This window comes from Pleurodeles waltl, chromosome 5 (assembly GCF_031143425.1).
Source record: "Pleurodeles waltl isolate 20211129_DDA chromosome 5, aPleWal1.hap1.20221129, whole genome shotgun sequence".
NCBI lineage: Eukaryota > Metazoa > Chordata > Amphibia > Caudata > Salamandridae > Pleurodeles > Pleurodeles waltl.
The window spans coordinates 1170577185-1170649273 of NC_090444.1; positions in this window are offsets into that span (position 1 = coordinate 1170577185).

Genomic DNA, 72089 nt, shown 5'->3' on the forward strand with positions numbered 1-72089 from the left:
GAATGGAGAAGAATCAGGTTTGTCCTATAGTGCAGGTAGGATGTGATGCAGAAGAGCGTAGCACACTCTATACCAAAGTCTAAGAATTAAGGCATCATGGTGGACAGTGCTGAATGCTGCAGAGAGATCTAGAAGTAGTCCACTATGTTTTTCAGACCATCCCAAATGGAGATTAGAGCTAATTTGGTTCATCTTCCAGGATGGAATTGGGTTTGTAAGTCAATAAGTAGGGCGTTTTACTGTATAAATTTTGATATCTGGGTGAATGATGCTCTTTCAATAAGTTTACTAAGGATAGGTCAATTTACTATCGGTCTGTAAATGTTACGGTCTTGTGATCCAAATAATATTTTTGCCCCAGTGGACATTCATTTGTTTTTCTTAAAGTAATCTGGAAGACTCCTGTTGATAAGGGGAGGTTTACCAGGTTTCTGACTTGGATGGTTGACAATGTTTATAGAAGGATGTTTTTGAAAATTGGCTAGTGATATAAGATGAGATGGCCAGCCGACTCGTTCACTAGCATTCACAAGATCCTGGAATTTAGTTGTTGACAGATTTAGTAAAGTTTTTAGAGGCTAAGTTATCATTTTCATGATGCTGGATTTTGGAGGACGATTAGGGCAATTGTTTTTCTTGTGTGTCAGGTATTGTTCTGCTTTAATTGCTTTTATATTTGATGGGCTGCCTCTTTATTACAAAAGTCCTAAGAATTATGACTGGTGCATTGGGCGCTTTCTACAATTCTAATATCTTTTTAAATGACTCTTTATTTGGGCATTTTGCATTGTAGATCAAAGTTAAGAAATGTAATTTTTTGTGGGTTTAATTAGTGACTTGTACAAATCATCATATCTATGTAAGTGCATTACATGAAGACATGCTGCATTTCTACTCATGGCTGATTGGCATTAAATCTCATCACATTTAAAGCAATCGGGTTATTTGTTAAGCTCAGTGGTTACAAAGTGAATGAAAACAATTTACATTTTATTATGCCATGCAACACCATTAAAACTACAATGTATTGTTCAATGCAACTACAATGAAACTGGGTGTATGATTTTTGTAAGACCTACCAGGAACTGTTCAAACTTACAACTAAACATTACTATCTAATGGTTGGCGCTTATTTCAGTGATGGAAAATTTGCTCTTTCCTTTTAAAGGAAGGATACCATTGACCAAAATGTCAATATTGCCTCTTTTCTGTTTTCTTGTTTGAATGTCATGTTTTGCCTGGTTCTTTTTGTAAAGTGGAGGTTTAGTACACAGTTTTCTATGAATCGGCAAACATGCGTATCGACCTGCATCGCTTGTCATTATATTGGAGGGTGGACTGCCTCTCACTTTCCAACCTAAGGTTGTATATATCTGCCACCTTCCCTATGCAGAATACTTGCCTGGCTATGCTGCAAGATAGCAATTGTTATGATACTATCTCTGAAGTATCCATGTTTAAGACAGAGAAGGTCCCTAATTTTCCATTTTTTTGGGCTTCATGAACCTTGAAGTCAGTCAGATATGAAAATTTGGTGAGTCTTATTAAGCAAAGCATAACATTATTTCACTACTTCCAAATCCCACTTTTACATGTAGAATCCATATTTACAGTCTGCTCTTTGTTTTTAACATTTATTGATCAAGTAAAAGTGAGTGGATGGTTCAAATTAGCTGGAGAAATCTTTTTCATTTTTTACCCTGACACTTTTTTAAAAAATTGATGAATTTCAGATAATGGGAAGAGAAGCTAGTGGTGGTCCCAGTTCACAAATGTATTGTTTTTCAGTGTGTATAAACTACTGATAGCTGACAATATTTGATGGTCACAGGCATTGGCTATGGCAATGTTTTCAGACCTTAATGCAAACAATTTGAGTGCATGGTATGCCAGTTTAGGAAGTGAGAGGACCAAGGCCCGCTCCATGAAGCATTCATAGTATAAGGATTCAAAGTTGTTGGCATTAGCCGAACGAGATGGACACATTTTAGCTTCTCATTGCATTGGAGTGTATAAGTTTGCAACATAAAGTTCATTCAGCTTGTTATCTACGGATGGCATATTTCAAAGATTCAATCCTACGATCCTGGCTGGTGACTCCCAAGAGTTCAGGCTATCAAGTGGGAGACTGCAAATCATGTTTTAGAATCGTACACACCTGTTAGCACAGTAGAGATCTATTTACCAGTTTGTTTGCACTGGAGAATCTTACTTCATGTACACTACCCCCAAAATGTACCTGCTATCAAGAGATTACTGCCTAGATGAGATCCAAGAGGGCCCAAAAGCTGATCTATAGGTCTAAGTAAAGTAGTCAATTTTTGAGCATTGGAACTCAAGCTGTTGACATCATTTACCTGAAAAAGTTACTTATCAAAGTTAATTGTCTGTTGCCTTATCCTCTCAATGTTGTATGTGACCATTGCCTGTATTTCTCCATCTTATTCAGGCTCCTCTATTAGCGCTATTGGATTTGGAGGCAGAGGCACAGGCATTGGTACTATTGTTCAATTTGCAGATCCCATTCAGCAGGGGAGCAGTAAAGTTGGGGATTGTAGACAGTGGTGCATTTTGGAGTACACTGTTGCAAATATATGTCTGAAGCATGGTGTAGTAGCACATTCTCATTTACAGACAGCATATTTTCCACTCAAATGGCTGCACAATTTGCACTGACATGCTGTTTTACTGACAAATCTATATAGTGCACAAGCAGTAAAGTGTGGAAATTGCATTACTTTGACATCCCACAGCCTTTCCCGCCACACTCTTCGTAATTCAGCAAGATTGTAGGATAGTTCACTTTACAAAGTGCTCTAACTTAGCAGTCAGAGAAAGAATTGTAAACAGCAATCTCCATGTTATAAGAATAAGCAGCAGTTTGTCAGAAAAAAGAAATAGCCCGATGTTTGACCTCTGTTGTTAAACTCACAGCAGATGTGACATAAACAATATTTAACGGCATCTTCCTTGCTCATTTACCTTCTGAACTCTAGCATGTATATTTTGGGGGTGCCTCAGCATCCACAGAAGCACCCACAGTACCCCTACAGCACCGCTACTTTCAGTGCCTATGTGTGTAGTCCTCTGAGGCTGATGTTCAACAGTGTAAATGCTTTCCTCCGAAGGCAGCTGGTCTATTAGGGTGAGTAGGCTCCTTCCCAGCGAAAGGGGAAACAATTAAAAAGTTATCCCACTATATCAGTGTTGCTGAAACTGTCAACAGTGTTCCACAATCTTGATCACTTCCTCTTGTGAAATAGTTGGGTGTCGGACAGAGAACTGGTCCGGTTGCTTTTTGCATAAAAGGCATTCTTGGGAGTGTGTCAGAGGAAGCGGTATGTCATCCAGCATTTTTTGAGAAATAGATCCCTGCCACAGATCAGGGTTTGTGATCTTTACTTTTCATTATTAACTATTAGGCACACCTCCATCAGTACTGCAGAACCTGACGGTCTATCTTTTGAAGTATACAGAGAAGATAAAGAATGCCTTGAATTTGGTTAAAAACAACCCAGCCAAGATGAAAAGCATGATCCAGTACCTCCTTCAAGGTACACAAAGAAAGAAACTGAACCTACAGAAAATCTAAGGAAAAACCAGATTACAGAAGAAAACCAAGAGAAGAATGATTGAAAATCCAAGAAAAAAATATGAAGCAAAAGAAACTGAAGATTGAAGTGAAGAAGAATGCCCTGGAAGCCCAACCAGTGTCAACAGACGCTAGAGGGCCTGTGACCTATTTAACTTCAAGACAAGCTGTTTAATCTACTAGGTGCACAGCAAACAGGAAGTGCAGTGGCCTGCAGATTGAGAAGGTGGTCTGCTCAGCTGTGCACGCATCCAGACCTGTTGTACCTGCTTCTATGAACTGGGTATTTGAGGAAATGGTCTGCTTAACTGCGTGTGCACAGAATTACAAATGTATGGCACTGAACATTTGGCAACCTAGTGGAAAATCAGTTTGATGAACAACTGATGTCAGCATTTAAACACTATCTGAAGAGTAATCAGTGAACCTGTGCACTAGCCGCTTCAAGCGCTGAGCTCAAGGGCATACATTTTGAGTAAAAGTTACAGTTTTCCTGTTGACTGGGTTGCTGAGTTTCCCCACCCCCTGTTCTGCAAGAGAGGTCATTGGGTACCCTGATCTGTTTCCAGGAAGTTTTCTGAGAGGAAGACTATAGCACCGACCTGGCACATGGGAACAGCTTGTGTGCAGTGGAGAGCATGTGTGCCAATTTTTCACACAAGCATTTAAAAGGAATAAAATGTACAGTGGCAATGTATTCGGGTGAGTAGTCGCTCACCAGCATGGAGTATTTGACTATTCCGGAGAATAATTTATCTTTAGATATCCTGTCATGTGTATATTACTCAATATCATACATTGCTTGAGTGTATTTTTCAATGCTTCTATACTGCATTTTAAAGATGCATTGGGTTTAATTGAGTAATGTTATGTTTATGCTGACAATGCTTGCCACTGCTGAAATTAATTTTTAATGCTGTGTTGATTTGAGAAATGTTATGCCATTACTGACATGTTTCAAAGTTGTTGAGTTGTTGCATGTATGTTACGCATGGGAGGTGCGCTCTAATGCTATTTTAACATGAACCTTTGCTTACCATATTTTGCATGTGTATATTGGGCTGAAGTTTTGAAGCCATACTTGATTTTAGAGACATATATTTTGAGGTTGGATGCTAGAGTCACATGTGCAGAGTGTCATTTTAATGTTGTGATATTAGTATCTTGGTCAGTTTTTGGGATCTTGTTTTTGACCATCCTTACTAAGGGGTTAAGGATGTGGGGGAGTGCTGGAGGCTCATGTGCAGAGTGACATTTTAACATTGTGATGTTAATATCTTGGTCCGTATTTGGGATCATGTTTTTGACCATCCTTGCTAAGGAGTTAAGGATGTGGGGGAAGTGTAATAAACCCAATGTTAAGGGGGGTCCACCCCAGTGATGTGTCACTCCTTCCTATGGGATTAAGGATGTAGAGGCAGTGTGTTAAGCCCAATGTTAAGGGGAGTACATCCCAGTGATATGTATCAATCCTTCCTATTAGGGTTAGCGATGTGGGGACAGTGTGCTAAGCCCAATGTTAAGAGGGGGTAAAGCCTGATGATATGGGTCAATCCTTCCTATGGGGGTAAGGATGTGGGGACAGTGTGTTAAGCCCAATTTTAAGGGGGGTACACCCCAGTGATATGTGTCAATCCTTCCCACAGGGTTAAGGATGTGGGGCCTGTGTTTTAGGCCCAATGTTAAGGGGGTAAATGGTTACATCCCAATGCAGTAGAGGGTAGGTGAAAGAGCATACAGTGATGGGAGTATGTGTACGTAGTTGCACCCCAATGCAATAGATGGTAGGTGAAACCCTGGTTCTCATTAAGTGAATGGTGATGGTGGTACGTGTTTACACCCAAATGCAGTGGAGGGTAGGTGAGACCCTGGTACTGTTTAGGTGTATGGTGATGGGGGTACATGGTTTCTCCCCACTGCAGTAGAGGTGGAAGAACTTTATTCCTGTTGAATGTTGAGTTGCGGAAGGTAACGGGCAGGTTCTGTTATAGTGTGCGTGATGTGGAGGGGAACAAGTAGTTCTCTGTTGGGTGAGCAGGGAAGTTTTGAGTTATTTGTACACCTGTATTCTGAATTTGTGGAATGGATTAATTAACTGTTTTTTAGCATCTTACATCCCATTAGAGCATTGAAGTTAAGCAGAGAGTGTTTGTTAATCTGTTTTGCTTATTTCAATGGGGTACTCATAATTTAGAAGGACGGTTGAAGAGGGTGCTTTGCTTTTTTCTGTTCTGTTGAACATTTCATTGTTTTTATAAGGTTGAAGATGTGTTGCGGCCTCATGTTATCTTATGCATTCTCCCCATTACCTTAATGTTCCCTGCTGCTCAGCCAGTGATTGAGGTCATTGCATGGTTGGAATGTTGAAAGTGTTTGTGCTTGGATGAGTGGACAGTTGGAGTGAGAAGGGCTGAGAGGCAACTAAGCTAATAAACCTACATCTTATAACCCATGGGTAACCATCATTAATTACAACAACAGGCACATGCTGAGTGACGGCGTAGCAAGAAACAGTTGGTCATAATGCAAGGAAGGATATTGGGCCCCTATCCGCTGGTTTGATAATAAGAAACTAATTAGGGTTGTTGCAATTTGGTTCCACCTTTTCAGTACACCCAAATCTTTGGTTTTCTGATCACCTGATTTTTGATGTTTTACTGTGGGTAAGTCTCACTCCTGGTGTCTCACCCATGTAATTACATGGCAAATGAACTGCATGTGTTTACCCCCAGTGTCTGCCTTTTAAGATATGGCTGCTGTGACGCAGCAAGAGTAGGGGACACTTGGCTGGCTGCGCGTTAACACCTGCACATACATGTGCACAAGTGTGCGGGCTGTGTGTGGGGGAAAACTGTTGTGCACAGCCTGGTAACATCGCACAGGTAGTCAGGTGCAATGGGGACTCTGGAGGATTAGGTATTCACCTGGGATAGGCCTTATAATCATAGTGTACACTACTAGGGAAAGCCATTGTGATTTGCTGTTTTGTCTAAAGCAACACTTCATTGTGCACATAGGGAGAGAACTGCCTTAGAGTGTAGTTTAACTCCCCCTTGGCCTACAGAGATCCAGTGGCATCTTGAATTTGAGTGCAACCTGTGTGGGAAAATCAATCATGTAACCCCCAAAATGATGTATTTTCAAGAACACAAACCTGGGCCCCGGTAAAAGGAGGAAAGGAGGGGGAGTGCCACTGGGCTCCTCTCACCGTGGCCGGCCTGCCCTGCTCCCCATGCCCTTGACTGGGGGGATTGGGAGTCCAGCAACAGCCACATGCACCTGCCTGCATAGGAAACACTACACTTGGAGTGACCCAGGTGTGACCGGACACCCTGAGATGAGAAATGCGGTGTGAGACCACTACATAAATGAGAATAAACTCAAAAGAAAACCTGATACAGCGGTCCCTGGCTCGACGGAAGGACCACTAATGTATTATGTATGACTCCAAAGCATCACACCATGTGCCTTGTGTAACCAGTCTGTTTTTTACATTTTTCATGCTATTTCTCCCCTTATGGTGGCCCAAAGACGATGGGGCCACCACCAATGAATTTAGGAGGATGCCACCTTTCCCTCTATTGTGATTTCAAGACGCCCCACCCTAATTTGGGGAGACTACAAAACCATCACCTCCCCTGGAATTGATTGATGTTTCAAGCACTCCCAATGTTGAAGCTTTTGCTCTGCAGCTGTTACTGCTGTACTCTCTAGTGAAATTCATTAGGGCCTGAAAGGCCCAACGTTGGTTAAAGTACTGCGGTGCCCTCTAACAGTCAAGTGTATAGTTGCAATGCAATGTTGCATCAATCAGAGGCCCTCCAGGGGCTTTTTTTTATAATTGCTGTGTGGTGTGAAATGTTTAGGAAATACACACACACAGGGTTTCCTCATGACAAATGCTTTATTGGTTCACCATAAGGATTGTTAATGCTTTATTGGTTACTGCAATTATAAGGATTTTAAATGCTTTACTGGTTGTGCAGTGATGAGGATTTTGAGTGCTTTACTGGTTGCTGCACAGATGGCAATGACTATTGCTAAATGTATATAATTGTGTTTAATTTTAGTATAAAATGGCGAAGCTCACTTGATATGTTTGGGCGATCCCTCTAGGGGTGTCACCAGTGGTTACACAATGTCACCTATGATATTTCCCATCTGCCAATGTAGATATTTGTACATTGCTGCATAGTATTGAGTAGTGTGTGTGTAATGAACGTACTCCTTTTTCTAAAGAGAAAGCACTGACTGGACAAACATTTCTTGATTGTTATTGTTGTATGCCAGTGAATGGTGATTACTAGCCCCCCACACCACCTCCCTTGAGTAGGCCTGGGACTGCTCTGCTCCGGAACTCTGTGAGAGTCAAGCTTGGTGTATTTCTTATACATTTGATACAAAACTGCAATTATAGAATGAGCCCCTAGAGAGATCACATTGAAACAACATTGCATTACAACCATACACAAAGCCCCTAGAGTTTGTAACACTCCAAGCTGTAGAGCAAAAGCTCCAGCTTTGGCAGTGCCTTAAAACCTGAAGACAATCCAAGGGTGGTGAATGGAGAAAACTCTAAAAACAGGTGAAAAACATGCGGGTCCCACAAAGCAATATGGGGCAGTCTTTTCAGTGCAGTAAATTTAATACTGCAACTCTGCTGCTGCACCGAGGAGAGCTGTGTCATATTTCCTTTTTTTTATTCTGTATTTTATTTTATTATTTGATGTTTGTAGTGGTCCTGAGCATTGTCTTTGCTTCATAGGGGGTGCTCAGTCCCACCCAGGCACTCCAAGAAGGACATCCTCATTAAAGGGCAACACAGGGAGCCGGCTCCCGCACCATCAGCACTCTAGCAAGCTGCTGCAGGAGCGACAGCTTTATTTTTGTCTGCCCACTCATGCGGGCAGACGTGCACTGTGTGGCTGGCCTTCCCGTCCCCCAGGCATAGATGCAGAGAAGGGAAGCCATGTGGGGAGAGTGTGCTGGCATTCCCCCTTCCCTACTGTGCCTCAGGGCCCAGGGATAGAGTTCTGGCCCCTGCCTGCTTTGGCGGGTAAGTGCAACTGAGCTTTCCCACATTTTCCCTTCTGTTGCATGCCAAAGGTCCAGGGATAGGGTCCCTGCTCTCTAGAACATTAGCAGGCCCAAGGGACAGGGTCCCCGGATGAGATGATGAACTGGGGAGGCGACCCCATGCATGCCGTCTACCCCTGAGCAAAACAAACAGCTTCTTTGTGCCGTCCCCGGGCCCTGGCCCACCCTCCAGGGGAATCTTATCAGCTGGGCAGTGGAGCCCCATGTGCTTTGACACAGATAAGCGGTCAAAGGTCACTGAATACTAGAATGGAATAACTCAGGCCCCATTGGGTCAATTTAGACAATTCTGCTCTCATTTTACTCCTGGTGGTGAGCTTTATCCACCAAGGACAGTTGCAGCAACAATCCTCACCTCCGAAGTCACTCAATCCTCAAAGAGTTGGTCCCCCTGGTTTCCTGCACCAGCTCTCCTCTTGATCTTGGTTCCTGGTTGTAGAAAAGTCCAAGGCTTTCCCCCAGCTGGTCATTAAGGTGTGTAAAGGGGTCAGCCTTGCTGGCTTTTGTGGAGATCCACTTGTCCTGGGGTCAGCTGGGCAGAGTCCTTGGCCCTAGGTGAGGGTCAGTGGGTTCCTCCTTCCCGTTATCCATGGTTGTCGCAGGATCCATTAGCAACGTTTATAAAAATCCACAGGCAAGAGAGAGTCTCCTCCTTATGCAAGAGTTTTTGAAGGGAGAGGAAGGTTCCAGAAGTCAGACACCACTGGCCAATCTTAGAGTGCCACGTTACCTCTCCACCTCTGTCCCAACCTTCCTGCACAGCATGCTGGGACAGTCCAAGATGATGTCAGCCAGGAGCCACAGATCACATCATGCTCCAAGGAAGTTGTGGCGAGCACCAGCTGTAGACTTGGGTGGATTCAGTGCTGTAGAGAACTAGGCCTGATATAAAGTTTGGTGGAGGGGATTACTCTGTCACAAACTTGACGGGTATCTCGTCTGCCGAATTATGATCCCATTATAGCCTATGGAGATCGTAATATGGCGGGCAGGATATCAGTCACGTTTATGAGGAAGTAACCCGTCCACCAAATTTTATATCAGGCCCTTAGTTTTTTATCACAAACACCAAGATATTTTATTTTCTAGTATATACTTTGAACAGTTCCTGCCTAGTTTAGAAATATATGCTTTTAGGTAAGTCTAAATGCCTGAGACATGATCTGAACTCTGAACAGAAAACCTTCTGTTGTCAGGGGGTTCATTGGTCAGAACGTGTTTACTTTTGTCAGCAGCATTTGTATTTTTTCAAATGAGAAGGGATTTTAAAAATTAATAATGGCAAGGCTGTTAGCAGGATAGTCAATATATTTTATTCACACTGTGGGAGATTACTTCTTTTGAGTTCCACCTTTTATTCTATTATTAGTTTGAATATCACTTTGTTCAGCATTGATGCTCACACCTGACTGATGCAGTGGGATGGTTGGTGGTCCCCTTCTTACAAAACCTTAATTTATTTTTTAAAAATTTAGGTTGACAAAGGTTTTTCTGAGGAGCTCATCCCGGGTGCTCCTGAAGCCTAGGCTACTCAGGCTGCTTATTCTTAAATACACTTCATGTCTCTTTCTTCCACCACTCTACGCTTTCTGTCTGTAAAGGTCTGATGATGAAAAATAAGTCCTGGTACCCAATAATGAATGCCTGTGTCAATCTCCTGCGACAACCAGCTCAAAGTAAACACTACTTTTTGCTAACTTCTTGGGTGCTTCACAAAATGGAAAAAGTAGTGTAATCCTTTGAGACTTACACTATTTTTCTTTGTCTGGGGCTGCAGCTTGCAAGTAAAGGACAGTGAGGGCAACATTTCTGCAAGAGCACGTGTTGTGGGGGGTGATGTTCAGCTGCAATTTCTTATCGAGGGCGTCAGGGCTCTGCCCCTTTTACTTTCACCCCCCCACAGGGCATGTAACAAATGAAAGTAACTGTTAAGGGTAAAAACTGATTAAAAAACACATTTACACACTTTATTTGTGTTGCTGGGGACTGAGGCTGCAGCCTGCTCCATAGTGCCATTCACTGTACTTTTTGTTGTAGTGACACTAGCATTCACTAAAACTGCGGCCCCAAAGGCTAGAGTGTTTGCCGTGCTGACATTCTGAGGCCTGTGAGGTCATCAGCTCAGCAAAGACATAGCTTTAAATGCCACTCTCCACCCCCTGATGACATAGGCTTACAATAAGCCCCGGGCGTATTAGTCTGAAGCCCATGTAGCGCCGGGGCTTCATGTCAGTCAGTGAGTGGAGAGCATGGTCACCCCACACTTTCTCAACTCCTGACAGGGTCCCACCCCATGACGAGTTGGGAAGGGGTGGGGTACAGGCAGGAAGATACACTGCGCAGACTCTAGGTGTATGCTTCCCACGATACAGTGAATATCGGACGCTATTAAGCTCTGATGATTAATTGCCAGCCAGCAGACTCGTGCCATACAGAGGAGCTGGTAGATTAGTCTAGTTAAACCTGTACGTTGAAAGAGCTTCCCTCCAGTCCATATGGTGCCCCACAATCCCAACCGTGTGTGGCAAGTGAAAAACTTAACAGCTGAACTGGGCCTGATCTAGGTAAGAAGCAATTTTAGCCGAATCACTTCATCTGTGTCTAAAACCAAAAATGGATGAATTTTGTAATGTAACTGTTTCTCATGTAGAGCGCAGAAATACCTCGAGCTATATAAAACTGCAAAAAAATAAAAACAAAAGGTAATCTTTCAAAACGAATGACTTAGGAAACTATGGCGGTCATACTGACCGCGGCGGGCGGTGGTCGCCGCCCGCCATGCGGTTACCGCTGAATGACCGCACCGGTCATTCCAACTTTCCCGCTGGGCCGGCGGGCGACTGCCAAAAGCCCGCCGCCGGCCCAGCGGGAAAGCCCCTGCAACGAGGAAGCCAGCTCGGAATGGAGCCGGCGGAGTTGCAGAGTCTGCAAAGCAGACAGTGAAAATCTTTGTGGGGCCCTGTTAGGGGGCCCCACGGCACCCGTTCCCGCCATCCTGGTTCTGGCGGTGGACACCGCCAGAAACAGGCTGGCGGGAAGGGGGTCGGAATCCCCATGGCGGTGCTGCAAGCAGCGCCGCCATGGCGGATTCCCTGGGCCAGGGGAAAACCGGCGGGAAACCGCCGGTTCCCCTTTTCTGACCGCGGCTTTACCGCCGCGGTCAGAATAGCCCAGGAAGCACCGCCAGCCTGTTGGCGGTGCTTCCGCCGCCCTCCGCCATGGCGGTCATGGACCGCCAGGGTCGTAATGACCCCCTATGTGCCTCGCGATCCATGATAAGGTCCTGGCACATAATCACCACCTTTATTTTGTGGAGGGGAACTTTTTGCCAATATTTTCCAGACGATTTCTATTTAATAAACACTCAGGCCCATATTTATACTTTTTGATGCAAATCTGCGTTAGCGCAGATTTGCGTCAAAAAGTATAACGCCGGCTACTGGCATTTCAACGTACCAGCCGGGTGTCATATTTATGGAATGACGGTAGCCGGCGCTGCTGCCTGGTTAGCGTCAAAATAAATTACTCTAACCGGGCAGCGGAGGAGTAGGGAAGACTGGGGGTTGTGCATCAAAGACTGGTGCAAGTCAGGTTAGAGTCCAAAATATTGACTCTAACCTGACTAGTGTCATTTTTTGACGCACAACCCCCATGGAAATGGCTCCTGTCTTAGGAAAGACAGGAGTCATGCCCCCCTGCCCAATGGCCATACCCAGGGGACATCTGTCCCCTGGGCATGGCCATTGGGCATAGCAGCATGTAGGGAGCTCAAGTTAGGCCCCCCATGTCACTTCTATGTAAAAAAAAAAATATTTACCTCTACTTACCGTAGATGGGTCCCCCGATCCATGGAGGTCCTCCAGGGGTGGGTGAGGGTGGCAGGGGATGTCCCTGGGGGCAGAAAAGGGCACCTGTGGACTGTTTCCATGGTCGGAGACCATGGAAATGAGCCCATAGGTCCCTTCACGCCTGCCCTGAACCTGGTGTTAAAAAATTACTCTAAACCGGTTTCGAGTCATTTTTTAAGGCCCTCTCCCTCCCGTGCATAATTTTTGCATGGGAGTATAGATAAGGCGCAAATGCCTTTTGACATTTTTTGCCCGGGAACGCCTACCTTGCATGTCATTAACGCAAGGTAGGTTTCCACAGTAAAAAAAATTACTCTCACTCCATAAATTTGACGCTAGACGGGTCTAGCGCCATAGTATAAATATGGAGTTAAGTTAGCGCCCAATTTGCGTAAACAAAAATTATGCAAATCAGGCGCAAACAGAGTATAAATATGCCCCTCAGTTTCTTTAAAAAAAATGCTCCGTTCAAGACTGGAGCCTACATCACTACTGCAGCCAATAGAGATCACATGCTCCAGTGTTCTGGGGGACAGTGCCTTAAATAATCTCGAATGCTTCACCCCCACAAAAAAAACTGTAGCAGAGCAGATTTCGAACCCCGACAACTGGGTGCTATGACAAAAAGCATGTTCTTCTTAGCACCCTGAGCTATCCTATAGGTAGGCCAGTAGCATTGACACAAACCAGCTTCATCTGCCAGGCACGGTATGCTTGAGGGCAGTTTGCAAGCTACTTTGTAGACAATCAGCTTTCTACAAAGCTGACTCCAGCCACTCTCTGGGACCTGTTGGCACAGCCAAAAGTACGATGGCTGCAACAGCTGCACTGAGAAGAAATGATTCAAAGTGATCATTTTTACCATGAAACATCAGTGAACTATGAGACATGTGTCGTGTAAACTCTGTATATGGCCCACATTATTACAGAGCAATAGTACAGCCTATTAAAGCAATCACAAAAGCTTGTTGAACAGTTGTTATTCCGAACTCCTATTGGAAAGTGCTTTCATGCACTATAAGGATGAAAAAGGAGTTTTGGTGAAATAAAATATTTGCCTAAGAACATGCACTGTAAGCAGAGAAGCCGCGATTTACCCAGGTCCTCTGGTTTCGCTTTGTACAAATCAGCCTTTAACTTTACCTTTTTGTGTATTTTCCTGCAGTTTTGATGTAGCGCGAAGTGCATGCGAATCAGAAAGAAGGAGCTAAAAAGCACCTCGAATTGATAACACCCATAGACTATAAGGGCCCATCGCAAACCTTCAGTGCCAACTTGGCTCTGAAAGTTTGCGATGGGCCCTGACATTTGTATGTGCATGCAGGCGAGGGATATTGCAAGGGGCAGATTAGCGCTTAGTCAAAACAGATGAGAGTGGTGGGTTACGCCAAGGGTGTGTCAGCCTGGTGCAGCTTTTGGGCAGTATATGGTTAAGTGGTGTAGGAGGCTGGACTGGCTTGTAGTGAGTACCAAGGGGTACTTACACCTTGCACCAGGCCCAGGTATCCCTTATTAGTTTAGAGGGGTGTCTAGCAGCTTAGGCTGATAGAAAAGGTAGCTTAGCAGAGCAGCTTAGGCTGAACTAGGAGACGAGTGAAGCTCCTACAGTACCACTAGTGTCATATGCACAATATCATAAGAAAACACAGTACACAGATATACTAAAAATAAAGGTACTTTGGCCCATATTTATACTTTGTGACGCTAAACTGCGCTAACGCAGTTTAGCGTCAAAAAATTTAGCGCCGTCTAACGCCATTCTGAAGCGCCATGCGGGCGCCGTATTTATGGAATGGCGTTAGCCGGCGCTAGCAGACCGGCGCTGCCTGGTGTGCGTGGAAAAAAACCACGTAGACCAGGCAGCGCCGGCGTAGGGGGAAAATGGCGTTAGGGCGTCTTAAAATGGGGCAAGTCAGGTTGAGGCAAAAAAATCGCCTCAACCCGATTTGCGCCATTTTTTTCGACGCCCAGACGCCATTTAAATGACTCCTGTCTTAGTAAAGACAGGAGTCATGCCCCCTTGCCCAATGGCCATGCCCAGGGGACTTATGTCCCCTGGGCATGGTCATTGGGCATAGTGGCATGTAGGGGGGCACAAATAAGGCCCCCCTATGCCACCAAAACAAAAAAAAATATATAAAAAATTATACTTACCTGAACTTACCTGAATGTCCCTGGGGTGGGTCCCTCCATCCTTGGGTGTCCTCCTGGGGTGGGCAGGGGTGGCAGGGGGGGTCCCTGGGGGCAGGGGAGGGCACCTGTGGGCTCATTTTGAGCCCACAGGCCCCTTAACGCCTACCCTGACCCAGGCGTTAAATAGTGGCGCAAATGCGGGGTTTTTTGACCCGCCAACTCCCGGGCGTGATTTTTGCCCGGGAGTATAAATACGACGCATTTGCGTCGCCGTCATTTTTTTAGACGGGAACGCCTTCCTTGCATCTCATTAACGCAAGGAAGGCGTTCACGCAAAAAAAAGACGCTATTTGCCCATACTTTGGCGCTAGACGCGTCTAACGCCAAAGTATAAATATGGCGTTAGTTTTGCGCCGAATTAGCGTCGAAAAAAACGACGCAAATTCGGCGCAAACGAAGTATAAATACGGGCCTTTATTTTTATGACAATATGCCAAAAGTATCTCAGTGAGTACCCTCAGTATGAGGATAGTAAATATACACAAGATATATGTACACAATACCAAACATATGCAGTATAGTAATAGAAAACAGTGCAAACAATGTATAGTTACAATAGGATGCAATGGGGACACATAGGGATGGGGGCAACACAAACCATATACTCCAAAAGTGGAATGCGAACCACGAATGGACCCCAAACCTATGTGACCTTGTAGAGGGTCGCTGGGACTGTAAGAAAACAGTGAGGGTTAAAAAAATAGCCCACCCCAAGACCCTGAAAAGTGAGTGCCAAGTGCACTAAAGTTCACCAAAGAGCACAGAAGTCGTGATAGGGGAATTCCGCAGGAAAGACCAAAACCAGCAGTGCAACAATGATGGATTTCCAGACGAGGGTACCTGTGGAACAAGGGGACCAAGTCCAAAAGTCACGATCAAGTCGAGAGTGGGCAGATGCCCAGGAAATGCCAGCTGTGGGTGCAAAGAAGCTGCTACTGGACAGTAGAAGCTGAGGATTCTGCATGAACGACAAGGGCTAGAAACTTTCCCTTTGGAGGATGGATGTTCCACGTCGTGAAGAGTTGTGCCAAAGTGTTTTCCTGCAGAAAGACCGCAAACAAGCCTTGCTAGCTGCAAAGCTTGAGGTTAGGGTTTTTGGATGCTGCTGTGGCCCAGGAGGGACCAGGATGTCGGCAATTGCATCAGGGGACAGAGGGGGTGCCCAGCAAGACAAGGAGCCCTCTCAGAAGCAGGCAGCACCCACAGAAGTGCCGGAACAGGCACTACAAAGTGGAGTGAAACGGTGCTCACCCGAAGTTGCACAAGAGAGTCCCACGCCACCGGAGGACAACTCAGGAGGTTGTGCAATGCAGGTTAGAGTGCTGTGGACCCAGGCTTGGCTGTGCACAAAGGAAATCTTCGTGGAGTGCACAGGAGCCGGAGTAGCTGCAAACCACGTGGTTCCCAGCAATGCAGTCTGGCATGGGGAGGCAAGGACTTACCTCCACCAAACTTGGACTGAAGAGTCACTGGACTGTGGGAGTCACTTGGAGAGAGTTGCTGAGTTCAAGGGACCTCGCTCGTCATGCTGAGAGGAGACCCAGAGGACCGGTGATGCAGTTCTTTGGTGCCTGCGGTTGCAGGGGGAAGATTCCATCGACCCACTGGAGATTTCTTCGGAGCTTCTAGTGCAGAGAGGAGGCAGACTACCCCCACAGGATGCACCACCAGGAAAACAGTCGAGAAGGCGGCTGGATCAGCGTTACAGTGTTGCAGTAGTCGTCTTTGCTACTTTGTTGCAGTTTTGCAGGCTTCCAGCGCGGTCAGCAGTCGATTCCTTGGCAGAAGGTGAAGAGAGAGATGCAGAGGAACTCTGATGAGCTCTTGCATTCGTTATCTAAGGAATTCCCCAAAGCAGAGACCCTAAATAGCCAGAAAAGAGGGTTTGGCTACTTAGGAGAGAGGATAGGCTAGCAACACCTGAAGGAGCCTATCAGAAGGAGTCTCTGATGTCACCTGCTGGCCCTGGCCACTCAGAGCAGTCCAGTGTACCAGAAGCACCTCTGTTTCCAAAATGGCAGAGGTCTGGAGCACACTGGAGGAGCTCTGGGCACCTCCCAGGGGAGGTGCAGGTCAGGGGAGTGGTCACTCCCCTTTCCTTTGTCCAGTTTCACGCCAGAGCAGGGCTGAGGGGTCCCTGAACCGGTGTAGACTGGCTTATGCAGAAATGGGCACCATTTGTGCCCATGAAAGCATTTCCAGAGGCTGGGGGAGGCTACTCCTCCCCTGCCTTAACACCTTATTCCAAAGGGAGAGGGTGTAACACCCTCTCTCTGAGGAAGTCCTTTGCAGAGAACTCTTCAGCATCGTCAAGGAGTTCTCCAACCCCAGCGCCAACGCCAACGCCGTCACGCCCTCACAGGATCTGTGCGAATCCCTCGCCACTTTCTTCCATCGCAAGATTAGCGACCTCCACGACAGCTTCGGACACCAGACCCAACCAAACACCACCGAACCGGCATCCACGGCCATCACCCTCAACAACTGGTCCCACATCAACACGGAAGAAACCAAATCCATCATGAACTCTATCCACTCCGGTGCCCCTTCGGACCCCTGCCCGCACTTCATCTTTAACAAAGCCGACGACATCATCGCCTCGCACCTCCAGACCGTCATCAACTCTTCTTTTTCTTCTGCTACCTTCCCCAAATGCTGGAAACACGCCGAAGTCAACGCCCTACTAAAGAAACCTACGGCTGACCCGAGCGACCTGAAAAACTTCCGCCCCATCTCTCTTCTGCCTTTCCCAGCCAAAGTAATGGAGAAGACCGTCAACAAACAGCTGACCACCTTCCTGGAAGACAACAACCTGCTCGACCCCTCACAAACCGGATTCCGAACCAACCACAGCACTGAAACCGCCCTCATCTCAGTCACTGACGACATCAGAACCCTGATGGACAACGGTGAAACAGTCGCCCTCATTCTGCTCGACCTCTCGGCTGCCTTTGACACCGTCTGTCACCGCACCCTAATCACCCGCCTCCGCTCCACCGGAATCCAAGGCCAGGCCCTGGACTGGATCGCCTCCTTCCTCTCAAACCGTTCCCAAAGAGTTTACCTCCCTCCGTTTCGCTCAGAACCCACCGAGATCATCTGCGGCATACCCCAAGGCTCATCACTCAGCCCGACACTCTTCAATGTCTACATGAGCCCCCTCGCCAACATCGTACGCAAGCACGATATCATCATCACCTCCTACGCCGACGACACCAAACTTATACTCTCCCTCACCAAGGACCCCGCCAGCGCCAAGATCAACCTACAAGAGGGTATGAAGGACGTCGCAGATTGGATGAGGCTCAGCCGCCTAAAGCTGAACTCTGAAAAAACGGAAGTCCTCATCCTCGGCAACACCCCGTCCGCCTGGGACGACTCCTGGTGGCCCATGGCCCTCGGCACCGCACCGACCCCCACAGACCACGCCCGCAACCTCGGCTTCATCCTGGACCCTCTTCTCACCATGACCAAGCAAGTCAACGCCGTGTCCTCCGCCTGCTTCCTCACCCTCCGCATGCTCCGCAAGATCTTCCGCTGGATCCCCGCCGACACCAGAAAAACCGTGACCCACGCCCTCGTCACGAGCCGCCTGGACTACGGCAACACCCTCTACGCCGGAACCACAGCCAAAATCCAAAATCGCCTGCAACGCATTCAAAACGCCTCGGCCCGCCTCATCCTCGACATACCCCGCAGCAGTCACATCTCCGCACACCTGAGACACCTGCACTGGCTCCCAGTCAGCAAAAGGATCACCTTCCGACTTCTCACCCACGCACACAAAGCCCTCCACGACAAGGGACCGGAATACCTCAACAGACGCCTCAGCTTCTACGTCCCCACCCGCCTCCTCCGCTCCTCTGGCCTCGCACTCGCTGCTGTCCCTCGCATCCGCCGCTCCACGGCGGGTGGGAGATCTTTCTCCTTTCTGGCAGCCAAGACCTGGAACTCCCTCCCCACCAGCCTCAGGACCACCCAGGACCACTCCGCGTTCCGGAGACTCCTAAAGACCTGGCTGTTCGAGCAGCGATAACCCCCCCCTTTTTCCCCTAGCGCCTTGAGACCCGCACGGGTGAGTAGCGCGCTTTATAAATGTTAATGATTTGATTTGATTTCATTCTGCCTTCCTGGGCCAAGCCTGGCTGGACCCCAGGAGGGCAGAAACCTGTCTGAGGGGTTGGCAGCAGCAGCAGCTGCAGTGAAACCCCTGAAAAGGCAGTTTGGCAGTACCCGGGTCTGTGCTAGAGACCCGTGGGATCATGGGATTGAGCCAACAATGCCAGGATGGCATAGAGGGGGCAATTCCATGATCATAGACATGTTACATGGCCATATTCGGAGTTACCATTGTGAAGCTACACATAGGTAGTGACCTATATGTAGTGCACGCGTGTAATGGTGTCCCCTCACTCACAAAGTCCGGGGAATTGGCCCTGAACAATGTGGGGGCACCTTGGCTAGTGCCAGGGTGCCCACACACTAAGTAACTTAGCACCCAACCTTTACCAGGTAAAGGTTAGACATATAGGTGACTTATAAGTTACTTAAGTGCAGTGTAAAATGGCTGTGAAATAACGTGGACGTTATTTCACTCAGGCTGCAGTGGCAGGCCTGTGTAAGAATTGTCAGAGCTCCCTATGGGTGGCAAAAGAAATGATGCAGCCTATAGGGATCTCCTGGAACCCCAATACCCTGGGTACCTCAGTACCATATACTAGGGAATTATAAGGGTGTTCCAGTATGCCAATGTAAATTGGTGAAATTGGTCACTAGCCTGTTAGTGACAATTTGGAAAGAAATGAGAGAGCATAACCTCTGAGGTTCTGGATAGCAGAGCCTCAGTGAGACAGTTAGTCATAACACAGGTAACACATTCATATAGGTCACAAACTTATGAGCACTGGGGTCCTGGCTAGCAGGGTCCCAGTGACACATAACAAACATACTGAAAACATAGGGTTTTCACTATGAGCACTGGGCCCTGGCAGGCAGGATCCCAGTGAGACAGCGAAAACACCCTGGCATACACTCACAAACAGGCCAAAAGTGGGGGTAACAAGGCTAGAAAGAAGCTACTTTCTCACAAGTGGTACGGGAACAAATTAATGAGGACATTGGTGAAGAACATGTGTAGCCTGCTCGTCAGGGGTTTAAATGACAATAGAGCTGAAGCAGTCATAATTTCAAGTTTAACAACCTCGTGCCGTCAAGTACAATGACAGCTCCCAAACAAGGTTGTGCCTCCTAACGTGAACCCTCAATGGCCCAGCTACACCCTAAACCCCCACAGCCCAGCCCCACCACGCATAAACTTCACCAGTCACCGCTGGTGATGTTAAATTTGGTTCTGCATGAAATGGAGTTTTGTTGTAATTTAATAGATTTAGCGAACATTTTAAAAGAGAAATCGATGGAAAAAGTCAGAGCTGTGACAGTATGGAAATTTTAATTGCAGCGGCTGTAACCCATGAATTCACTTTGCTTGAATTCAAACGCGTGATGTCTGCATGCCCTTTTATTATCTTGATTGAGAAGGACACATGTTGATGTTTTTTAAACAAATGCAACCTTTTGGGAAATAAAGTTGCAGAAAAACACAGTTTTACAGTGTCAACCATACGAAAACGGTTGTTTTATTCCTCATAGATTATAAGTCTCTTCAATTTTGGACTTGTTTACGGTTCCCGCTCTCTCTTCGCTTTTATGAACAATGTGTCTGCAATTAGTTCATTACCATGCATAGGCACAATTAGCCGCCTTCCTTTGGGATGGAGAACATAATGTTAAAATTGCTGCATTTTGTATCTTCAATGCTAGGTATGCCCTACTTTGCACTAGGCTGATTTTCATGCTGAGATTTAGAGGTGACCAGTTTGATTGCCATTTCCAGACGCCTTGAAGATGCTGCCAAGTTTACTTTCTGTTTTTAGTTGTCGTTAAGGATACTGATGACATGTTAATGCCGAGTTTTCCTTTGCAAGTGTTTTATTTTTGGATGCTCCATCAGGGGAGTGTGCTTGCTTCACTTTTAGCTTTGATCAATCATCAATTTTATAGGGAATGCAGCGATTCTGAAGTATTTAAGCGGAACTGCCCAATACCCGGAAAAGTTTCCTTTCTAGGTACAGCTTGGACATTTTATTGGGCTCATAAAGACCTTAGGATGACATGTATTTTGGTAAGATTTAATAACATGGGGGTTGGTAGCAATGAAGCTGACTTCAAATTGTCAAATGCTTCAAAGGCCATATTCTGTTTATATCTGCACTTTGTATTCGACGTCTCGCTACTACCATCTTGCTACATACACCCTCCCCACTGAACAGGTTATTATTCATTGCTATGTTTTCTTTGTATAGTAAAGTGTGTGACTAAATATGTATTCGATACCCCAATTATAAAATTTAGTAGCCTAAACGTATTTTATCAAGTCCCTGAAAAAATGGAAGAAAATAGTAAATATGTGTGCTCCTTCAAGCTTAGCAATAACATTAGCATAACATATAGGCATTTACACAGCAAGGCCCCGATTCAGACCTGGATGGAGAGACCACTGGCTCTGCCGCAGGTCTCAACCATGCCATCGCCATACCATTTCCTTCACCATGGCTTTGGTGATAATTTACCTTGTTTACAGAGCTGGGTCAGCCGTGGCTGAAAATGGCGGGGTAGTGATGAGTAGCAGTATTGCCAAGTTCAACCTCTTTTAGGCATACCTTGGCATGGCCAGGGGTCCCAAGACAGTACTGCAATTTCAAGGATTAACTTTTGTGTGGTGGGAGATCCACATTAAGGGGGTCATTCTGACCCTGGCGGCCGGCGGTTTGCTGGCGGGAACACCGCCAACAGGCTGGCGGTGTCCCGCCAGCAAATATGACCGCGGCGCAAAAGCCACGGCCATACTGCCGGCCCCTCCATTTTCCCGCCAGGTTTCCGCCTGGCGGTCATAATCCCCAGGGCAGCAGTGCATGACCACCTAAGTGTGGACTCTGGGGATTCTCTTGCTGATTCTGTGAATACAGGCTGATGTACAGGGCTGCACAGAACTCGTCATTTCTGCAGGTCCGGGCATGGATTGGTGATGAACTGCAGTGCAGCATTGCATGGCTATCATACTAGATAGGAGCTGGGTGTCTGCCATAGCTCTTAGAAAAGCATAGGTTTACTTACGTATCTGTTAATCTTTGAGAGTCAGGAGAGATTAATTCTTCGCACTGATAAACCATTCTCCCCGTTTGGACCGTTTGCTCATCTCTCTGTAAATCAGTGTGCAGTTACCAAGCATATAAATGCAGCTGAGCAACATGTCTCAATGACACACCATGTCAGCTTGCAGCGACCTAGTCAGAAACCTAATAATTATTTAATCAGATAGTTTCATATTTATGTGCAAACAAACAAATGCTATTTTAAAAATGAGACTGCTCTCATAAAGCTATCTCAAAACTCCTATTGGCATCTCTAAGTATTATCATAATCATTGAAATAATGCAAATAAAAACAAGAGTGTGTCAATTAAAATGAATGAGAATTGTTTTCCTCATCAGTTAAATGTACAATAATACTAAGGCCCTCATTATGAACTTGGCGGCAATCACTGCCGACCACCGCAGCGACGGTGAATAGAAGACCGCCAGAGGTGGTAGATTGCACACCGCCGAATTATGATGCCAAAAAGTAAAATCTCCCAAAATCCTGCAACCTCCACCCACCACCAGGGCCCACAAACGGTGGAAAGGCAGTACACCCCACCCCGCCACTGCCAAGCAGACAAATCCTCTACGCACCAAATAATGATGCAAAAATCAGCTTGGTGGATAGTGGATGCCGAATGACCATTTGCGGAATGAAGGGCCATGGCCAGCAATGGGACCCACCAGCAACAAAGGCACACATTGTCAACTTTGAAACCCCAAACCCATTCATAAGCCACACACACAACCACACAACAGCACCCTCACCAATACACCCACAATACACCACGCACAACACACACCATGGCACCCCCTAAGCGCCCCCACTTCACAGATAGGGAGCTAAGGACCATGGTGGACGAAATACTCAGGGTCAAGCCACAACTATTCGGGGTACAGGTGCAGCAGACACCCTTGGCCAGGAAGATGGAGCTATGGCAGATGATTGTCAACAAGGTTAAAGCAGTGGGAAACCATCCATGCATAAGGGAGGACATCCGGAAGAGATGGAATGACCTACGCGGGAAGGTTAGGTGTATGGCATCCAGGCACAACATCGCCGTACAGAAGACTGGTGGCGGTCCCCCACCTACACCCCCCGAATACACCGACTGGGAGGAGAAGGTCCTGGCTATCCTGCACCCGGAGGGCCTCACTGGACTCACTGGAGGACTGGACTTGGGTTAGTCAACCACTATACCAAAACATCCACCCAACCTATTATGCATGTATCACCCCACCCCTCACACTACCACCAGGACCCCATCCCAGCATGTCCACATCACCCACATCCAACTACCCTGCATGTCCACTATCCCACAAACAGACCTCCATCCTGCCTCCAGTGCACAGTCACCTACCCCTGCATGGAATCCCAGTGGCACTACAGCTCCCACAATGCTCCTCCACCCTCACCATAACATGCAAATAAATGTACACAAAGGGACCTTGCATGCCAGGACCGGGGAATATAAGCACAAAATAGGGCAGAGCAGTGCATCAATTGCCCAAAATGTAACTGACACCCACATGTCCATTCCCCCCCCCCACAGACACTACCACCCATGCCACACATACGGAAACGCCAAGGAATGCCAGTTCCCCACACAAAGACAGAAGCCCCACTCAGGAGAGTGCTGAGGGACGTATGGATATTGAGGAAATCCCAGGCCCATCACACAGTCCTGGACTGTCACCCTCCAGCAGCCCCACTCAGGACACCACTGAGAGCCCTACCACCCAGCCACCATCATCAGCCCTGGCCAACGATCCCACACCAGTGTCTCCCGGTCACAGACTTGCAGACCACATGTACAGAGGCCAGAGCCTCCACCCACCAACAGGCAGGATGATGAAGGGCCCAGTGCAAGTGTGACTGGCAGACCTGTGCAGGGAACAAAGGCACGGGGGCTAGGCCCCGTGGGATGATATCAGTGGCCCAGGGGGGTGGCCAAAAGATGGATGCAGCAGCCCAGGAGGTGATTTCTGAGGTCCTAGAAGCATACCACCATACCCAGGACAGGATGGGACAGATCCTGACCACCCTGGAACAGAATCAGAGGCTGCAGGTAGCACACCACCAGGAGGCCATGGAGCAACGGAAAGAGCTTAATGCCACCATGGCCACCATTGCAGGGGTGCTGCAGCACCAGTACCACAGCCAGCCTGAGTCTTCCACCCACCTGCAAGCCCCCACCACTAGCCAGGATACTGTCCTGCCCTCTACATCTGCAGCAGCTACTGGACTGGGGGAACTGTCTGGGGACACACAGGAAACCAGCACCTGTACCCCTGCAGCCTAGCTCCAGCCATGCAAACGTGCCCTCAGACCCAGACATGCCACAGAAACACCAGCCAAGACCAAGCCCACCGCTAGGAAGTGATTATGCCCTGAACTGACTCCCTTGTGTGCCACTGTGCTCCCTTGTTGACTTGCCACTGCCCTCACAACATCTACCAATGGCCACATGGAACTAAAACCTGTGCTACCAACACACGAGCATATGTTCCTGGGCACGTTTATGCACCATGTGCCCACTCCCTTTCACTGTCCCAACACTTATGTATATATTGCCATACAATAAATACATCTATGCACTTAAATCGTATGTCCATCGTCAATATGATTTAAGAATTGTGAGTGTGCATGCATTAGCCAGTCTATTTCATAATCATGCCTTTATTGCAGGAGGAGATCCAGTGTACTGTGTTGTCTGAAGTATGTCACACTGTACATAATATTTTGTTACCTAGCCCATGCCAATTCAGTCATCAGTTAACAGTGTCACTGACTATAGACACCACATTACCAATTACATTAGTCTGACTAAAATATGCAGTGAAAACATCAGTATCATTGAACAGTACCTTATAGTCACTGGAAGTATAGGCAGATCAGCTGTCTCCTGGAGGTTACATCTCCCCCCTCTTATTCCTCACCATCACTCACATCCCCTCTCTGAGGTTGCTGGGCTGGTTGACAGCACCTTCTCTTCTAGAAGGGGAATAGCTTTCCGCGCAGCCAGGTTGTGCAGCATGCAGCAGGCAACCACAATTTTACACACCTTGTCAGGGTCATAGAACAGGGATCCCCCAGAGAAATGGAGGCAACAGAATCTAGCCTTCAGGAGACCTATGGTGCACTCTATCACCCTCCTAGTACGTCCATGGGCCTCATTCTAATTTCTCTCTGCATCTGTTCTGGGATTCCTCACAGGTGTCAGGAGCCTTTGCAAGTTGGGGTGGCCAGAATCACCTGCAAAAGTATGCGAAACAGGACCGTAAAAAACTGACATCACATGCACATTGGCTGGCTGTCAGCTATGTACAGATCCAGTGTCATACACACTCACCTATGAGTCATCCTCTGTCCCCTTGTAGTTGTTCCATTAAGTGTGGTACACTGCTGTTTCTCAGGACAAAGGAATCATGGACTGAGCCAGGGAACCTGGCATTGACATGTGATATGTACTGATCAGCAGTACACACCAACTGTATATTCATGGAGTGATAGTTATTCCGATTCCCGTACCCCTGTTCATTCACTCTTGGGGGTATGAGTGCAATGTGGGTACCATGAATGGCACCAATCACATGGGGGATGTTAGCAAAGGCATAAAATCCAGATTTATGGCATGAAGTTCAGCCCTTTGGGTAAACTGGACATATGTTTCCAGGTGTTTGACAAATGCATCCAGGAATTGTGACAGGATGAGGCTGAAAATTGGCTATGAAACCCCTGCACCAAGGCCCACTGTCACCTGAAATGAGCCTGTAGCCAAAGAATGGAGTACAGATAGCACTTGCACAGTTGTAGGGATGACATGCTGATTCCGATTAGACGGTTTCAGTACAGGATCCAACAATTCACAGAGGTCATGGATAGTAGCTCTATTGAGTCTGTAGGTGACAATGATGTGACGTTCCTTCATAGTTTCCAAATTAACTAGGGGTCTGTAAACAGATGGGGCCCTCCCTCGCCACATGGGTCTGTAGCTATGGGGGAGGAAAGAACACACATTGAGTGTAAAAATGCACGTACATCACATGATGGCACTGTATCTCTGTAATTGAGACATATAGGTAATGCACACAGACGCAAATTATGAAGTACACCGTCAGGCACATGTGTGCTGAGTGACATCTGTCATAACGGCATCCCAGTGAGGACACAATTCCAAAGATAGGTGCAAGTCAGGATCCTAGACTCATGTCAGCAGGCGACTAAGGTCGTAGATTTTGAGGCCCTGGATTAGGCACCTGGCCAGGCTATGGTAACGTGGTGGTAGCAAAATGGCAGCCTCCTGTCATCCAGGTATGAGAAAGTGGAAGTGACTTCATTCCGCTGGCATTAGTCGTCATGGCAGAAGGTGGTGTTCACCGTCGTGCACCTGATCATTGGATTACATGGATGTCAATGAGGGACCTGGCCCAATCATGATCACCGCCCACGTTGACGGAGCACACTGCTGCGGTACCAACGCCATTTCATCAGACCCTTGAGGGTACGCTTAAAATTCTGGCTTACGCGGACGATATAGCTGTTACCACACCCGATCCCGGGCTGGCCATTGTAGAAATAGAGAAGCTAACAGCGGAGTTTGGTGTGGTATTGGGCTATTTATTAAATAGGGCTAAGAGTCAAATGATGGGTAATGAGTGGATTTCTATGGTTGATAATAGAAGGATTGAGCAAGTGACCTACTTAGGAATTAGATTAACGACTAATCTGGAGCAGATTGTAGAGAAACATTTTACCCCCGCACTTGCTCCGTCTAGGAAAGAGTTGTGTTGCATGAATAATCTACATTTAACGATTATTGGGCGCTGCAACATCATTAAAATGCTATTTTTACCTAGGGTCTTGTATCTTTTCCTCACTATACCATTGGAAATTATCAAGGATTGGTTTAAACACATGAAGGATTTAACAAATAGTTTTATATGGTCCTTCTCCAAAACACGGCGGGCATATAAGTACTTAGTGCTTCCAAGAGAGAAAGGTGGGTGGACTGCCCCTAATTTTTTATTTTATCATCAGGCAACAGTTTTACAATTTATTCAACCTCTAATTACTCATGATCTGGACAGCGGTGGCGCCGGGGAGACATGCCCATCTATTTAAATTATGATCTGGGGAAATCATGCCAACACAGCTTTTATGAGAAATGTTGAGCCTAGCTATTTTAAAAAAGTCAAGTTTAAGACTGTCTGGGAGGCCTTTAGGGTGTGGACCAGCAGTAAAAGCCGTATGGTAATAGAACGCATACATTTTTATACCCTGATTATGAACTCATTTATACTTCGTGATATTTTTAGGGATAGACAGTGTGCCAAATGGGCACAACAGGGTGTTTGGTATATTGGTGATTTTAATGCAGGGGCCCACATCAAATCTTTTGAGGATCTGAGGAAAGAATTTAAACTTGATAGCAAAGATTTTTTTTAAATACCTACAAATAAGGGATTTTTTCCTGAAAACGTCCACTCTGTCAGTGGTTTACTGGGGGACAGAATTCCTATTTTTGAGGTATTACACAAGCATACAAAGTGGCAGGTTCGGTCTTTATATCCTCTTTTCTTCGATTTATTGCTAGATGATCTGGGTAATCACGCTGAGAGGTGGGCCCGGAGTATTGGGGCATCTGAGTCTACTTTTTTGGCCTCTTTAGATGTGGGTCAGTGCTTTTTGCTCACGGCCGGTCCCCAAGCACAGCATTATAAAACAGTATTTCAACTATATTATACGCCGGCCAAGTTAGCTAAATGGGGTAGTTCGAGGGGGGTGGTATGCCCCCGCTGTAAGAGCGAGATGGCTGATCTGGAGCATATGTTTTTAGTTGCTGTAGATTGCAAGAATCTTTTAAGGATGTGGCTAACTTTGTCTCTAGGCTTAGTCGTCAGGAGGTAGTGATCACCCCCAACTTGTATTACTCGGAGTTGATGGCGCTGAGTACCCGGATGAGCTGCAGAGGTTTCTGTTCTTAGCCATGTCAGTGGTTCGCTGCTGTATTACATCGGACTGGCTAGAGCCGATACCCCCAGTGTTTAACCGATGGCTGGCCCGGCTATGCTCAATGTTTTATCTTGAGATGAGCTCCTATGCATTTAAGGGCTCTATCCGAAGGCGGACTGGCAATTCTATCTGGGCCCCACTCGCACCGTGGCTCGTTGATAGCGGAGCATGAGCTGTAGGCAATCTGCACTAGGCCTAACTTTGCACTTTACTGGTATTTGATCATCCATTTTTTTATACTATGTAAGGATGGTTTTTATTGAATCTAATTATTCATTCTTGTTTATTATATATGGATTAGTTACTGTATTTTTATCTATTTGTATTCATATCCCATCTTTTCTCGCTTTGTGCTCCTTTATCTGGTATGTAACTTCATTATTTATTAAAAATAAAAAATAAAAATAAAAGACCCTTGACACTTGACTCCTCATTCCTGTGCAGGGTAGTACTCCACTGTGTGTGCTGCTGTGTCCTGACTCTGGTCCCTGAGATGGCACGCGTCACAAAAGAACAGGCCCCGGCTTTCACCACTGAGGAGCTGTAGAAGCTGGTGGACGGGGTCCTACCCCTTTATGCCAAGCTGTATGGGTGACCAGAGGAGCAGGTGAGTTGCTATATGTCCTCCTTATATGTGTGTGAATGTGGCAGATGCCTGTATCCGTTTCTGTTCACTCTGTGACTTCTCACGTGTAGTGTGTCCAGCAGTGTTTGTCTTGGAAATTGTCTATATGCATGTCTCAATGGGCCATGTCAGGTTGAATGGGCATGGCATTTGTTTATGGGACACCCACACTGACGTCTGTTTCTTTACTCTGTGTGTCCCATGCAGGTCAGCGCCCATCGGAAGAGGGGACTAAGGCAAGCCATTGCCAACGAAGTGCGGATCCTGTGGGTCTACAACTGGTGGACCACCCACTGCAGGAAGCGGTGGGAGGACCTGAGGTGCTGAGCCAGGAAGACCAGAGAGGACCAGCTGGGGAAGGCCTCCCAATGAGGAAGGGTTACCCATCGGACCCTGACACCGCATTCTGGCAGTTGCCTATCTGGATTTGGATGGGCGCTTGCAGGCAGCACATCAGCCACAAGGGGGTGAGTACCAACACTGTTATTATACTTTGATGGATGTATGTTGGTGCTGTGGTATGTCTGCATTCTAGTGCCAGTCACATGGACAGGTGTGTTCCTGCAGTACTATCCCCTCAAAGTCCCTGGAATGGTGTGAGGACCAATTTGGGCAGTCTCCTTAGGCACATGGGGGGGGTCCTCTTATTGTCATCTGGTATGCTTTGTGGCCTCATGAACTTATAAGTGCATTGGTGGGCATGGTCTCACATGGGTGTACTCCACATAGTGTATCAGGTCCGTGTTGTTTCTCTGGGTAATGTGGTCTATTCTAGGGTAATGGCCACTAGTCAGGGGCACAGTCATGACTAATGTTGTAGGTGCTGCGTGTAGGTGTGTGACCTGGATGGGAGTGTGTGTGGGCCAGAGATGTACATATATTCAGTTTTTGACCAAGTTGTCCCTTTGTTTTGTCTCTCCACCCTTGTGCTCTTGTGTCCTTTATGTACATCAGCATCATATGGTGAGGGGGTAGTGGCACCGGCGAGTGGGGATGCAGCAGCCCACGGTTCCAAGGAAGCAGAGTCGAGCGACACCAAGGGGACCAGTGGGTTGGAGGGAGAGGAGAGTACCACGGGGAGGCAACTACCACTGGAGGTAGTGACTCTGATACCTCCTCCGATGGCAGCTTCCTGGTGGTGGCAGACCCTACTGGGCCCACCCATTCTTTATCATCTTCTGCCCCCCCATACCATCACCGCCCTACCAGTTGCTCCTCGCCGAGTTGCCCGTGCCCGCTCACCCAGGAGGGTGGGCATCTCCTTCGCCTCAGGCACCTCATCCCCTGCCCCAGTCAGCCCTGCTGTCCTTATGGAGAAAGCTATTGACCTCCTGAGGACCATCTCTGAAGGGCAGACAACCATTGTGAATGCCATCCAGGGGCTAGTATCCCAGATGCAGCAATGCAATGCATACCTGGAAGGCATTCACAGTGCCATGTCTGGCCTACAGAGATATTTTTTGAGACTTTGGCCTCCACTTTGCTGCAGCCAGTGTCCCTGGTCTTTCTGTCCACCCTCCCACCACCTCAGCCCCTTCCAGCACCCTACTCCCTTCAACCATCCCAAGCACACATACAGACATCCATGCACACAGATCAACACACAAGAAGCACACAGAGAAACACAAGCATCACACTTCCCACCACAAGCATGCACACACCCAACATACCAATGCACACACAACAACAACCACTTTCCCTAGTGTGTCTACCTCCCCCGCCAAACTGTCTGTCACCTCACCAGGACCTCCCACATGCACTGCACCCTCAGTCAATGCTGCTGTCCCATTCATGCAGTCACCGCAACATCTGACATCCAGACATGCACCCCGGACACCACACCTGCACTCACCATAACAACATTGAAAGACACTTGCAGCACACTGACCAGACCTGCAGTCACCCACACAACATCCATCTACACTGGCAGCCTGTCTTGTCCCACTGTGTCCAACCCCCTCCTCCCAAAATACTCAAACATTCACAGACATGCACACACATCCACCACACATCAGCATAGTTTACAGGCACCTGCACCCATGTCCAGCACTTCTATACCTCATACAAGCACTCCCTCAAACTCAACTCCCAGACCTGCCTCCAAATCCCCTCCAACTGCCCCAAGAATCTTTTCCTTTCCCGAATTGACCTGTTCGAACCCACTGGCCCACTGTACACAATACAATTGTGTTTTGTAAGTTTGCGCCGTTTTTGCGTTAAAAAGCGGCGCAAATGCGGCGCAAAAAAGTATAAATATGGGCCATAATTTTATTTTGTACGTTTGCGCCGTTTTTGCATCAAAAAGTGGCACAAATGCGGCGCTAAAAAAGTATAAATATGGGCCAGAATTCGAAAATAGTGCCAAATATGCTATTTTATGGCAACCTCGTGAGCCTACGCCCAGCTACACTGTAATATCAATTAAGCGTAAAGGGACAGAGCTAGGGTCAAGGTCAGGGTCACAGATGAGGGTTAGGACTAGGAGAGAAAAGGAGAAAGGTGCTGATACCATCTCTCTCAAAGTAAGACAAGGAAGAAAAAGGTTTTTTTGTTTTTTTGTGAACACAAAATAGGTGTTTGAGCCTGTTGTCAAAATGTTATGTTTTCTGTGAAAAACAGCATGCACAACTCTGATCATCACGCAGACACTCGGTTGCGATCAGGTGTGGCCAGCCAGACACAGCAGGACCACCAAATATTGTTCAATAGAAGGGGAATAGTTGTGGGAGCTGAAAAGATCAGCTGTTCTTAGTTGTCCAGAATTCACATTCAAACCCAAATTTAAGTTCACGGCGCAGTTCACAAATCCAGCCGGCAAAGTGTTTATAAATATTTTTCGTTAATTTTCTCAAAAACGTAAATTATTTTTATCAACCTGTTCCAGGATTTAGGTTTGACCAAAATCTACATTCTGGCTCAATCTGAGTTGTTAAGCTAAATTTTCTACATGAATCTCGAAAGGCAAATGCAAATTTGGGGTCCTCTCACAATTTTAATTCACGTGTTACCACTCAGCACACGATTTTGCAGTGCATGTAAACCTGTGCTCGAATTGTATCGGGAAGGTTGTTCAAACAGGACTAACGTTTTTTGCAATGAAGACATGCTTTCCTTATGGACTAACTACACAGAGTTGTCAATATCACCGATTCGGTAGTGACTATGCCCACTTACAAGCAGATAAAACTATAAATGTGTGTGTGTAACTATGCAACAATAAGGGGTCTAAAATCCAATATGCTGCACATAATGGCATTTGGTATTGCACAGAGAGGGTGAAGGGATGGAGAGCATTTTACTGAGCCTTAGTGATATTTGGGCCCATATTTATACTTTTTTAGCGCCGCATTTGCGCTGCTTTTTGACGCAAAAGCAGCACAAACTTACAAAATATAATTGTATTTTGCAAGTTTGCACCGTTTTTGGCCCAAAAAAATGACTCAAATGTGGCGCTAAAAAGTATAAATATGGGCCTTAATGACTAATGCATTCATCACATAAAATCTATGTGCAATGTGTACTCTCAGTTTCGGAACATATTAGAGGCTCTCCTCTTTTGTATGAGTTTGGTGTGCAGTTTTGCATTGGGTTGAAGAGATCTAAAGTTTTGGGAGTATATTGACTCAATAGTAGTGGTAGGCTTTGGGCATTGCAGTGCCATTTGTTAATGCACAGTCCCATGCCCGTTGTCGTTCTAGAGTTTTAGTATAGTTTTTGCAAAGATATCACCTGGCACATCCATGTTCGTGCGGTTAAGAGCAGGTTGGCATGGTTTGAAAATGTAGTTTAAGGTTGTGCGCATATGGCTAGAGAATATTTTGAATTGTATCAAGATGTGACTGACATACAACTGTACGCCATTATGGACCGTTTTTCTTTAGGAGATGTTAAGAACGTACTGTGCCTTCCTTGTAATACCAGTCAGGATATTGACTGTTGGCACCTGTCAGTGTATGCTAAGCAACTGCTCAATAATTTTATTTAAAAAAAAAAGGTTGAACCATATGGTGGTATACAAGGTATTTGGCCAATGTCCGCCTTGTTGATGTTGTGAAAGGGCTAGTTCCATTATGCCTTCGTGCTATCTTTACTTTTAGGCTTCTGTATGTGTTACATCATGGTGACACTTTTGATTATTACTGGGTTTTGTGTTCTTGTGAACCTTGAAGGCTTGATGAGATGTGAAATGGCTGTGCTGCCCATGGTTCTGAAATGCTTTTTACCTCTGTATTTTTACTGTTACCACATACATGTCCCTCATTGCCCCTCATTATTGTGCTATGCATGGCTGTGCCTTACAGGTCTACAATTAGCAGATTGTTTAAACGTATGTAAATTCCTACGCATGTGAGTGTGTGAACGTGCTGTGCATTTGTATTTTGTATGTGGTTGTAGGGGCAATATTTTCTAATTGCATTTTGGCTGGGTCTGTGTTTCTGTGTTTGATTTTACCAATTGCAGTTTGACTATTGTTTGTTCCATCCGGGATCTGCCCCATATTTGTGCACCAAAACCAAACAGAGCGAACTGTGGCCCATATTTATACTTTTTGACCAACATTTTTTTACCCCCGGCTAACACCATTAAAAAAATAATGACTTTAACCGGGCAGCTCAGGCGTAGGGAAGAATGGGGGTTGTGCTTCAAAAAATGGTGCAAGTCAGGTTAGAGTAAAAAATCATGGCTCTAACAGGGACTTGCGCCATTTTTTGACACACAACCCCCATTGAAATGACTCCTGTCTTAGGAAAGACAGGAGTCATGCCCCCCCTGCTCAATTGCCATGCCCAGGGGACTTATGTCCCCTGGGCATGGTCATTGGGCACAGTGGCAGGTAGGGGGGCCCAAGTTAGGGCACCCCATGCCACTTAAAAAAAATATATATATTTACCTCAACTTACCTGTACTTACTTGGGATGGGTCCTCCATCCATGGGTGTCCTCCAGGGGTGGGCAACGGTTGAAGGGGGTGTCCCTGGGGACAGGGAAGGGCACCCGTGGACTGCTTCCATGGTCAGAGACCATGGAAATGAGCCCACAGTTCCCTTAACGCCTGCCCTCACCCAGGCATTAAAAAACACTGCTGTGCACCATTTTTTAAGGCCCGCCCCCTCCTGTGTGTCAAAATGACGTGGGAGTATAAATAAGGCGCACATGCCTTAAAGTCATTTTTTGGATGGGAACGCCTGCCGCATCCAGAAAATGACGCACACTGCTGAATTTTGATGTTCGCGGGTGTCGGGCGTCAAAGTATGAATGTGGTGTTAGGTGTGCACCGAATTTGCGTCAAAACAGAGTATAAATATGCCCCTGTGTGTGGGTCTGTTACAAGGCAATGTATTCTGAAGGTTGGTTTTGCAGGTTGCCATTGTGTTACCTTGAGTGTGTTTGACCAATTGCTACATTTAAAAAAAGAGGTGGGTGCATTGATGGCCCTTTTGAATGCTTTGTGGAAGAGAAAACCTTTTGGTGGGTAGTTTGATGAGGGAACGCAGAGTACATTACAGCTTTCAATGTATATCTCTCACCCAAAATAATGATGCCTTTTAGAGAAATTTGTGGTAATGGGCTCATACCTTACCAGAATCAGGGCCTGCATCATTCACGTATTTAGATAAGGGAATTATACCAATAGGCCTCTTGTCCTTATGAGAAAGCAATGCATACTTGTGAAGGTAGACCAGTGGCTCTTCGAGATGTGGAATCTACCAAACAGCATCTGTGGAACAGTCAAACACCAACACTGCCCAATAGGCACAGTTAACATGAAGCTCTCACATGCTTGACACGTTTAAGAAGCTGCTTCATTTAGCAGTTTGAGTATTACTGCACACATTTCACTGGAAAACCTCCACTCACCCACTTTTCAGACCCACCCTGGCTGCCACTCCTTTTAACCACCACATAATATGTTACCTGCTTATAACATAGAGCCAGGGCTGGCATTAGGGCGGTGCAAGAGGTGCGGTTGCACAGATTGTGACCTGGATTGGGGTGGCTGACCTCAAGGGTGTGCTGTGTTTAGCGATGACTTACGAAAGTTGCGATTTAAAAGCACCTGTCGAAAATTTCATTGTGCGTCCAGCCTTCAGGAAACAATTAAAATGTCAAGATACCTCTTGTGATTATAATTCCTTCTAGGGAGAGAGACAGGAGTTTTGTCTAGCGTCAGCTTTGACTCTCCATAAATTAGAGTAGAGGGTTAATATGCCTGCTGCAAAGAACAGAACTATATTTTATATGGATATCTGATTGGGTTAGTAAAGCCAGTCTTTACAAGCACTTTAAAACAAATGAATGTATGTGAAAGTGGGGCTATGGACAGATGAGGGACACATTTGCTGGATGGTAGTAAGTGAATCCGAGGAGGTGGTCATCGGGTGGGGGGGTGCCAAAAAGAAAACTGTTGCATAGGGTGCCACCAGCGCTAAAGCTGCCTTGTATAGAGCACTCAGAGATGGTCAATAAAGTTGACTTGATCTTTTCTGCCAGTCATGACACAGTAGAGGAATCAACAGAAAACTGTCAAACGCCCTGACAGATATTAAGCCATTCATCCAGAAGGTCCTAAGATCTTCAGAACCAATGACTTTGACCTGCTGCACCTTTTAGTTTTACACTGTATCAGGCTGCAACTATGTTGATCATAATATCTTCACTACAAGTCTCCCTCTGACAATGTGAACAACTATCATCCTAACTACCTCAATTGAAGATGAAGGGCCACATTTACACTTTTTGATGCAAAACTGCACCGATGCAGTTTTGCGTCAAAATGTTTAACGTCGGCTAACGCCATTTCTTTGCGCCACCCGGGCATCAAATTTATACTTATACGCTCCGTGGCGCAAACCACCGGTTAGAGCAATTTGTTTTACAAAAACCATTGTGCCACGACGTTAACACGGCAAAAATGACTTTTATCCCGTTTACGACATCGCAAGCCAGATACGTGCCAATTTTTGCCACAATAGCGTCAAAAAGCGGCACGGGTGCATGGGCTGTGCAGGGGAAACCTGGGCACAACACAACACTACATCAACAACCTTTGCATGGGGGTACTCTGCCATGCCAAGGCTGTTGGAAAGGCAAAGGCAGTCCAGGAGGGTATGGTGCAACGTAAAACTAGCCTGCTGCCACACGATTGTTAAGTGTGGTGCAAGTGCCATCAGAACACCCACAGCCAGTGGAAGGCCACACAGTAGACGGAGGGTTGAATAGTACAAGAAGGTGTCAACATACAATTTGGACAGAACCTACACCTTAAGGATGTGACACAGACAATCCCCCAAACTGCCCACACTACATGTGACATGTAGGTGGGGCATACTCCTGTGAGACTGCTAATCTTAATGACAGGAACAATGAACAGGAACCAAGATCACAAAGTTAAACTAATAGGAAATCAGGGACGTCACATTACAAATGCCACAACACAGACACACTAATTGTACAATATCTCATTGCAGAGGATGAAGGCTCTCCTGGAGATATTCCTGTCCTGGACTTCCCTGATGACATGGATGATGACAATCATTAGCCAGCAGATCCTCCAAGATGTCCTTGGAACCCTTCAGACCCCACCTTCAGTTGCAAGGAGGAGCACAGAAGTAGCAGCCGTCACAGAGGAACCACCCACCACCCCAATAGTACGACCTGCCAGCTCCAACCCAGCTGAGGACTCTGAGACTGGTACCACCTTTGAGAGGACAGTAGTTGGAGTACAGCGGGAGCTGGCCAAGGAGGTGCGGGTGGGGATGCAAAATATGGCAGTCAGCCTTGAGGGGATGCATTCGTGGATGATGTCATCTGCAGAACAGGCAGCAGCCATGCAAGCGCTAGCATCCATCCTGCAAGGACTACAACAAAGGGTAAGGGAATTCACCATTGCAGTAAGGGAGTTGCCACAACACCTGGCACCCCAAACCTTTCACTGCGTGCACAAATGCAATCATGACCTCCTCAGAGCCGACCTGGCTGCCTACCACAGTGATGTAGCTGTAATACTCAGGAACCAGCAGCTCCTCTTTACTGCAGTAATGCTCTAATAGCCCCACAGTTGGCAGCTACCGGGATTTCTGACTCCACGTCTTCAAACACTGAAGTGTGTGTTGCCCCTTCAAACCCACCACCACCAAGGGCAGAGGAGACGACCCCCACATCAGAAGATGAAGACGTGGAACAGATCACCTTCACCCGTAGAAGTACCCGGTAGCGCAAGTCCATGCCACATTGACACTGATATCCTAGGTCCTGTGCTTGTTAACATGCCAGTCTTGCAAAACTTGGTCACATGCACTGTTCTCCAACACACTGTTTACCTTGACACTATGCTCTGTGATTGTCTCTCACGACCTCATTGGCAATTCATGTTCCTCTGCACTGTATGACACTTCACCCCAGCATGTCCAATGAAATGTCCCATTGGACTTGTGTAGCATCACAATAGAAGGCGTAAAACAAATGGACTCACAATCCTGGACTATGTAATTATTGCACTACAGCACTTTCAAATAAATAGAACTTACACAACCACTTTGTCTCTCTGTAATGTGACACATCAACTGTGTAGGAGATTAGTGATGTATGCCACATGTCAATGGCCACAGAATGTCAATGCAACTGCATTATAACATCATTCAGCTTCTCAGGGTTCACATGAACATCAGGCTGCAGGCAGACGTACCACAGTGCCCAAGATTCCAGATCAGGTCTCAAACGATGACAGATTTAAAAACACATCCAAACTTCACAACACATTGGGGACCATAGTAACCTTGAGTGGTGGGTGCAATGGATTGAGAAGTAGCTTTGGTGTAGCTGCCAATGTGACTGCACATTAGGAATTGTGAATAACCATGTCAATAATGTGATTTGGATGCAGGATGGAACACAAATGCAAATACTAAATTGACACTGTTCATCCATGCCAAGGCCCTGATCCCCAAGCATATGACACATACTGTAAAGGAGTACCTAAATATTTATTTAACAGTAAAAAAGGATAATGAAACTAGGGGAAACACCTTAACTAACCTAACCTATCCTAACCACACATTACCCACAACTGGCCCTAACTACTCTAATCTAAACTTACCTATCACATTTAACTAAACACTCTAAACATCAACCCCCTTTTATGATGCAACACATGTAGGACAACATATACTAACCTAAACACATGCTAACTTACCCTAAACAAATATATATATTTTTTGGTATTTTTTTAAATATTTTTATATATCTGTCTAATTTTTTGAAAACGTTTTTACACATAAATCCCAACATCATCCAGCAAAAAAACCCACATGTAATATTATAACCCCCTCCACCCCAACCCACTAATACTAACTAAACTAACAGCCTACTCTAACCTAACACTAAGCCCCCTAAACCCACTAAAAATAAGAACCAGGAAAGAGGAGGGAGGGGATGGAATCATGGCTGAGGGTCCAAAAATCACAAATTTGCCCTCTGCAGGATCTTCTTTCTACCCCGCAGGCTCCTGCTATTGCGGGACACCTCGTGCTGCAGCCAGTTCATCCTGCACAACATCCGTTGCTTGTCACGTCTCATAGACTGAAATTTGGCATTGTCTATCACTGCAGCTGGGGTTGTCTGTGTGCCACTAGTGGATGGCACTGCTGGTGCCGGTGCTGTGCTTGGAGGCGGAGGTGCAGGAGCTGCTGTCTGTGGTCCTGGAGCTGATGAGGTTGATGGACCTGCAACAGTGGCTGTCATCCTTTGGGCCACTGTGGTCTAAGCGGTTGTGCAGGTGGTGGTGGCAATTGTGGGCAAGGGTAGCCCGCCTTGGGCAAATGCCCTCCAGATTCCTGTGGCTCTCTCATGCCGATTACGCCATGCCATATTGCGGAACCCAGACTCCACATCTAGTATGTGTCGGTAAAGCATTGCCCGCCTCTGGAATTCCCTGATCTCATGTGCATTCATGTTGGCAGCTGTAAAAATAGAGAAAGCCAAACATTAGTGACATCATTGTGTGATACATCTACAGATTAAATTGTAACACTTCCTCAAAAATAGCTGAAATAGTCCAAATCACAGTATAGATCATAGAATGTCCCTGAGGAATGACAGGCCAACGCAACCTACACATCTATTATCTAACAGTACAGCAATGCTCAAAAAGGTGTGTACCTACTTAAATGATCTGTGCATCATTGTACTGCCATTCGTCACATAACAAATGCTGCTAGCACTCCACATGTGACAAGCCAACTAATGACTATCTTCTGGATGACAATCAAGGCCCACAAGATCTGTGATTTGTAAATGGAATTGCCTGGACGGTATGCAGTTGCTAATCATAAGGGGGTATCCTAGGTTGGAACAAATTAATGATTGAATTACATGTCTGTCTTCTACACTGGGATACTCACACCTAGGTACACATATTTCATAACCCTAACCCTGTGCCTCAGGGGGTGATGGACATGCAACACATACTTTCGAACATCAAGAACAGCCAGGAAGCTTTGGACAGCTGTCCATGGATTTAGTCAGTCCACCACAGATAAGGAGGGCTGCCAACTAGGATTGACTCAAAGATTGGTCAATCACATCTACATTTATGTTCCTAATTGCAGACAATTGTCAACATCATTTGATTTCACTAATAGCTTTCCAAAAACAAGCACATAGATGCAAGCACCCGTCTGGGCTTGAGCTGCATGCACACCTATGACATTCTACTCAAGTGCCACATAAACGTAGCACAACATGTGGAGCTAGATGCTGCTAGGAAGTCAAACATACAGTCCAACATGTTCATTAGTTAACAGGTAGACTCACGTCTGTGGGTAATACTTTGGCATCACTGGTCTGTGTGAATCAGGGTATGACTTGCTGACTAAATAATGAAAATGGCCACCTCAAAATGTTTCATTGGCATAAATGTAGCAACAAATATCACCCTGTTCACCTGCCCATGCCTATAGCACAGCACTAGAATCCCAAAATATGACTCTCCACCACTGATTGTCCAACTCAAACATGGAACAAAATTTAAAACTCCAGGCAAGTCACAAATCAGATCATGTGCCAGCACATCATACCTTGCAATGTGTCCAACACACAGGAGTCAATCACACAACAGCTGCAAACACAACACAGAACTAACATATCAACACTTACTGGATATGTCTGGGTCCGCAAATTGAGCCACTTCTCCAATTGTGTAGGGGGCTGGTCCATCTGTACAACATGGAAGGGTGAAATGTCCTCAATGTCTGCTCACTGTACAAAACTTGGAACAACAAATCACTGTGTGTGACATTTTATATGATAGAGCAGCACCTCAGGCATGTACACACCCCAACAGACATACTACTGCAAACATGTATTGACCCTGTCACTCCAGTGAGTGATAGACACACATATGCACACATGCACTGACCCTAACAATCATGTGGTGCCAAACATGATTACTCAATTTTGTGCAGAATTCTTTCTAGAGGGTACTCCATTTCTTCATTTGTTGTTATGAGAGACATGCAAAGCCACATTCCTGGTGCACTGCAATACCAGTCACTCAGGTATTGTGGCTTGAGCATCAAGGGACAATGAGTTACTGTGTGATGCTCATGTGGGTTGAGTTTAGTTCAGGAATTATTGTGCTTTCTATGGTCCATTATATGTGTGCCTGTGTTGTATGTAGGGTACGTATGCCTCACTGGCAGTGTACCCAGAGCTGTATATGACCCCTATGACACCATGATGGCAGGGATCCTGTATGTTACTTGATGACAATGTTATGATAAACATGGATTGGCCATTTTTCTAAATCAAAACAATAAAGAAATATATGATGACAGTGTTTAATTTGATCACCCGTGACAGAATGCATGGGCACAGTTGTGGTCATTGCACCTGAATGTGTTACTCAGGGCCCAGTGCACCTTTATCAGGTATTGTAGATCACAGTTAGCCACATTCATTATCTCACATTTGCCAAGTTGTGTGATAAGTGGTTACCAGTGGTTATACAACAAACTGACACTGTCCCCTAATTGAAACATGGTTTCACAAATGTTCTACTTTGGCAATCTTAATGAGGTAGGTCTCAATTTGTATGCACCTTGGGAATGGCAGCACTCACAGGAATGCTGGCCTGCTGATCTTAGCATACAACCATGACTGTGATAGCCTTCATATTGAGAACTTAACAATTGTACATATGCTGCACTATATCAGCAGGGGTGTGCCAAACGTAAACTAGCAAACTATTTTGTCACTTTAAATGTATGATGGAAGCTGTCAGGGGTCCCTTGTACAACATCATTCAAATAAATAATTTGTTTTAAGTTACCATTAACTTTAGAAAATTGCTAGGCTATAAAGTGACACATATGGCTCTGTACCATCAATTGTGCCCAAGGAAAAATAAAACACACAGGAACAATAAACTTAGGGCCAGATCTTATTTTTTTATGTGTAGCATTTGCTTAATTTTTTTACGCTACAGCTATGGAAAATAGCACAAAACTTTAGATATTATCAAGCTTGCATTACTTTGGCATCCATAATAAATATAAATGCTGCACAAACCAAGTCAAAATATCAGCCTGAGATATTACCAGAAGTTAGGAAGATCTTTGTACGTATGGCCATGAATACAGTTCAGACATGTATTCAAAATAATTGGGGACTACAATCGTTCCTTGCATTAGCATGTGAAATACATCTCATTCCTGGTGCACTCACAGGCCATGAATAATACTTTTGTTTGTGCCACATTACCATCCTCTATTGGCATCAAAGCGGCACTAATTTACAAGATCAAGTTGCCTTTTGTAAGTTTGTGCAGCTTTTGCCTCAACAAATGACGGTAATGCGTAGCAAATATTGTATAAATCAGGGCCAATTTATGTTCAACTTCATTCCACATGTCCACAAACATTGCATGCAGCATGTCACAAAATCTGCTACTGTCACTACAGAGCATTTTACTGTACACATTAGTCTGATTTATACTCACCAACAGGGCCACCAATCACCACACCAAGGTGGTACAGCAGGTCTTACTCTCTGGTCAGCCCAGCAATGTCTAAGTTGGTGGTCATTGCGCTAGCTGTTGAACACTCTCTTTAGGTGGAACAGAACCTTGGATCACCTGAGCCTCCTTGCCTCAGTGTGATACCCCTGTATCACCCTTCCACCAGCCTCTAACGTCAGGGGGAGGAAGTGGCACACCAGCCAAATGAAAGCCCCAGCTCCTCCTCACCCATTCTCCCCAGTGTGGCCTTCCCAACATCACAAAAATAATAAGGATAGGAAAGGGAAAACAGGGAAATACAGGGAAAGGAGGTATGAAAATGAAACTTAAAGAACCCACAAATAGCCCAACAATACCCCAACCAAAAATACCCACTACACACTCCCAACAGTACAAAGACAAAATTAGACACAAAAATGACAAACACACATTTATACTGATTTACAGAGACAATTACAAAAACAACAGATGACAATTAAAATGGCACACAGGAGACAAAAGCACAACTTTGACAGACACAACTCTCAACACAGCCACACAGTCTAGAAGAATCACAATCTGCAAAGTGAAAGTGAAAGTAAACCCACTGTACCATTTCTGTAAACAGGATATCCTATTACATCACTTCCTGTTTCAAATGCATGTAATTTTATGATGCTTACGGGCTTTGCGTCAATATTTTTTGACGCATATGCTTAAAAATTCCCCCGCATTCAAGGATCAATATATTTTTAATGGATTACCTACTTCATGGGGTGCAGTGTTGGAATTAACGCTAGGGACCAATCGATGTATAATGGCTGTGAGCATCATTTGTTAGCGCATATGCAGCATATTTGAACACATATGCGTCTTTTTCGACGCTTTTGCGTCAAAATATCTGTCTTTAACTGTGTTTGTGTCATTTTTTTCATTTTTAACATACATGAAGGCTAAAACTATACTATGATAGGCTGTTAGGGCCTGCTGTGTGTGTTCTAGTGTTTGGGCACATGTGGCAGACCACACTACTGCGGACCATAATACTCATGTTGTTGTGCCGGATTAGCACTCTTAACTACTGCAACAGCAACCCAAGCATTTGGAATTATAATTGGTATTCCCTAGTTTGAGCTGGTAGTGCATCAATAGAGGATAGCAAGGCTATGCAACTTAAAATAATTCACTCATGGCCTGTGTGTTTATGTCTGTGAACTGGCTATTTCAATTGTTGTTGGGCCTCTGTGTGAACGTCACAAGGCGTGTTTTGCATAATGTTCTTGTATGCATGTGTTGTAATTGTGGATAACCATTAGGTGCCATTCCTTGAGATACATCAGTCATGATATGTGTTTGTCATATCTGTTGCGTCTTATGCTGTGTGAACTTCCCTGACTTTGGGGACAAAACATTTCCCATGACAAACTATACACAGGATAGATGGAGAACGGTTGATAATGGCAATGTTACAAATGTAAGCCATCACATGTAATGGTCACTTGTGTGTATACTACCCATGAGTCAGGCATTTGAACATGCTAGGTAGGTACAGTGTTTGTGACACAGAGTCCCAACTCCAATCCAAAAAAGTTATGGTACACCACAGTTTGAGTCATGTAAATTACCTATGTTTCTCCTGTGGCTGTGGAGGACCAGCAGACCATGCTGCATGTGTTCACATATTTCCAGTGGTTCAGTGCACAAAGGTGTCCAGTTCAAGTGTGTGGCCATGTGTACCCTGTGTCAGTATTGGCCTCCATGTTGTCACAGTTATGTGCAGATCTAGGCATGAGTCTGTGGAGTCATTCCCTGAATTACCTGAGTATCCTTCAAAGCAGAATTGAACTAAAGCCAAAGAACAACTAATAACACACATGGAGATAGTCCAGCTTTGGCACTGCAGAATATTAAATAAGGCTGACGACAGGGCAACCTTGGTGTGCTTAAAAACTTTATAGATCAGTAATAGGAAACAGGCAGGTTTCACCACAACAGTTGTACACAGGGTGGCCTCTAAAATTCCCATTGCAACAGGGAACATCAGTGCCTCTGTGCTGATTAATCTCACAGCTAGTCACCACGCAAGCACCATCAAATGGTGGCAGCAGAAGTGAATCTGTGTGTCGGCCGTCAGGGAACAAACATGTTTGGTCCTTACATACACATTGGCAACCCTTGTTTGTTGTGCTAGAGGCACCGTACCGAATCCCTGCATACAGCCATAGCATACTGTCACTGTTTGGCACTAATGAATACATGCAAAACCAGGCAAGGGATGGGGGCTGGATTAGGAAATTTGAGTACATGTCCCAGAACAGGATACAATAAGGAAACTGATTAAACTATACTATATATTTGAGGATTCATCATAGACCTACCAGACACAATAACCCAGGAGGAAAGATAGGGTATGGAAAGCAACTATGAGACAAATGTAGCCACAGGGAACCTCTATGGTTAACACAAAGACAGGAACCAGTCAGGCTAACAGGATGCAGGCTTTGTCAGGAACTAACATGAACAAGGCAAATACACAGTGTACAGACTCTGACTGGTCAATGCTGGAACAGCACTGTGGGAACTAAAAACAGTTTTTGGCCTGCTGTCTGCAATGTTACACAATCCCCCTAGGGCTCTGTTACACAAGTGATTTGTACACGTATGCACAACAAGGAGATTCAGAAAATGGCAGCTTCTAAGCAGTTCCAGGCAGCAGCAATGGCAGGGCAGGTTCAAATGGCTGGTCTGCATGGAAGTGCTCACAGCTGAGTGCAGCTTTAGTCTCTCACAGGTCCTGGAGTTGAGAATCAAGTTCAAAGAGCCAACTGGACCTTTCACATGGGATGCAATAGACAGCTGCTTACAGGCTCTAATGACTACCAGGCAGTGCATTATCGGACCTGAAGTCCATGCAGACTGATGAACTATGACTATGGCATGCCAAACTGAAAAGGGAAGCACACAGGAGTCAGAATGGGAGTCAGGCTGTGTGTAGATGAAGATTCTCAGGGTACAGATAGCCCATTTACAGGGCCCCCTAGAGAAGGGTGGATAGCCCATTTACAGGGCCCCCTAGAGAAGGGTGGGCAGAGACTGAAAACATGGCAGTGGCAGGACTTATTACCTGGGATGGACTGGGCAGGGCATGTCTTGTGATCAATGCTTGTCATACCTGGGGCATTCGTGCTGTCCATTTTCTGCTTAGATGGACTCCTTGTCACACATGCTCCTTGCAAAGATAGCTGATGTCACACTTACTGCTGTCAAGGGTCTGGTCATACATCCCTGTTTCCAATGCAAAAGCCCATCCACTGCCTCATGTATGAAACACTTTTTTACCTTATGATTGATGGTGTCTTAGTTGTGTGTGATATTCTGCAATGGACCATGTTGGCAACATGGGTGTGTGTCATAGCTGTGGTCCTCTGATATTGCCCTTCACATGTGAAATAGACAGGATATATGTCATTTACATTGTGTGTGATGTTAGGTGTACATTAATACCCATCAAATGTGATGTGGCTTTTTCAGTATCCTAATCTGTATTTCTGTAATGCTCCATGAGGCTAAACTCTGATTATGATTCCTAGGGATCATGTGATGCACAAAAATTACCCAGAGCATGATTGAGTGATGAAGGTAGATGTTTAATGACATATGATAACAAAGTGGTGATGGTGTCTATAGTTAGAAGAAGTTTTGAACAATGTGTTGTCTCCGACGCAATCCTGCTGCAGTGTTTGGATGGTCCCCCTCATTTTCACAAACAGCATCCTCCTCTTCCTCCTCTTCAGGCATTTGTGGGTCTGGTTCATAGAGTGGAATGTTCCTCCTTACACAAATGTTGTGCAGGATGGCACAGGTCAAAATGATCTTGCAGACCATTTCAGGTGAATATAGGAGGCTGCCTCCGGTGATGTCGAGGCACCGAAATCTAGACTTCAGGATGCCAAAAGTCCTCTCTACTATGGTGCGTGTCCTCCGATGTGCCTCATTATAAGCTCGCTCTAATGCCGTGCTTGGGTTGGCAAATGGGGTAATGATCCATGGCTGGATCCCGTAACCCTGATCAACTGAAAGAGAAAATGAGTGTAAATATTTGGATGTTGGTTGCACCTTGATTATCACTTTGCATGGCAGTTTTTATCTTGTGTCGTCTGTCACTCATCTGTGTTTGTGTTATTGTGTGGGATCCTAGGCTTCTAGGATGTTATTTCTGCATTGGGTTGTTTAATTATCAAAACTGGGGTTTGGCTGATTGACCTGATATCAGTGGTATATTTGTAAACTTTCAGTTCATTGTGTATCTCCCATGCATTATGTCATGTGAAAGAAGTGTCCATGTGCCTTCGCTGGAGGTGACATGATACCACACACGCAATCAATTCCACTGTGGTGGTAACACGGTTGCACTATATGGCCTGAACATCCCATCCAATTCAACATATGTAATAGCATGTGAAAAACAACAGTGAGGCCCTTTGATTTGGCTAGGTGACAACGTACAACACATCTCCATAAGTTGGCAGCACTGAAGTGTTCACAATTGACAATGCACAAATATCCCATGTGTGACAAGTTCTCTGCAAACCTACTTTTGTGCCCTCACCGAGTTGGGTCATGTGCAAACATGTACCTACACTACTGAACCTGCTCCAGGTAAGCTGGCTAACTTGGTTGTGGGGGTGAAGGTTTAAGTGTCAGAAGGTCGATCTGCCTGTACATCTGTTATGTATATGTGTAATTGCCTCAATCCGTATGTGTAGCAGTGTGCAGTTCGCATTATTGTCACATCAGTATGTGTTCATAGCACAGTCCACTTCCTTATTGCGAGTGGGCAATGCCACCCCAGGAGTGATGTGAGATGTTGGTACTGCCAAAATTATTCCATGTCACCTTCATTAGTGTCAGCATCGTCATGCTATGTGTCTCATTGTGTTTGACCTGCAGCTAAACACATTACACACCCCTTACACAGTACGTATTGCTTAGAAGGGAGTGTGATTGAGTGTTATTGATGTGATATTGGAAGATTCATCTTCCAAGTTGTACTGCCAGTAAAGGCCATGTCATTGTCATTGTGTGGTTTTAAATTGGTCCCTTGTGGCTCTGGAGTGGCATCTGTTGTTATTTGCATCTGTCATTTGTCCATAGGTGTGTCTCCCATTGGGTCACATTATATCAAACATGGCTAGCAGTGTCACAACCTCAGTGTCTTCCTGGCCACGTGTCAATGTAGAGTTGTATGTGTTGTGTGTCCTACAGGGTTGCTGTGCAGTGTGTATATAACTAGGTTTTTGTACTTACCAACAAGTAGGCCATTGCCATATCATCCATCCTGGAAGTGTTGATTGATTCATCTTCCAAGTTGTACTGCCAGTAAAGGCCATGTCATTGTCACTGTGTGGTTTTAAATTAGTCCCTTGTGGCTCTGGAGTGGCATCTGTTGTTATTTGCATCTGTCACTTGTCCATAGGTGTGCATCCCATTGGGTCACAATATCAAACATGACTAGCTGTGTCACAACCTCAGTGTCTTCCTGGCCACGTGTCAATGTAGAGTTGTATGTGTTGTGTGTCCTACAGGGTTGCTGTGCAGTGTGTATATAACTATGTTTTTGTACTTACCAACAAGTAGGCCATTGCCATATCGTCCATCCTGGAAGTGTTGATTGATGGTGCTGTGGCAGAAGATGAATGAATTATGTACACTCCCAGGATACTTTGCCACGATGTTGGTGATCAATCCCCAGTGATCCACAATGGCCTGCACATTGATGGAGTGTGTATGCTTCCTGTTGCGGTATCGATGCTCTGTTGCAGCAGGTGGCACAATCCGTACATGTGTGCAGTCAATGGCATCAAGCAAGTGGGGGAAGCCATTGATTTGATAGAAGCCCTGTTTGGTCTCCTGCTGCTTCTGCTGTGTGTTGGGGAAGCTGATGTGGCAGGTGTGTGGGAGATGATGGCATCCAGTACCTTGGGAAGGAAGGCAGAGAATGAGGGCTGTGAGATCCCGGCAACCAGGGCACCAGTGGTTTGAAAAGAGCCACTTGTCAACATGTGCAGTACGGCTAGCAGCTTGGTCTTATGTGGGGTGTCTGCAAGCTGGGTGTCAACTGTGGCTCAATGTGGCACAGCAGCTGCTGTATGGCCCCGAAGGGTTGTCCTGGTCCGGAATATCCGATCCTACCTTCGGCGTTGCCTTTGGGGTCCCTGTTGGTGTGGTGGAAGCTGCTGTGCTCTGCGTCTTTGTGCATGCTGGATGAATAGCACCTCCATGTCTTCCTTTTGGAGCTCTGATGTTGCTTCTGTGGGTTTTCCTTAAGTACTGGTGTGTTTGCCCCATTTTAACGCTTGCCCTCACCCAGGTGTTAATTTTTGGGGCAAATCAGGATGTGCGCCATTTTCCGCCTCCGCCTCCAAGCCGTGCAGAATTTTTGCATGGTTGAATAAATATGGCGCATGGGTGTTTAAGTCTTTTTTGTGACGGGAACGCCTACCTTGCATCTTATTAACGCAAGGCAGTTTCACGCATCCAGAAAATGACGCACTCTGAGAAATTTTGCTGTTTGACGGGTCTAGTGTCAAAGTATAAATCTGGTGTTAGGTTTGCCCCGAATTTGCGTAAAAAAAAAATGACGCACATCCGGCGCAAGCAGGCGATAAATATGGGCCTAAATATCTGTGAAACCAAGTGCACCAACCTTTGTGGAAGATGGGGAATTTAGTGGCCTTATTCAGCATACTGACTCGAAAATTACAAAAATTAAGAGTAAGCACAAGTACTATCAAAGGCTGCAAGGGTTTCCTTAATTTGCAGCTTAAGATACAGAGTTGATTTTGGGAAGCAACTATGTGATATATTCTTGAATGTAAAACCAAAAGACACAAGCTCATTTATTTGTAAATTTATAATTTAATTTTTTGGGAGTGTGTTCGAATACTAACCACAGTGAAGCCACGATTTTATTATTCTTGTTAGATAGATGCATATTCAATTAATCTCAGAATGTACTGCAGGGCAGCATTCAGTTTCCAAGTTTCTGATAAAGAGCCTATAGATTATTTGAGAATATGCATTTTTGATGCCTCTCGCAAAGTGGTAATCCTCTGTTCATGTGGTGCGCTGCATATCTAAGAAAAAATGATAGTACAGTGGGACGACCTGCCCTACTTTGGGATTGCTTGATCCTTTTTATACTTTTAAATGGAAATGAATTGTGAAAGTGTGGAATTTGTTCTGTCAAATTGTTTATTACCACCTATGTCGAAATGAAAAAGCAATTCATAATGAGGGCCTTAGAGGAGGAAAGTCGATATCACAGAAACTCTATTTCATTTTAACTTTTAGCAGTCTATCCCTTTGTGGTACTCCACTCATTGTCCTGATATTCATAGTATCCATTTTCAATACATATTTCACTAAAGCAAGGGCGTAACCTGAAATCAGCCACTAGATAGATCTAGTTCTGGTGGGGCAAAGAGGTGCTGAAGTGCCAGGTCCCCTAAAAGACCCACCTGGCCAATGCAAGGCTCATTCACAATTAGAAAGGTGTCTCTTTGTTTTTATTTACTTTAATATTATTCCATGGTTGCCTTTGTTCAAAGCTCTCCACCTGAATTTCCTCACTTGGATGATGACTTGAAATGAATTAGGACACTTAGGGGCTCATTTAAGAGCCCCCAGTGCCTCCTTGAGCCACATTCCCATTATTTTGTTTTACGCTAATGTGGCACAACGAGGCCAGAATTGCTGTGCTAAATTTACAAAGTGGTGCAATGCATGCATTGAGCCACTTTGTAACCCTTTGTGCTACATTATGCCTGCGCCAGGCATAATGTATGCAAAGGGGGCGTTCCCCTGTTAGGGGGGCAGAAAATGGCACAAATAAATCTAAGAGATTTCTTTGCATCATTTTAAAAAATACTTTTAATGCCAGCTCAGAGCAGGCGTTAAAAGGAGGCACACAATTGTTTTCAGTGGGCCTCAATGTACTTTGCATCATAATCCTGCAAAGCTCTGAACTAGCGTGAAAAATGTTGACGCTAGTTACCGTAACTACCGCCGTGGTGCGCATATATTAAATACGATGAAGACATGGTGGCGTTGGGGAGGCACTAGGGGGTGCAAAGATAGTGGCGCTGCACTGGGTGCAGCACCACTTTCCTAAAATCAGGTCTTTAAAATGCCAGGGTGATAGGATGACACAATGCAGATGCAGCAGTTAGAGCGAGCATGGTCTTGTACCTATTTATAAGGAAAACCCGCAATTTATTTGGGAAGAGAGTTAACAGCAGCAGCTGTGACCATCACAGGGCACCATTTGACCTAAGACATATTCTGTGGTTGTCCTATCATGCATCTCTAAAAGCTCAAACACAAGCACATTTTTGCAATCTCTTTCCGGCTTACCTTAGTTGCTTATGAGAATGAAGATCTGTGGCAGCAGCGAAGGGCTTTCAGTACCCAAATTAATGGCAAGCGTTGATTAGAGGTGGTGTGTCTGAAAAGCTTGTAGGGCCCAGTAGGAGTCAATCACAAGTAAGGAAACACTTCAATTATTGTGTTGCCTAACATGCACCTCAATTTGTCTCAACCCTTCCCCCCTGAACTCCTATAAAACTACCCCTTTGCCATATATCTTTTTGTTCGAGTAATATTAGGAGAAAAGAACAAGTTCTATTTACAATGTGTTTAAATCCTATTGTATTATAAATTATATTATGTTTTGATCACTGTTACTTGCTCAAACAGTTTCAAAAGCTTCTCTTATTCACATGCCCGTAATCTCCAAATGAAACCCGTGTAAATACACTCAAAGTTTGTCCTTTGCCAGTCTCACAATAAGCTTTAAAGTGTGACATTTGTTATGGATGCTCAGAGCCATTTTGGAGCGGACGAGAAGTAGGTCCCACAAGCAGTTTTTCACCAGGGCTCTACAAAACCTTTTGCCTAACCTGTTGTGTGGATGATGTGAAGTCAACATGGTTGGAAGCTGATGCAATCACGCCCATCACCTATCCACAGCTGGGATATATTTATTGTGGTTGCACTAGCACTTTGAGAATGTCTTGCCACTGGTGAGGGGTAAGGTCTTCTTAGGCTCAATGAGCCATTCCCAGCGGCTTTCACCCCACACAGTGACCACACACCAAAGTACACACATCCACTCAGTGATCCGGAACATCAGCAATGTGTTGCGGAGAGGGACCAGGTAAAAGCAACTTGTTTGCTAGGGTGAGAATTATTTTCTGTTGTGTTATAGTTTAGTTCATTTATAATGATGATTAAGAAGCTACTGCACATGCCTGTATGCCTAAAAAAGGCTACTTTTGTTATTTTTACAGTCTTATTAGTAATGCCAGGGAAATCATGACATTCGTACTCTGCTGCCGAAGTGGCACTGACTGAAGCACTATCTCTGGCAACTGATACTAAAAAGTCCATTCCATTTGCAAGAAATAGGGCAACAACTCCCTTGGGGGCTAATGTTCACTTCATTTGTAAAGGTTGTGGCAAATGTTGCTACAATTGTTGCTAAGGACACAGCTTTACTGGGGCATACATTTGAACTTACTGGGCAGAAAGAGGCTCCAGATCATCTTGTTGAACCTCATTCACCTGTTATTAAGGATAAGCAATTGTATGCATCATTCACCAGTAGACTGGGTTGACTGCACCTCAGTAGCACCAAAGTGGAATGTGCACCTTTCCCTTGAGGGCATCTGTTAATTTCTGTTTTTTTAATGATTCTGTCTTTTTTCATTCACCAGAAGAATATGTTCACATCTCGGAGTCCCTCCATAGGTCAAATACGATATTTGCCTCGATTTTACATTGGATGGTGAAATTGGTACCTCTCAACTTTGATTACTATATTGAATGTGCTTTTATTAAACATACAAACAGGAACTCAAGATAATGGGAGTATACATGATATTTAAAAAAAACCTGCATGTGATATTGGATGAATTGTGATTTTGATATTGAATTTCTTGAGAAACAGTGTACACATAAAGATACAGAATCAGACTTAGACGCATACAAAAAAATTGTTTCCTGCACTTTCACAAGATGATGAAAACGAAGTAAGAAAAATTGCCAGAAAGAAGGATACAGGTCCTTCCGAGGGCAAAGAGCAGAAACAGACAGACACTAGAAAGTCTTTGACTCTCAACGAAGAGTCAGATGATGATAAGTTCATTTTACAGTTATTAAGTAATTGTCCCCCACAAAATGCAGCACATGAGAAAAGCTCAAACACTAATGTAGACCCTACAGCACTGACACAAGTCCAACTAACACAGAGTCAGACACAGAGCAGTCCTAGTGGACCTACTACTTCAGTAGTTCAAAATCTAATGCCACCGTTGAATATTCCAAGAATTTACCCATATGTACCCATTATAAATACTGCAACAAACCTAATAGTGCCGAAAGGACAAGTTTACCCGAAACCAGAATTGGTTCAGATATAGTCAACTGTGCATTTAATGCCTTCAATGCAGTCACAGATGATTCCAAGATTTACCCGTATAACAGGATCACAGACAGAAATGTCTGCACTGATGAGCCAGAGAACAGGGATAATGCACCCACGAGTCACACCAAGTCCAGAAGCAGTGTCAGTACCAGTTACCAGTGGTCCAGTCATACCATTGTTTGCACAGGGAAATAGCAAGACTAGTTGACAGAGAGCCATGAGCCAAAGCTTATCGGGAGAGATACTCAAAGAGAATGCCAGATTAATACCCCCATGAGACCGAGACTTGATGGAGCAGGACTATTAATAGACTTAAGTCCTTACAGAGCTCCTCCAAATACTAAGACGAGGTCATACTTAAGCCCTAACTTGAGCTTAGTGACACCAGAGACTCAAAACCTGACCTTACAGCAGTTGCCACATGCTAAACCCGACAACATTTCATTACAACGTTTGACAGCCCAAAAATTAACTGAATGGCTAGAAAAGCTGAGTAGCTCTCGAGACTATTCTAGAGGAGGGAATTACCTAAACTATACTAGACTTGGGAAGGAAACAGAGGAACTAATCGAAGGAACAATGGGGGTAAACAGACTTGAGTCATACACACAAGATGAGCTGCATTACTTGCGCCCAATAATTACAAAAAGAGCGGTCATGGTACATCAAAAATTGGCAGACAGAGCAGACAAATATGATATAGACATTGAGAAAACTAAACACTTGAATAGAAGTTTCAGGTTAGAATTTGACGCAAAAGATTTTGAACACATGAGAACTTCAGAAATGAAAACGCACCTTAGAGAATTACTTCAAAGCATTCAAACATTGGCAGCATTAGAAAAATGGGAGGAAGATGGGTGAGGAAAAGAGATAAAAGAAAAAAGGGATTTTGAAATTTGACCTGTAAATATGCAGCAGACTGGGGACCCAGTAAAAATGTTACTAATTAAAGAAATTCCATGAGGGAATTTTGTTCATGTCTCTTGGAGCAGAAGTGACGTTCTGTCATTTACAAATGACTACCACAGACTGAGACGGAAACCTGTAGAATGGTACCAACAGATGGATAGGTTTGTGTAGCTTGCAAAATGCCTATGGGAAGATTTCAACACTCTGTTAGAGATAGTGGTTACTATGGGTGGAATGCCAGAAGAGTGTAGATTGGCCGACAAAGGAACCAGAGAGATGTCTAGCAACAGATGCACTATCCCCTGAAGTAATGAAATATTACTATAAGATGGTTGCATTTTTGAAAACAAGGATTTCTCCCAAAAACATTGACTGGCAGTGCATAGATAGGATAGCTCAGGAAGCAAAAGAATCCATACATGCATACTACAAGAGATTGTTGCAGGTGGTTAAGCATTACAGTGGTACAGAAACAATTGAGCCAAAAGACATGATTCATTTTATGTTCAGATTTGTTGAAGGACTAAGACCTGAAATTAGTCATAGAATTAAAAGCCATTTGATTTGTTGGCAAGCAAAGCTGATTGATGAGGTGTTGCAATATGCAAATTACTGTAGTGGCGAGATTGAGTTGAAGCAGAGAAAGTTGAAAGAAAAGGAAATGGTGATGCAGAATAAAGTGGCCCAAACATGGTTAAAGGGATGTTTTCCACAACAGCAACACCAGGGAAATGCGCTGTTTCATAATCAAGGCAGAGGTAGAGGTCACGGAGGAATGGGAAGTGTAAATCATGGTGCTGATTTGAACACAGTAGTAGCACAAGGTGAAGTGCAAGGGATGAAAAGAATGTTGCTGTGTCACGCTTGCCGAGGCTTTGGCAAATGAGTGATGTCAATCCTTTCCAAAACATGAGCGGACCAAGAATGAAAGGTCAAAATCCAAATGTTCATAATAATATGAATCATATGCAAGGTTTTCAGCCTATGTAGCAGATGCAGTTACCAAAATTGCAGATACCACAGACACAACAGATGCAACCTCAATTCCAAATGGTGCCTAGACAACAAATTAAAATACATCAAGCCCCAATGGAAAAGCAGCAAGTGATGCTTTCTCAGCCTGTCACAGGTCAAATGTTTAACCAGAGTAATAATGCTGTACACCAATTTCCCCTACACAGTGAGAATGGAATAAACAATGGCTGGATGAGGAAGAGTTCAGATGAGGAAGAATGCGTGTTGGCCGAATCACTAGAGGTAGATCAGAAAGCTCCCTATGTTAAAGGAAAGGTGATGGGTCACAAAGTCCCATTCTTGGTTGATACTGGAGCTACATGCTCTACAGTAAGAACTGCAGAAGTTCCAAACCTGCCTCTTTTAGAGAAAACAGGTTGATTGTGGGAGTTGCAAAGCAATATTTGATTAACCCAATTGCAGAAACAGTCCCGGTCAAAATTGGCAGTTTTAGGGGATTACACAAATTCTTGTGATTCAAGCCCTGTGTCCCTACTGGGAAGGGATTTGTTTTGTAAAACAAAATGCTCAATTACTTGCTCAAACGATTGAATTGAAATTCAGACAAACAGTGATGATGCAGATGACACAACTACCAAGACAAATTGTGACACAGTGAATGAAGAATACCCTCTGATTAGCTTCTTTCTGGTTTTCACTTTGAGAGATCTTCCTTCTGACTTATCGGGAACAGTGAAAATGAAAGTGTGGGATGTTACATGAAAAGACTTTTGTCTGATAAAAGGAACTGAGCCAGTTAAAGTTACAGGCAAGCCAAATGCAGTTTTTTCCCAGATTCCTCAGTACCACATAACAAAAGAGACGATTGAAGGTTTGGCAACAATAAGTGCAGAATTTGTAGACCAAGGTGTTTTGAAAGACGTGCTGAGCAGTCCATGTAATTCACCAATAATGGGATTGTGAAACCATGTGAGAACTTTCGAATTGTTCAGGATTTGAGAAAGGTAAATAACATTGTGTTTAAATGTTGCCGGTGGTACCCAATCCAGCAGTGAATACGTTTCAAATCCCATGCAATGCTGAATAGTTCACCATAGTGTACCTGTCACAAGCATTCTTTTCTGTGAATTATAGGGTCACACCCCGACAAAAGAGCTTCCCCCTCTGGCCCCCTGCTGGCTCTGAGTCGGCGGGTCGTGCAGCGTTTCTGCTGCCCTCTGGATGGGCCACTGGGGAGGTAATGGGGCTCAGAAACCTATTAGCCTCCGTGCCCCCCCCTGTTCGCCCCTCCCCCTGTTCCTCCGTGCGCGCTATCTGGGTCTCCGCTCCCCCGTCTCCCGCCCGGGTTCCCCTAGCCCCCCCCTGTTTGTAGATTCACACTCTTTCAAGGCTGATTGAACTAACGCTCCTCACCGGTCCCCGTCCCTCCGGTCTGGCGCGCCCCCATGGGAATGCTGACGCAGATAAATGGGCGAGCGCCAGCGAATACACCCGCTCGCAAAAGTTGGAGGGGATGGGCGAGGGCAGGGCAGAATTTGCCATTATTTGCATTGTACCATGATCACCTGTATTTCTTTTGTTATGTTTAATCGGTTTGTAATATATTAATAAAAATATATTAAAAAAAAAAACATTATTTTCTGTTCCTCTTAATGAGGATAGACAATTTCTCTTCCGTTTCAAATTTTTAAATCAAGTCTACTGTTGGTGTAGAATTCCTCAAGGGTTCTGAGAGTCACCTTCTATTTTCAATCAGATCTAGAAAAAGAAATGGGGTTTGGTTGGCAGTCAGGTAACCCTTGTCCAAGCAAGGACCATCACTCTAGTCAGGGAAAAGGAGACTCACCCTTAGTTAACTTCCCTCACCCCCTTGGTAGCTTGGCATGAGCAGGCAGGCTTAACTTCAGAAGCAATGTGTAAAGTATTTGTACCAACACACACAGTAACTCAATGAAAACACTACAAAATGACACAAAACATGTTTAGAAAAATAGATAATATGTATCTAAACAAAACAATACCAAAACGATAAAAATCTAACGTACACAAGTCAAGATATGAATTTTTAAAAGAATAAGAACCTTAATCCATAGAAGTCAGTGAGAATGCTATTGTTTCACAAAAGTACCTGGGTAGGGTCAAAATAAAGCCGCACAGGTGAGCATGCATCTGAAAAGGCCAGCAATGCATTTATTTCTCACTCGTAAGCAAGATTGGGTGCCGTTCTTCCTCTGGTCGGCATGTGTCATTTCTTCTCTCCTGCAGGAGAGCAATGCGTTGATCCGGACGGGCACCTCTGGTCTGGACAGGCTTTGCGTTGATTTTCCACGCCCATCGATGTTGTGTTGAAATTCAGTTGCACTGTGTCAAGAAACCGTGCTGTGTGGGGGCTTGCGTCGTTAGCAGCAGCTGCTGCTGGTGTTGCGCATTGTTTCTTCAGCCACGTTGTGTCGATCTTCCAGCCCCAATGCAGGTAGAGCATCGATTTTAGCCACTAGGCTGGCGGCGCGTCGTTTATCAGCCGCGAGGCGGGTGCTGCTTCGAAAGTTTCCCCGCATGGCGGTCTTTGCGTGGATTTCTGTCCTTTTCCACCAGCTACACCTTTCAAGGGCCCAGAGACAGGATAGGGCTCCACTTGGCAGGCAGGACTCTCTGCAGAAAGCCCAGGTGCTGGCAGAGAGAAGTCTTTGTTGTCTCTGAGACTTCAAAAATAGGAGGCAAGCTCAGTTCAAGCCCGTGCAGATTTTTCACCAGTGGGAAGTTACACAAAAGTCAGTCTTTGCCCTCTCTCAGGTAGAAGCAGCTATTGCAGGACAAACCCAGCAAATCACAATCACAGGCAGCGAGAAAGTGCTTCTCCTCTAGCTTCTCCAGCTCTTCCCCTTGGCAGAGCTTCCTCTTGGTTCCAGAAGTAATCTGATTTTCAGGTGTTCTGGGTGTTCTTCTAATACCCCTTTCTGCCTTTGAAGTAGGCCTACTTCAAAGTAAAGTCTCTGTTGTTTTCAAGATCCTGCCTTGCCCACGCCAGGTCCCAGACACACACCAGGGGGTTGGTGACAGCATTGTGTGAGGGTAGGCACAGCCCTTTCTGGTGTAAGAGACCACTCCTCCCCTCAGCTCCCTTTGTGTCACTGTCTAGAGGAGAGGTGTAAACAGCCCAACTGTCAAACTGACCCAGACCGGGAATCCACAAACAAGCAGAGTTATAGAATGTTTTAAGCAAGAAAATGCCTACTTTCTAAAAGTGGCATTTAATAACACATAATCTAAAAACCAACTTCACTAAAAGATGTATTTTTAAATTGTGAGTTCAGAGACCCCAAACTCCACATTTCTATCTGCACTCAAATGGAATCTGTGCTTTAATCATATTTAAAGGCAGTCCCCATGTTAACCTATGAGGGATATAGGCCTAGCAACAGTGAAAAACGAATTTGGCAGTGTTTCACTGTTAGGACATGTAAAACACATGAGTACATGTCCCAACTTTAACATACACCGCACCCTGCCCATGGGGCTACCTAGGGTCTACCTTAGGGATACCTTACATGTATAAAAATGGAAGGTTTATGCTTGGCAAGTGAGTACACTTGCCAAGTCAAATTGGCAGTTTAAAACTGCACTCACAGGCACTGCAGTGGCAGGTCTGAGCCATGATTGCAGGGCTACTAATCTGGGTGGCATAACCAGTGCTGCAGGCCCACTAGTAGCATTTGATTTACAGGCCCTGGGCACATCTAATGCACTGTATTAGGGACTTACTAGTAAATCAAATATGCCAATCATAGATAAGCCAATGCACACATCTAATTTATACAGGGAACACTTACACTTTAGCACTGATCAACAGTGGTAAAGTGTCCAGAGCAAACAAAAACAGCACACAGAAGCAACCTGGAAAGTTCGGGAAAAAGTTAGGGGAGACCATGCCAATGATGCCAAGTCTAACACACTGGTAATGCCTTACCAGTCGACATTGGTAAAGTACATTGATGATTTGTTGATTGCATCCAAAACAAAGAAGGAATGCAAGTACAATAATATTGCCTAGCTGAATCATTTAGGGAGGAATGGACATAAAGGCCCTCATTTGGACCTTGGCGGTAAATACCCCCTACGGACGTGTCGACGGCTGCCAAAAGACCATCGCCGCAGCTACCAGCCGTCCGCCATAATATGACCACAGCCGGATTTCCGCCAGAAGGATGGCGGAAATCTGGCTGTGGCCATGCCGGCAGATGGCTGTAAGGTGGCGCTGTTGCCAGCAGCAGCGCAACGCCAGTAGTCCGCCGCCGGCCGTATTATGAGAATTAATACGGCCTGGCGGTGTTCTGTTGGCGGATGCTGCTGCTGGCAGCAGCGCCCCATCCTGTCTCCTGCCGGAGGACCCCGTGAACACAGGTAAGTGGGTGCTCTGACAGGGGATGGGTGTGGGGGGTTGTTGTGTGTGGGGGTGTGTGTGTATGTGTGTGCATTTATGTGGGTGTGTGTTGTATGTGTGTGCTTGTTTGGGGTGTGAGTGCATGTATGTTGAGTTGTGTGACTGCGTGTCTGCGTGTATGTATTTGTGTGAATATGTGTGTGAATGGATGTATGCATGCGTGGATAAATGTGGAAATGGGTGTGTGTATGCGTGTGTGCATGTATGAAGGGAGGGGCATGTATGAAGGGGGTCTGGAGAGGAAGGGGGGTTGGGGGAGAACCTGCAGAAGGGGTGGTGAAGATCCCTATCAGTGACAGGGAAGGGATTCCCTGTCACCTATAGTGCCTACCGCCATGGTTTTCGTGGCAGTGGGGAAGGCACGAAAACCATGGAGGTAGGCGGGGTCATAATCCTGCAGGCGGTACAGTGACAGCCGCCGGGCTGGAGATTGATGTCTCCAGCCCGGCGGCCATTACCGCCGTGTCAGTCGGTGTGGTACATTAGCGGTTTGGCGTCAGCCAGACCATCAATGGTATAATATGGAGGAAAGTACTGTCAGCCTGTTGACAGTACTTTCCTCCATATTACCGCCGACCGCCGGGGTCGTAATGACCCCCAAAGTGTCTCCAGCGAAATTGCAGTACTGTCAGAGAGAAGTGAAATATTTGGGTCACCTAATTGAGAAAGGAATTCAGAAAATATCCAGAGAAAGCGTTGTAGCCATATTGCAGATGAATCCCCCAACCACTCAGAGAAACATTAGGATGTTCTTGGGAATGGTGAGCTACTGCCGCCAATGGATCCCAAATTTTTCTCTCATTTCAAAAGCCTTGCAGAAGCTGATTCACAAGGAGTTTACTGACCCTCTAGTTTTGGACCAAGCTTGTATGAAAGCCTTTACGGAATTGAGAGAGAGAGTCTGTGTCAAGCCCCAGTTTTGGGTATGCCTGATTACACAAAACTCTTCATGTTGTTTTGTCATGAGTGTGCTGCATTTTCTTTGTCTGTCTTGACACAAGCACATGGCGGTGTAAATTGCCCAGTAGCATATTTTTCAGCTACTTTGGACCCAGTTGCAGCAGCATTACCAGGCTGTCTAAGGCCCGTCACAGCAGTTGAACAGCCTCACTCAGAGTGAGAGCATGGTGATGGGACACCCACTAACTATAATGGTCCCTCACTCCATTGATGTTTTACTCACTAGGTCAAAAACCCAGTATCTAACCAGTGTGAGATTCAGTATGAGACAGTAATCTTAGGATCTCCAAATGTATCAATCAAAAGATGGACAGTGCTTAACCAAGCAAATTTGTTTCTAAACCTAAATGCCAAAATTGATAAACTGGATGACATTGAACATGACTGTCTAGAGGTAAATGAATTATGCACAAAACCAAGATCTGATATTAGAGATGCTTGTTTGGAAGAGAATGATCAAATTGCCTTTGTTGATTGCTTCTGCGTGAGAGACAACACCGGAGTAAGGAGATCAGGATATCCCGTATGTACTATCTCTGGTATCCTAGAAGTGTCCTGGCTTCAAGGAGTGTATTCTGCACAAGTGGCAGAGCTGGTAGCTCTTACTAGAGAGGGCCATGTTTCCGCACAGCTTAAGGTCACCATTTATACAGATAGCCAGAATGGATTTGGATTAGTCCATGACTTTGGCCAATTATGGTTGCAGAGAGGTTTCAGGACCTCTTCTGGTTCACCAGTGAGAAATGGTGAGAGAATTTATGAACTGTTACAAGCTATTCAGTTGCCCGAAAGGATTTCTGTTGTGAAATGCAGTGCACACCTCAAATCGCAAAATTTTGTTTCAATGGGAAATGAATATGCAAGTCAAGTCACAAGATTTTGCACATTGAACTGAATATCATTCAATGAGAAATGGGAACTGTTAGCTGATGACAACATCATCCAAGTTATGCTTTGCATGTTCTACATACCATGGAAGAATTGAAAGCATTTCAGGACAATGTACCTAGAAATGAACAGAAAGAATGGGTCAAAGTTAAATGTGTGCAGAGGGAGGATGATATTTGGACCTCAGAGGAAGGATGGATGGTTCTGCCAAATAGTTTGCTAATTCAAAAGGCTAGGTATTATCATGGTCATGCATATGTTGGGAGGGATGCTGTGGTCCGTACCTTTAAACAGTTTTGGTTCAATCTGAAGCTTAGATAGATTGCAGAGGCAATTTGATGTAGGTGTGTTGTTTGTCAGCAAATTAATGTGGGAAAAGGAACAATGGTCAACATTGGCCACACTGAAGAAGTTGGACATCCGATTAGCAGAATGTATATGGATTTCGAGGATTGTGATATTTGCTGGTGATTGTGTGTATCTTTAGTCATTGGATTGAAGCTTACCCTACACAAAGAAATGACAGCCTCACAGTAGCAAAGTTACTGCTTAGGGAACTGATACCACATTTTGGGTTTCCAGTCTCTTTAGAATCAGATAGAGGAAGGTCTTGAAAGACAAGCAGAACAAATGACAAACCCCATCTGGGAAGGAGTTGAGGCAGATCAAAGCCAAAACGATTTGACTCATCCAGAACTGGTTGCGAGTATTTCAAAAGAAGATATTGCAGATCAAAGGGAATCGGCAAGTCCAACACTAACAAAAGCACTGTTGAAAGGGCTACTGAAAGGAGATAAGTGGCCAGAATCACAACCAAAAGTGAAGAAAGCAATTACAGAAACAACAGTCGAGGAGGAAGTTGACACCACAAGAAAAGAAGACTTGAGTGAAGGCGAATCAATTGGAGATCGAAAGCTGAAAGGAAAGAGAGTTGCAAATTGAAGGTACACAGGTCATGAATGGGTGTAAGTATCTACCAGTGAGTGGCAGAAAGAATTGTTGTCTTTTTGTTTTGATCGAGATATCCCAGGTCAATATTTTAACACGTGAAGGAAACTGATGAACTGAACTGTTTAAAATCTGAAATTCTGAGAAAAAATAAAAAAAAGATTTTTGAAATGAACCGGAAGAGACTTTTTGATGACCTGATTTGACAAGCTGCTAAACCGATTTTGACAAAAATAATATTTCACAAGGGTCCTGGAAGAAAGACTGAAAGCTGTAAATAATTGCTGAAGATTGAAGATTTTATTTTTTTGCTGCATAGCTATACAATTTTTCCTTGCTTCTACTGTCCAATTCTTTACAGACTATGAGTAACCATAACCAGCAGAGTAGGAAGAATAGGTGCTGTAGATATATGGGTATTAGTTTAGCAATTGTATGCATTGTATATTGTGTTTGGTGTTGATTGTAGGTGTGACTGTTTTTGATAAGAATGAGGCCAATCATCCCTCAGCTATAGAGACAACTACTATACTCTCAAACATAGATAAGTTTAGGTTAGATGAGAAATATTTACACGTAGATGACACCCAAGGAGAACTTTCTCCTGATGTTTTCTATTGCTTGTTGAGTGAGTATGTTGAGACGATAGATGCAAGAGATTGTTGTGTTTGTAAACACATTTCTGCCTCAGTTGATGAAGGAGTGACATATCATAGTTTGACCCTTACGTATGGCATAAGTTGTAGTCTGTTACTAACAAGATTTTATAACTAGGAGTATATCCAATATTTCTATTTCAGTTATGACATTATTTTTTCATTTGTCCCCATAATTAGAGATCTGAATAAAATAGCTAAGGACAATAACATAGTAATAGTGTGAGATTTCTTGAACCAACGTTAACCTTTGGCACCGCATACGCTCACAGCACTAATTTAACGTTCTTGCTTACACCCATAGAAAAGAGCTTTTTAGATCATACTGATGACAAGAGAAAGGCACTAAAAGACAAAATAGACAAAGGGTTAGTAATAAGGACACCAGGAAATGATCATGCATTTAGGACATAACAATGCAAGGAAAATTAGCTTTAGATGCCCAACATGTAGGAAAGCTTTGTGTGTATAGGCCGAAATCTAGAGTTGACAAGGTGTTTGTGGGAACGAGTGAATGCAGACATGTGTTTCTGTTTCATTATAAATCGACATTTATGTGAACCGGACAGGATCCTGCCGTTCCAGGAGTTTATTACATCTGTGAGCAAAATGCATATTACCGTCTTCCTAAAGGATGGTATGGCACTTGTAACTTAGTGATAGTTTTCCCGAAAATGTACCAACTTCAAGACTTGAGCAAGTTACCTAAAATGACTGAATTACATCATAAAAGACAAAAGCGAGAATGAGTTTCTAGCATTGTTGGAGACATATTTGGAGCAATGATTCTTTCATTGGGCGTTGCTTTGAATTCCATAAAGATACAAAAGTTGTCTACTATAGTGGACAACATGCTGACAGAGTATTCGGGAGCCATTATCCTAATGGATACAGAGATGGCTGCGGTAAGAGCTTTGACTCTTCAGAACTGCCTTGTGTTAGACATCCTTTTAGCAAAAGAGGGAAGAGTTTGTAAATTGCTGAGTCCACAACATTGTTGCTCATATATGCCAGATAATAGTAGAGAAATTAGAGGCCTTATTAACAATCTAACCAAAGATAAAACTGAACCAAGTTTATGGGAAAATGTTGGCAAAGGAATTGCTTCTGTGGGGAATTGGCTTGGCAACCTGGGGAAAGGGATATTAATGAAGATAGTACACGTGATTCTGATTATTGTGATTTGCCTAATTATAGTATGGGGAATATGTAAATTGTATAATGTGAAAATTATATATTTATAAATTATATGTAAAATAAAAAAAAGATTGAAAAATGATTAGAGGAGCGAAGAAATTAAAATGTAAAAATTGTTTAGAGAAAATCCAAGAGGGAAAATTATGAATAGAAATATAAAAGAAACCAAGGCCCATATTTATACTTTTTGCCGCAAACCAGCGCCGGTTAACGCCATTCCTACGCGCCATGCGGCCGCCTTATTTAAGGAATGACGTTAGCCGGCGCTGCGGACTGGTCAGAGTCAAAACAAATGACTCAAACCAGGCAGCACCGGTGTAGGGGAAAAAGGGGGTTGTGTGTCAAAAAATGGTGCAAGTCAGGTTTGAGGCAAAAATCATGCCTCAAACCGGACTTGCACCATTTTTTGACGCACAACCCCCATTGAAATGACTCCTGTCTTAGCAAAGACAGGAGTCATGCCCCCTTGCCCAATGGCCATGTCCAGGGGACTTCAGTCCCCTTATGCATGGCCATTGGGCGCAGTGGCATGTAGGGGGGCCCAAGTTAGGCCCCCCCCTTGCCACTTTAAAAAAAATAAAAAAATACTCACCTCAACTTACCTGTACTTACCTGGGATGGGTCCCCCCATCCATGGGTGTCCTCCAGGGGTGGGCGAGGGTGGCTGGGGGTGACCCTGGGGGCAGGGAAGGGTACCTCTGGACTCCTTCCATGGTCACAGACCATGGAAGTGAGCCCACAGGTCCCTTAACGTCTGCCCTCACCCAGGCGTTAAAAAACGGAGCACATCAGGCTGTGCGCCGTTTTTTAAGGCCCGCCCCCTCATGTGCGTCAAAATGACGCAGGAGTATAAAGAAGGCGCACAGGCCTTAAAGTCAGTTTTTGGGTGGGAACGCCTACCTTGCATGTCATTAACGCAAGGCAGTTTCCCCCATCCAAAAAATGACGCACACAGAGGAATTTTGACGTCCGCGGCCTCGGGTGTCAAAGTTTAAATATGGTGCACAGTTTGCGCCGAATGTGCGACAAAATTTTTGATGCACATTCGGCGCAAACAGAGCATAAATATGCCCCCAAATTTTGAAAGAAGAAGAAAGAAAAAAAAAATTGGGGGGATGTAAGTGTGATGACATATTTAGTAATCTGAGGAGGGATTGTGAGAGCTGAAATTATTACTAATAAATATTTCATGTATTCTCTATTTTGAATTTGCATAGAAAATGAATTAACATAGAAAATGATGTGCAACTCGAAAATGTGCCCACTTGAATGGCTACCACTTACTATGTAATGTTATACTAAAAGCGTATTAATGTTTATTCAGAACTTATATGAATGTGAAATCTGCAGTACTATGTTATACTTATGATTAAATGCTATGTATTTGCTCAAATTAAGTGTGTGCCTCAAGTTACAGAGGTCTAGGCCTTAATAATGCACTTCCTCATATTGAAAAATGCAATGTCAGAATAAAATATGATCTCATGCTTGTTGAATAATAAAGATGCATTGTACTAACTGAAAGTTGACCGAATCGTAGTAGTAGCAAAATGTTTTCTTGTGAAGAAATGTGTGTAGAAATCTGAATGTTCCCAAATTGTTACAAATGTTAACTCGAAGCATATGAGAAAGCTATGTCCCAGGAACTAACAATGGATGTACTGACGGAAGGCCTAAAGGATAATAAAATTGATTCTTGATGAGTCAAACGATGAGCGCAAAAGGAGAGAACTGTTTTGTTATATCTTAGATTTGAAATATACATTTTATTGGACTAATGGCTATTGCATGATCCTTTGACAAATGAAAATGTGGGACAACTTTAACTTAACCGCACTGCACTGAGTCGCCCGCCACTCAACAGAGATCCACTCCACTCTATACTTCACTTCTTTTGTGCTCCATGCGGAAATGCTGGTGCTTACTTTGCGCTCGATGCTCAGAAACCGTAGCACCTTGCTGCCTACTTTAGATATTTCTTTATAATAGTTCCGAGAGCCTAGAGTCCCTGATTCTGATTCATTACCCCTTTTCATGCCCTGTTGCCGATGCTGATCGAACTGATGCCCGCCTGACGAAGACTATCACAGCTTGCTGACCCATATGGAAAGGTATACAATTGCTAATGTCTTTGTTGTTGATTTGTCTTTTGTTTCTAGGTACCAACTTCTGTTTTTGATAGAGCCATAGTTAGATGTTTTCCAAATTTATGTTGACTAAATCTTTTTGCATGAAGCCCAAACATGCTGATGTTAATCTGCAGTTAGTGAGGTTTTCATCCATCCAACTAAATTACTACTTGGTGATATTCAATTGCTGAATTCAAATGTATGTTATTTCCTTTGTTGATTTGTACTTTGGCTCTGGAATGATTTGTTATTAACACTTTAGTTAAGTTGAGATTCTTTAGAAGATTTGGTCAACCAGTGTTGTTTTTATACTTATATCATGTGGTTTTGAGACTAATTTACGTGATACTAGCATTGTTAATCTAGGGAAATAAATTTCTAAATGATACTATAGGTGTGGTAATATGTGGCCTAATGGGTCATGGTGTGTGAAAGTTACTGACACCAAAGAATGTTATTGTTAATTTGATTATATTTATGACATGTACGGACTTACAGTGAGAACATCTTAAATGAGTGCAAAGGTCTAGCGACCCTTTAACGCGTCTCCTTATAAAATTAATAATAAAAATCCAAATAAGGTCAGACGCGCCCACATTATCAAGCTAACAGTTTTCCAGTGTATTCCTTTTTCTCTGGCATCCCATTCCAAGATAGAGAAAGAACAAGAGGAATAACGAAGAAACATGTATATGAATAGAAATTCTCCCAAAATACAGATTCTATTAACAAGAGCATCAAACAACCACCCTAAAATAATCTCTATGCAAGTTGGTCTCCACTTTAAATGTCACCAGATGTCAGAAACATTCTAAATTGTGTCCATTGCAGCAGATGCTATAGAGAAGAGCGCTTGCCTGTTCTCTACTCTGACAGTGGTAATTTGCCTATAAATCGGGCACAATATACCACTCTGATGAGGCAAAGGACCCATGACTGAGAAGCCAAGGCATCTAGAATCTGACTGACATGCCAACGCACAGACATTTCCATTGGAGAGAGAAGCCTGTGGCTACATAGAACCTGATTGATTGCTGGATGAAACCAAAAACACCAGCCTGGGGTAGTAGTCAAAGCCAACTTCGGAGACAAGGATGCTGGTGAGAAGGGGACGAGAGTCACAGTGGCATGGCAACGCTTCTGTATGACAAAATGAAGACCAGCAGAGTTGGATTGGGATCAAAAATAATGCCAGGCACCCTAAAAAAATGGCCTACATTAGCGGATTGCGCCTTTTTGCAAAACACTGCTTCAGTGTTTTAAGTATTATGAATGGAAGGAGGGGGTGTTTCTATAAAAAGGCATGTTTTCTTAACTTCAATGAGATTTAAAAAACTGCAAATCCTGCCAGGACTCTTTTTGCATGGATTAGTTCACACTGGTGACCCCCACCTGGATATACTTGAGGCCACTCTGCTCCGACCCCCTGCCTGCTTAATCTGCATAAATTAAGGGGCAGGCCAGGCGAGAGACTGGAAATGACACCTCCGCCCCCTTGGTGAAAGGGAGGTAATAGAGCCCCTTCTGTCTCTGCTAAGGCTACTCAGGCCCCCACTGGGCCGCTGGTGGCATCTGAACAGTCCAAATCGGCCACCACACTGGACAAAAAAGCGGCCCGCAGCCGCAACTCTGGCACCAGCCCATCACCCATTGCCCGAGTGCCCACCTTACTAATTCGACCCTGAAGCCCTGGGACACTGATCTCAGAGCAGAGAGGATGTAGTGGTGGGATTCAACCGAAACCATTGAATTGGAGAGGTGGAATACTAGATTTTACCAAACAGAAAGGACTTCCCTTGCAGAAATGACTCAAGCTGATAGTATAACTTAGAAGTCTGACAGTTACCCCTCTTTAACGTAACTGAGCAGTGCAGATAGAATAATTGTGAGTGAGTAAAAGTGACTTGTGTATGTTGGAGGATCTGGTTATTTTAAATATTTTCAGGTTTTCCAGCACTAATACAGGAAGTGATGCAAACATTAGGTTGAGTGCAGCTTCAAATACTCTTATTAGCAACAGACCAGTGATACATATAGATAACCTCCAGTGTGACCCAGCTGCAGCGGAGACCTTGGACATGAGCGCCAGAGGTGAAGACCTGCTCCTGGAATGTATGGGGAAGTAAGAACCCCTTCACCAGAGTGAGATGAAATAAAGAAAAAAAAAACACTGCACCAACTTACCAAGGACAGACCCACTGGTTTTGCCAGTGCTTATTTTTCTGTGGCATTGGGCATTGTTGCCAGTAGCTTACAGGGGGCATTTTCAGATCTCTGGCCATGAAAAGACACTACGGCCCAGATTTATATTTTTTGACACAAAACTGCGTTTATGCAGTTTTGTGCCAAAAGTATAGCCGTGGCTTCCACCATTGCAGGACGCCAGCCGGGTGCCAATTTAATGGCACAGTCTGGCACAAAGGGTGGGCTAACATCATGGAAAATTACGTTAGCTGGTTGGGGGTGGCGGTATGGGAGAATGGTGGTTTGCACCAAAAAATGACATTATGCTTGTTAGAATAAAAAATATGACTCTAACAAGCCTAGCGTCATTTCATGACGCAAAACCATCTACACCACATGACTCCTGCCTTAGACAGGAATCATGCCCAACACTTCAATGGCCAACACAGGGGACAAGTGTTCCCTGGGCATGGCCATTGCACCCAGTGCCATGTACGGGGGGCCATTTCAGGGCCCTCAATGGCACTTTTAAAAAAAAAGAAAAAAAAATACTTACCGATGCTTATCCTACTTACCTGGGTTGGGGTCCTGCATCCAGTGGTGTCCCTCTGGCGTGTGTGGGGTGTTCCTGGGGCTTAGAGAGGGTACCTGTGGGCTCTTTCCATGGTGTTTGACCACAGAAATGGGTCCACAGGTCGCCTAACGCTTGCAGGCTTAGCACCATTATTTAAGACCACCTCCCGCCTGTGCACCATTTTTGCACAGGAGGATAAATAAGGCGCTAGGGCCTCAGACTAAATATTTGGATGGGAAAACCCACCTTGCGTCTCATTGGCGCAAGGTGGTTTCATGCATCCAAAAAACAACTTTAACTCCAATATTTTGGCGCTAGACTAATCTAGTGTCAAAATATAAATATGGAGTTCAGTTTGCACTAAATTAGCATTAAAAAATGACGCAAATTCAGTGCAGAGTGTAAATCTGGGCATATATATAAACCTGTTACCCTATCTGGTAAAGCGTGTTGAGGTACACTTGAGTCAAAATCCAAACTACAGTTCTGGGGATGCCATTTAATGCAAAGCAGGAACAGCGACCATAGAGACAAAGGGCCCTCAGAATGTGCAGACTGGTTTACATTATTCTCAAATAAAAGACTTTCTGATGACTTTTTCTTAGAAGATGGCGGCCATTGCATTTCTCTTTTCTGATGTCAATGTGCTGTTAATTTACTTTTAATAACAGCTAAATTGTTATTTAATTTCACTGCTATTTGGGATCCTCCACGGAATGGTTGGCAGCCCAATAAAATTCCTCTTCCTTGTTGGTGACATGTAATTGTTCCGTTATGGCCTCAGATCTCCTTGCCCGCACAGCTGGAGTTCATTTCAATCCTGGACCACTCGTTGGTGATGCAAAAGCCTGTCTTCTTGGAAACCTGAAGATGGCACGTCTAGACTTAGATACAGACAGGAATGAAGCCTGAACATTTAACTGTGGATTTCTAGGTGACTATAGGATTCACACAAATAATTCCATCTAGAGGTCAAGTCCCAAAAAATACAGAAAACTAGGCAGTGTAGTGTTATCCATCCGGTTTTTGTACATTTCTGTATTGATCCTGATCTACAATACCCCAGTTATACTGAAATTAAAACTATGAGGTTCGTACATATGTTGCATGCATCAGCTAGGCCTCGCCCTAAACTATAGCTTCACTGTAGTCTGACGATCCATAGTTGGTGGTCCGGGGCAAATGTGATTTTGCACGTTCCCCCTTTTTTCACAAGGAAAACATTTTCAAGGTAGAGAAAGTCCCTCCCACTGCCCCTTAAAAAACAATAGTTGGATTACTTTCTTACACTCATTAAACACTTATGCCACCCTCATGAATGAGCCACTGTACGAATGCATTGATCAATAATGTCCATCGGCTCTTTATCTACGAAAAGATTGGGGGCAGAGGTCTGCGGTGCTTGCATATGAGTCTTAATAGCAGAATGTCGTATCAAAATTATTGTCGGCCAAAATATCTACAAGGTAAGTAAATATAGACACGTATAAACGATGTCTATATACACATATAATTTCTGTGAATATATATATATGTGTGTGTGTTTGTGTGTTTGTACATAGATATGTAATAAAGAAGAAGAAATAAATACTCACCTACATATGCAAACCTTCTCAATAAAATGGTCATTGATATTTTTGCTACGATAGCACGATATTAAAAAACGATATTCTGGCGTACAATTACAGTGGCATCAGAGGCATCCTAACTGAGATTCGACGGTAGAGAAGGAAAAGTATGCTAAATGGGTTTCCAGTGAAGGGGCAAAGGAGGCCTGTGTGTCCCACTAAAGGTGGCAGCGTGGAGCACCTGTAGTGGTCAGAGAAGTTAAAGTGGGCAGGGAACACACACAGCAAAGAGGCAGATACACGATTATCTGCCTTGTGAGATAGACATTACAGGGCATATTTATAATGCCCTAGTGCCACCTTGTGCCACATTATAGTCATTATTTTTTATGTTAATGTGGCCCAAAGAGGCCGAAATCCCCACGCCATATTTACAGAGTGGTGCTATGCATGCATGGCACCACTCTGTAACCCTGTGCGCTATATTCTGGCTGCACCAGTCATAATGTATGCAAAGGGGGTGTTCCTCCGTTAGGGCACCGAAAAAATTGTGCCAGGAAATCCATGAGATTTCCTTGCACCATTTTTTATGGCACTCTTAACACCTGCTTAGAACAGGCGTTAAAAGGGGGCTTCTATTCTTTAGAATGGGCCCCTATGTACTCTGCAGGAGTAGCGCCAACAGTTTGGCGCTACTTCTGGAGAGTGCATCAATAGCGTCAAAAATAATGACGCTTTTGCCCCATTCCCAGTGCCATGGTGCGTCCTATTTTAACTACGGCGCGCACATGGTGGTGGTAAAGGGGCGCCATGATGGGCAGGAAAAAAACATAAATCTGCCCCCTATGAGCGTTATATCATGAGGTATTGTCCCCAGTCATATCATGTATATGTATAACCTTAAGCTTGAAGGGAAGCCATCAGTGGTGCTTTGAGAGATCCAAGGAGACAGGACAGTGCTATAAACTGAACCTGCAGAGCGTCATATCACCAGTAAAAAAGGCAGGATTTCTAGACTACGTTCAACAATCATAGACACGATTAGGGGCAGATTTATGAAAAGTGACGCTGCATCTAGTGCAGCACCACTTCTCTTACGTCCCTTATCACCCCCCTAATGCCAACATGTGTGCGCCGTATTTAAAATACAGTGTACTATGGCGGTAGTCAAGGGTACTAACGTGATCATTTTTGATACTAGTCCAGCACTTTGCAGGATCAGTGTCAAAAATGTTGATGCTAATCCTGCAAAGCACCCAGAGGCCCATTGCTGATAAAAATTCAATTTTTTTGCCCCCCCCAGCGCTGGAATGCCCCCTTGCATAAATTATGCCTGGCGCAGGCATAATGTAGTGTAAGGGGTTACAAATTGTCACAATGCAAGCATTGCGCCACATTGTAAATACGACACAGCGTTTTTGGCCTTCCAACGCTACATTAGCGTAAAAAAAATGACGCTAATGTGGAGTTGAAAGGGCACTAGGCCCTCTTAAATCTGGGCCATAAGCCCAGATTTATGAAAAGTGGCGCTGAACCCAGTGCAGCGCCACTTTTTTTACACCCCTTAGCGACCCCCCAACTCCACCATCTGTGCCCCATATTTAAAATATGGCACATCATGGCGGTAGTCAGGGGGACTAGCGTCATTATTTTTTACGCTAGTCTGGCACGTTGCAGGACTAGCGTCAAAAATGTTACGCTAATTCTGCAAAGCACTTAGAGGCTCATTGAACACAATAGCAGCCACTTTTTAATGCCTGTACTTAGCAGGCATTAAAAAATGCCGATAAAAATGGCATAAAGGAATCTGATAGATTCCTTTGTGTCATTTTCACAGCCCTCCTAGCGCCGGAACGCCCCCCCTTGCATACATTATGACTGGCGCAGGCATAATGTGGTGCAAGGGGTTACAAGTTGGCGCAATGCAAGCATTGCACGACTTTGAAAATATGTAACTATGGCGCTGTGTTTTTGCCCTTCCAACGTCACGCTAGCGTAAAAAAAATTATGCTAATGTTGTGTTGGAATGTCGCTAGGCCACCATTTGTTGCATGCTTCTTTGTGATCGGATTCATACACTTTTCAAAGTAATGAGGTTCAGGTGTTCCCGCACTGAAATTTTATGTTACATTTTTGTCGTTTGAGGTTGGAGCTCAGTGTGTGTTTTTCAACATTATTTTTGTTAAGCTTTTCATAACTTTCTTATCTAAATGATCATCATGTATGATCCTTCTCAGCACGCTATTGAAGAGATTTTTAGTGTTTCTTTTAGGTTCATTCCTACTTTGGAATTTGCCAAATGTAGCAAATTTACAACTCATTTGGTTTGTGAATACCGACAAATGTACCACATTTGTCGGCATTCACAAACCATACGAGTTGCAGGCAGGAGGCAAAACATGCCTCCTGCCTAGAGTAAAGGTCCACCAATATTGATTCCCTGAATGAAGGCCAGCAATTCTGCCCCACAAACTCAATTTTTCTACATCTGATTTAAAGTATGTGCGCAAAAGTGTTTTGGGGGGTTTTCAAACTGTTTTATTAACATCAATCAATACAGGCAATGACATACCATAATATATCAGACTTTAGGCAACTGGTGCCAATGAGA